At 43.3% G+C, this 71730-nt stretch overlaps 2 protein-coding genes and 2 long non-coding RNA genes across 4 annotated transcripts in view; 1 reads left to right on the top strand and 3 right to left on the bottom strand.

The window, feature by feature from the left end:
- Nucleotides 1-25859: 25859 nt before the first annotated feature.
- Nucleotides 25860-28497, bottom strand: LOC102899525. The gene is made up of 2 exons (XR_440706.4): nucleotides 27943-28497; nucleotides 25860-26107 (listed from the first exon to the last, which is right to left on the bottom strand). It is a non-coding gene; the product is annotated as an uncharacterized LOC102899525 (long non-coding RNA).
- Nucleotides 28498-40516: 12019 nt separating this feature from the next.
- On the bottom strand, nucleotides 40517-44578 carry LOC109501441. The gene is made up of 2 exons (XR_002159494.3): nucleotides 44372-44578; nucleotides 40517-40784 (listed from the first exon to the last, which is right to left on the bottom strand). It is a non-coding gene; the product is annotated as an uncharacterized LOC109501441 (long non-coding RNA).
- Nucleotides 44579-44612: 34 nt separating this feature from the next.
- On the top strand, nucleotides 44613-55090 carry LOC123386854 (antigen WC1.1-like). The gene is made up of 3 exons (XM_045062655.1): nucleotides 44613-44637; nucleotides 54606-54647; nucleotides 54730-55090. Exons 1-3 carry the CDS (start codon nucleotides 44613-44615, stop codon nucleotides 55050-55052), a joined length of 390 nt encoding a protein of 129 aa, XP_044918590.1. The 3' UTR covers nucleotides 55053-55090.
- Nucleotides 55091-56528: 1438 nt separating this feature from the next.
- Nucleotides 56529-71730, bottom strand: part of LOC101094355 (antigen WC1.1-like) — an 18516-nt gene continuing 3314 nt past the window's right edge. The window contains exons 3-12 of the mRNA XM_045061324.1: nucleotides 67764-67856; nucleotides 67373-67687; nucleotides 65664-65978; nucleotides 60766-60807; nucleotides 60369-60683; nucleotides 60107-60139; nucleotides 59398-59535; nucleotides 58913-59005; nucleotides 57893-58027; nucleotides 56529-56812 (exon numbers count right to left, since the gene is read on the bottom strand). Coding sequence (XP_044917259.1) covers nucleotides 56694-56812; nucleotides 57893-58027; nucleotides 58913-59005; nucleotides 59398-59535; nucleotides 60107-60139; nucleotides 60369-60683; nucleotides 60766-60807; nucleotides 65664-65978; nucleotides 67373-67687; nucleotides 67764-67856 — 1598 coding nt within the window. The 3' untranslated portion in view covers nucleotides 56529-56693. The remainder of the gene's footprint in view (nucleotides 56813-57892; nucleotides 58028-58912; nucleotides 59006-59397; nucleotides 59536-60106; nucleotides 60140-60368; nucleotides 60684-60765; nucleotides 60808-65663; nucleotides 65979-67372; nucleotides 67688-67763; nucleotides 67857-71730) is intronic.

The following is a 71730-nucleotide window of genomic DNA, read 5'->3' as shown; positions in this document are numbered from 1 at the left end:
TCAAAGTGTCAGCAGAGGTGATTTCTTCTGAGGTCTCTTCCCTTGGCTTTTCTCTGTCTCTTCACATCTTCCTTCTGAACCTTTCTCTGCTCTGTTTCTTCTTGTAAGGACACCAGTCATATTGGATTAGGGCCCACCCTAACGATCTCATCTTAATTCTCTTTTGTAGACCATATCTCCAAATATACTCCGACTCTGAGGTACGAGGCATTAGGAGGATTGCAACATGTGAATTTTGTAGGGACACGACTCAGCCCATCACATGCACCTAGTAAAGGAATTGCACCAATGTGGAATATGCTACCTTGAAGCTTCCCAGATCTATCCAGTTGTTTTTTGAAGTGATTGTTTTCATTTCCACTTTCGACAGTACAGGAATGCTCCCACCTATTACTCCATGGTTTTATTAATTAGTATCTAATTAGACTGATCTGATCTGCATCTCTGCAGTCTGCCAGAGGGCAAACTGAATCTTCTTTTGAGAGAAATAATATCATCCAGAGCATCCAAAAATTTTAAAAACGGGGCTCCTGGGTGGCTCAGTCAGTTGAGCGTCCGACTTCGGCTGGGGTCATGATCTCACAGTTTGTGGGTTCGAGCCCCACATCGGGCTCTGTGCTAACAGCTCAGAGACTGGAGCCTGCTTCAGATTCTGTGTCTCCCTCTCTCTGCCCCTCCCCTGCTCATGCTCTGTCTCTCTCTCTCTCTCTCTGTCAAAAATAAACATTAAAAAAAATTTTTAAACACAATATTCGGTATTTAAAAACAAACAAACAAACAAAAAAACCACCACCAGGCATACCAAGGAATAAGACCATATGTAAAAAGATGCCAAAGAATGAAAACCAAAGTGGACCCAGATACTGGGGTTATCAGTTAGGTATTTCAAAGTAATTATGATTAATGAATTCAAGAAAAAAGCTGTCCAGGTAGAGAATTTCACCACAAAATGGGAAGCTATGAATAAAAATGAAATAGAAATTCTATGATAAATACAAAACTGAAATTAAGAATGCAATAGGTGGGGCGCCTGGGTGGCTCAGTCGATTAAGCATCCTACCCTTGATCTTGGGTCAGGTCATAATCTCACAGTTCATGAGTTCAAGGCTGGCATCATCTGTTGGTGCAGAACCTGCTTGGGATTCTGTCTCTCCTTCTCTCTGCCCCTCCCCTACTGGTACTCTCTCTCTCTCTCTCTCTCAAAATAAATAAATAAACTTAAAAAAAATAAGAAAGGGGGCACCTAGGTGGCTCAGTCGGTTAAGCATCTGACTACAGCTCAGGTCATGATCTCACAGTTCGTGGGTTCGAGCCCTGTGTCGGGCACTGTGCTGACAGCTCGGAGCCTGGAGCCTACTTCTGATTCTGTGTCTCCCTCTCTCTCTGCCCCTCCCCTGCTCACACTCTGTCTCTCTCTGTCTCTCAAAACTAAATAAATGTAAAAAAAAAAATTGACAAAAAAATAAGAAAGAATTGGTAAGTTTAAGAGCAAACTGAATAGAGCTCAAAAGAGAAAGAATGAGCTGTATGATAAACCAATAGATAATAATTAGACTTACAGAAAGCAAAAAAAAAAAAAGGACAATACAGCAAAACACAAGAGAAAAATCAAGTATGATAAAAAGTCTCTAATTAATGTAATCGGTGACATCAGTTTCAAGTGAGATACAGCCTGTGTCTCCTGCTGATGAAAACTAATACCTCTGAGCAAACATAAAAAACCAACCACTCACCTCAGACCCATCGGAATGGCTACTACTAAATAAATAAACAAGCAAATTGGTAGAAAATAACAAGTGTTGGCAAACACGGAGAAAATGAAAACCAATGCATTGCATATGGGAATGTAAAATGGTAGAACCACTATGGAATATACTATGCTAGCTCCTCAAAAAATTTGAAACAGACCTACCGGATGCTCCAGCAATCCCCCTGCTGGGGATACACCCAAAAGAACCAAAAGCGGGTCTCCGAGGGGTACTTGTACTCTCATGCATTTTTCACAGCAACGAAAACATGGAAGTCACCCACGTGTTCATCAGCGGATGAATGGATCAGCAAACTGCGGTACGTAAATACAACAGAATGTAGTTCAGCCCTAAAAAGGAAGTGAAGTCTGACGAGCTACAACGTGGGTGAAACTTGAGGACCCTGTGCTGAGTGAAGTCGACCATGAAAAGACATCCTATTTGATTCTGTTTCCATGAGGTACCTAGAGGAGTCCAAATCATGGCAACAGAAAACAGAATGGTGGTTACCAGGGGTGTGGGAGACCAGGAATGGGAAGTAATTGTTTAGTGGCTACAGAGTTTCAGTTTCGCAAGATGAAAAGACTTCTGGAGATAGATGGTGGTAATAGTTGCACAACTGTCTGGATGCACTTAATACCATTGAACTGTACATTCAAAAATGGTAAAGATGTCAAAAAGAAAAATTAAAAAAAAAACACAAACAAACCTTAGGACTCTATGACTCCATAAGGTAAATAATAGATGGAGGAGGATTTTCTTTATTTTTTTAAGTTTTTATTTACTCATTTTGAGAGAGGGGGAGAGAAAGAGAGAGAACATCTGTAAGTGAGGGAAGGGCAGAGAGAGACGGGGTGGGGGAGAGGGAGAATCCCAAGCAGGTGCCCCTAACTTCTAGCCCACCTTTCTGGCCGGAGCACCAAGGAAGGGAGGACCAGGGAGCACGGAGGAATCCTTTGGGGTTTTTCTTTTTTGCTCTCCTGCCCCTGCCCCTAAGGCAGTTTTAGGGCATATCTATGACAGTGTTAATTGATTTCTAGTATTTCTTTTTTAATTTTTCTTGTCATTCCCTCTCTGCTGACATTATCCATACACTCTTACAGGTTGTCCACGTTCTTCACTTGAGTCATTAGCATGTTAATCATAGTTGTTTTTTTTTTTTAATTTTTTTAACATTTATTTATTGTTTTGAGAGACCGAGCATGGGGGCGGGCGGGGCAGAGAGAGAGGGAGACACAGAATCTGAAGCAGCCTCCATCTGGGCTGTCAGCACAGAGCCCGACCCGGGGCTCAAACCCAAGAACCTTTAGCCAAAGTCAGATGCTCAACCAACTGAGCCACCCAGACGCCCCATAGTTATTTTAAATTCCTGGCCTAATCATTCTAATCTCTCTGCCACAATTTGAGTCTCATTCTGATGCTGGCTCTGTCTCTTCTTTTTTTTTAAGATTTGTTTTTTTTTTTATTTTGAGAGAGGGAGAGAACATGAGCAGGGGAGAGGGGAAGAGAGAGAAGGAGAGAGTGAGAGGGGAGAGAGAGAGAGAGGAGAGAGAGAGAGAGAGAGAGAGACTCAAGCGGGTTCCATGCTCAGCAAGGAGCCCGAAACAGGGCTCAATCCCATGACCCTTGCGATCATGACCTGAGCCAAAATCAAGAATCTGATGCATAACCAACTGAGCCACCCAGGCGCCCCTTGCTCAGTCTCTTCAAACAGTAGTTTTATTTTTCAGTGTCCCTTGTAATCTTTTCTTGAGAGCCAGACATGATGCGCTGGGTAAAAGGCATTGAGGTAAATAAGCCTTTAGGGTAAGGTTTGATGTTTATCTGGCTGGGAGTTACACTGTTTGCTATAAGCTATAGGTGTCAGAGGCTAAAATTTCCAGTGGTGTTTTTTGTCTCCCATGTTGTCTTTGGGTTCCCTAGTGACTTCTTCATTAATAATGTCTCAGATGTGCCGTTCTTTCTGTGGTCATCCCCTATTAGTATATAGCAGCCCATCGATGTGGTGGTGAGGTGTTGGGGGAGGCGAAGCGTTCTGCAGGCCTGTCGTTTGATCTCAGTTTTTTAGTAAGCCCGTGCTCCCTGGCCGTGACCTTCACCTCTGCCTTCCCTTCTTAGGGGAAGGAGACAGGAAGGCCAGAAGGGGCTGAGGTTGAATATTCCCCTTCCCTCAGGTCTTTTAGGCTGTGGTAAAAGCCCAGTCCTTCAGGCTCGGATTAAATAGTTTCCCTCGAGGGCAGACCTTGTGTAAGTAGGTGAGTAAATCAATCAAACATTCAGTCAGCCAAGCAACCAACCAGAATGCTCCGGGTGTCTTTCCAAATGGCTGCTTTTCTCTTTTTTTCCGGCTGGAATCGCAAGGGGATTTCTCTCCAGTCTTCACTGTGAGAACCTGGTACAGGTCCCAACGGTAAAACTCACAAAAGCGTGGGACCCCTGAGGTTTTTACGTTCCAGTTGGTCCACACTGAGCCTCCAGCAATTGGCCCCTAGCGGCTGAGGCTGAGGCGTTTCTTCACCGTGACGGGTCCCACAGAGCTTTCTGCTCTTGGGCTTCTGTTCCAGTAAGTTGTGCTCTGTCTCTGCCTGCCGCTCTTCAATTTGGGGAGCAGCAGTTGGCCCGGTGACCTCAAGTCCCCAGCAAATCTAAGAAAAGTTGCTGGTTTTCTGTTTGTTCAGCTTTTGTTCTTGCTGTGTGGCTAGGAATGATGGTTTCCAGGCTTCTTACACGCAAGATGGGAAACCGAAGTTTTAGGAGATCTATTAGGAGACGGTCACTCCTAATAGATCCAGTCACAGGCAGCCTTATTAATATTGAGTCACCAGATTTCTCCATCCGTGGACAATGCTCCATTGCTCTCAATTCTGCTATGAATGGGGCTGTGGGGTGTGTGTATGTGTGTGTGTGTGTGTGTGTATTACAGTTCTAGGCCTTTAAGATATTGGGAGCAGGGGCGCCTGGGTGGCGCAGTCGGTTAAGCGTCCGACTTCAGCCAGGTCACGATCTCGCGGTCCGGGAGTTCGAGCTCCGCATCAGGCTCCGGGCTGATGGCTCGGAGCCTGGAGCCTGTTTCCGATTCTGTGTCTCCCTCTCTCTCTGCCCCTCCCCCGTTCATGCTCTGTCTCTCTCTGTCCCAAAAATAAATAAAAAACGTTGAAAAAAAAAATAAAAAAAAAAAGAAATTGGGAGCAAATCAGATCATCTAATTATAAATGCATTTTTAGTGATGATACCTCAATGGCTTACCCATCTAAATTTCATAATTAAATGTTTTCACTCAAAACAGTAACTGAGCTTGCTTTTCAAGGAATGTGATAACGTTCCTTGCTCTATTGTATTTTCCCAGCTGCTCAAGACTCCATCTGACAGCTCTTCCCTCCGCAGGGAGGTGATCTCCTATTGGATAATACAGAGGAGCTGGCCTTCTGTTAGCGGCACCCGCACCCATGATCGTGAAGGCGCTGGCCACATCACACTGCTGGATGTGCCTCCTGCCTTGGAAACCGGAAACGACTGTGGGCTTCCAAAGCCCGCGCGGCAAGTTGAGAAGCATTACTCAGTCACTGAAACGGAACACACACAGATCTACCCTCACAGAATTCAGCGTACCTCTTTTCTATCTTTATGGCTCACGTCCTCAGTCTGTTCAGCACTCCAAGTTTCCTCCTGGAAAAGGTTACGGGTGATGAGACAGTTGTTCTAACAGAAAGAAAGCTTACAGAATGTATCCGGACTCTTTCCGAGCATCGGCTGAAGCTGTGGATAGTCTATCATTGAGGAGAAGGGTAATTAGATCTCAGCTTCCGCTACGGCTCATTAATATCTTCCGTTCCTAGGATTTCCGCTTATTTTTATTACACAGAGTAGGCTATTCACATTTTGTACTCTTAAGTGCAACCCAGATTCGGTGCATTAATATTGTCTTTTGTTGTTTGAATCTCCAGGGCCTAGCACATGATACGCACTCAATATTTGTTAAGTGTAGGTGGCTTTGCCTGATGAGAAAACATCAGCGTAATAAACAAGCCCCGGAGATTTAGAGAAACATGGACTCATTACATGAAGATGTCATATATATGTGCACGTGTATATATATATATGTGTGTGTGTATGTGTGTGTATATATACATATATATGTATATACATATGTGTATATATATATGTGCACATATATATACACATAAATATAAATAATATAAATATATACACATATACATTTAAAAGTCAATTCTAAGACACCTACCAGTGCCAGAACAAGGAGAAAAAAAAGCCAACTGGGAGTTCTGTCATGAAAAGAGCAATGTTTCCTAAGTCCTAAGGTCCTCGCTTATTAGAAATAGAGCTCGCTGACAATTTTTGCTAAAATGTCAAGGAATCGGAAGGTTTCATGAGATCTGATCACTCACTGACTGCACCCAGAGAGTAGAGTGAGTGGGCCAGGCACAATGCAGAAGGGAATTGAGCTTGTAGAAGTCACAGCACTAGAATGCACAATGCTTTACAAATAGCATTGAGAAAACATTCTAATTCCCTGCATGGGTAAACTAGCAATTCGGAAAAGATTGTTCCTGTGTAATCCAGAGTCAATTCTGAATGCTTTTTGTAAAGTTTATTTTACTTATTTTGAGAGGGGTGGGGTAGGGGTGGAGAGAATCCCCAGTAGGCTCCATGCTACCAGCACGGAGCCCGATGTGAGGCTCAATCTCAAGAACCACGAGATCAACGTCGGGCTCTGGGCTGATGGCTCAGAGCCTGGAGCCTGTTTCCAATTCTGTGTCTCCCTCTCTCTCTGCCCCTCCCCTGTTCATGCTCTGTCTCTCTCTGTCCCAAAAATAAATAAATGTTGAAAAAAAAAAAATTTAAAAAAAAAAAAAAAAAAAGAGGGGCGCCTGGGTGGCGCAGTCGGTTAAGCGTCCGACTTCAGCCAGGTCACGATCTCGCGGTCCGTGAGTTCGAGCCCCGCGTCGGGCTCTGGGCTGATGGCTCAGAGCCTGGAGCCTGTTTCCGATTCTGTGTCTCCCTCTCTCTCTGCCCCTCCCCTGTTCATGCTCTGTCTCTCTCTGTCCCAAAAATAAATAAATGTTGAAAAAAAAAAAAATTTAAGAACCACGAGATCATGACCTGAGCTGAAATCAAGAGTCGGGCACTCAACTGACTGGGCCACCCAGGCACCCCTGCATGTTTTTATGGGAATAAATACTAGGATGCAGATATAGGTCATCTCTCCTGATTTTTATTATAGAATATTCAGGTATCACTGGCACAAAACTATTCCAAATTTGACCCAAGCATCCAAGTGAATGAGCTTGCATTTCCTTTTTTTCCTCTCAAACATATATTTAATTACCAAAATAAGAGAAAAATGTTAGAAAGGTCAGAGGCAAAGTACATGAAAACCATTTCAGTGGTAACTAGCCCAAATATAACACAGTAGTTACTCTTGTGAGTAATACTGGAACTTATTTGTATTTAAGGTTGCAACCCCCTTCCTACTCATATGCCATTCCTTAGTTATTGATGAAGATATTAATTTCTCTATCTGGAAAAGTTCAGTGAAAAGCTTAAACTAAAATATTCTTTAAACACAGGAGTGCTGGGGAAACTCACTCACTTAAGCGTCTGACTCTTGATTTCAGCTCAGATCATGGTCTCATGGTTCGTGAGTTCAAGCCCCACATCAGGCTCCATGCTAACAGTGCAAAGCCTGCTTCGGATCCTCTGTCTCCCTCTCTCTCAGCCCCTCTCCTGTTCTCTCTCTCTCTCCCTCTCTCTCTCTCTCTCTCTTTCAAAGTAAATAAATAAACTTAAAAAATAAATAAAATAAACATGTACCTTATAATATTTCCATCTATATGATGTAAAGAACAAAAAATTGTCTAGATTATTCTAAACAATTTTTTATAGTTAGCAATTTGTATTGGCACAAATTATTCTTTGCAAAAAAATAAATGTTATTTTTAACACACTTAAAATTACGTTTCTATGTTAGAAAACATTTCCCTCAGCAATTCTGTTTATTTTTAAGTTTTTTTATTTTGAGAAAGAGAGAGAGAATGACTGGGGGAAGGGCAGAGAGGAAAGGGGACAGAGGATCCAAAGTGGGTTCTGTGCTGATAGCAGAGAGCCCAATGAGGGACTCGAACTCACAAACTGTAAGATCATGACCTGAGCTGAAGTAGGACGCTTAACCAACTGAGTCATCCAGGCGTCCCTTTGTTTAGTTTATTATTGTGCTTAATCTATCAGTGTGCTAGGGCCACCATAACAAAATACCATGGACCAACTGGTTTAGACAACAGAAATGTATTTTCACACAGTTTTGTAGGCTAGAAGTCTGAGATAATGGTGTCAGCGTGTTAACTTCTTCTAAAGCCTCTCCTTGGCCCATAGATGCCATCATCTCTCTGTGTCCTCACACGTTCACCTCTTGGTCTGTGTGTGTCTGTACCCTAATCTTCCTACTTTATAAGGATATCAGTCATATTGGATTAGGGGCCACTAAATGACCTAATTTTACCTAAGTACCTCTTTAAATCCCTATCTCCAAATATAGGCACATTCTGAGGTACTGGGGGTTAGGACTTTGATATATGAATTTGCAGGGACATGATTCAGCCCATAACACTTAGCACATCAGTTATCATATGAAACAAAGGGCCACCTTTGCCCTGTCTAAACCTTATTAATCATAAACTTAGAGTTATTAGAGTCCAAACTGAAGACTTTTTAAAGATTAATTTCCAGAAGCGTGTCAAAAGCAAAACCACATACAGTTTTACCTTCCTCTTTCACTCTGAGGTTATTTAACTGTTTCTTGTCAAATAAGTTGTTTTTACGTTCTGGGACTCACTAAGGAGACAAGAAGAAAACGCTTAAGATCTGGGCATTGAGCGTAATATTAGGATATAACACCAGAGAAATCTGTCCTAAGAATTTAGGAAATCTGATCAATTCTTTGTGTGTGTGTTTGTGTGTGTGTGTTCGTGTGTGTGTGTGTGTGTGTGTGTGTGTGTATCTTCATATATTCAAGCAGCTTTATTTCGAATAGGAACTTATTGCCTCTTTTATAATTTCAGATCAGCTTCCAAATGTCTCGGAAAGAGACAGTAAATGTTGAGTGAAGAGGAAATCAACTTACCCTATGAAAAGCTGGTCCAAACAATAGTTACTGAGCAATAAAAGAACGGCTAAATTGACAAAGACTGGTGATAATAAAAGTTAATTTTCATGTATCGCTGTTATGGACTTAATGTTTCTCACCCTCTCTTCCCACCCCACCATATTCATATATTGAAATCTTAACACCCAACATGGTGGCATTACGGCCTTTGGGAAGGAATTACTGTCCTTATAAACGGGATCGCAGAGAGCTCTCTCTTTTCACCGTGTGAGCCTACAGTGAGAAGTTGGCCATCCACACCCTGAAAGAAGGCCTTCACCAGAACCCCATCATATTCTGGCACTCTGATCTCAGACTTCCAGCCTCCAGGACTTGAAAAGTAAATTTCTCTTTTTACAAGCCACCCAGTCTATGGTATTCTGATATAGGAGTCTGAACTAAGACACCACTAAGACTTCTGTAATAAACTAAACAATTAGAAACATTATCTGAGAATGTGGAAAACACCATTTTCTTTTTTCTTTTTAAATGTTTATTTTTGAGAGAGAGAGAGAGAGTGTGTGTGTGTGTGTGTGTGTGAGCAGGGGAGGGACAGAGAAGGAGACACAGAATCTGAAGCAAGTTCCAGGCTTTTGAGCTGTCAACACAGGGCCCTATGTGGGGCTTGAACTCACAAACACGAGATCATGACCTGAGCCAAAGTCGGATGCCCAACTGACTGAGCCACCCAGGTGCCCCATGAAAACACCATTTTTAAAACTGAATATCAGAATCGTCATCTTTATTTTTATCCCTGTTTGATTTATTCATGATGCCTTTGGTCAATTGCCTTGCTTCTAGTTTAGCTTCCTTGCATTTTGAACGTATCTGCCTTTCCATAGGAATTGTAACAAATCATAGCAATAAATACCTGTCTCAAAAGAAAAAGAATTTTGGAAAAACCAATAGGCTTCATGGAGCTCTTATAAGAGATGAAATAGAGAGAAAAGGAAGACCAGGTTATGAAACAGGAAATTTTTACTTATTTATTTTTTAAATATAATTTATTGCCAAGTTGGCTAACATACATTGTATAGTGTGCTCTTGGTTTTGGGGGTAGAATCCTGTGATTCATCACTTACATACAACACCCAGTGCTCATCCCAACAAGTGCCCTCCTCAATGCCCATCATCCATTTTCCCCTTTCCCTCCCCTTCCCATCAACCCTAAGTTTGTTCTCGCTATTTAAGAGTCTCCTACGGTTTGCCTCCCTCCCCCTCTGTTTGATCTATTTTTTTCCCTTCCCTTCCCCCATGGTCTTCTGTTAACTTTCTCAAGTTCCACATATGAGTGAGGACATATGATATTTGTCTTTCTCTCCAGTTCCACCCACATTGCTGTAAATGGCTGGATTTCATTCTTTCTCATTGCCAAGTAATATTCCATTGTATATATAAACCAGATCTTCTTTATCCATTCATTAGTTGATGGACACTTGGGCTCTTTCCATAATTTGGCTATTGTTGAAAGCGCTACTATAAACATTGGGGTACATGTGCTCCTATGCATCAGCACTCCTGTATCCTTTGGGTAAATTCCTAGTAGCACTGAGTCATAGGGTAATGTTTAATTTTTTGAGGAATCTCCACACTGTTTTCCAGAGTGGCTGCACCAGTTTGCATTCCCACCAGCATTGCAAAAGAGATCCTCTTTCTCTGCATCCTCACCAACATCTGCTGTTGCCTGAGTTATTAATTATAGCCATTCTGACAGGCGTGAGGTGGTATCTCAGTGTGGTTTTGATTTGTATTTCCCTGATGATGAGTGATGTTGAACATCTTTTCATGTGTCGGTTGGCCATCTGGATGTCTTCTTTGGAGAAGTGTCTATTCATGTCTTCTGCCCATTTCTTCACTGGATGATTTGTGTTTTGGGTGTTGAGTTTGGTAAGTTCTTTGTAGGTTTTGGATACTCACGCTTTATCTGATATGTCGTTTGCAAATATCTTTTCCCATTCTGTCGGTTGCCTTGATAAGGGAAATTTTTTTTTTTAATTTTTTTTTTTCAACGTTTATTTATTTTTGGGACAGAGAGAGACACAGCATGAATGGGGGAGGGTCAGAGAGAGGGAGACACAGAATCGGAAACAGGCTCCAGGCTCTGAGCCATCAGCCCAGAGCCTGACGCGGGGCTCGAACTCACGGACCGCGAGATCGTGACCTGGCTGAAATCGGACGCTTAACCGACTGCGCCACCCAGGCGCCCCGATAAGGGAAATTTTTAAATCTTTAAGCTCCCAAGAAACTTTTGTTTATTTAGGGTCTCTGCTCTCAAGGAGTCGGGGATTTTGTAAATCAGAACATTTGGTCCATGAATGCAATCAGAAAGAATAATTAGCCCTGTTCCAAGAGAAACTTGTTTTGTGAGCTTCTTTTCAAAAGAGAACAAGGCTTTGGTCCCTTAGATTTGATATAAATCCCAGGACCTATCCCTGCATTATGTTTGCAGTAAATATTATGAGGAAATGTAGTAGAGTGTTTAAATATTAAAATTTAACCTTGACCTATTAAGATATGTTTAATTAATATTTTGTCCTTCACTAAAAAGTTTCCTGTATAAAAGTGCAGAGATATCCCTTTCTCTATTTATGGAAACTTCAGTTCTTTTATTAGAAAATGATGCATGTTTCATAAAAATATGGAAAATATTAAAAAGACAATAATAAACACTAAGAATTCTACCATTCTGAGATAATTACTGTTGATGTTTTAGAATGTTTCTGTCAGTCTTTTATTTATCTTTGTATGGAATATAAGTGAATGTATATTGTTCATCTGTGTAAAATAAAGATGCTTTGTTCTTATTACATTAGTTTTTTTGAACTAAGTCTAGCATAAATCATGTTGTACAGAAGTCATTTTTCCCTTGCTTTGATTTTCTCGTTGTTTTTCAATAGTTTGGTTTGGATAGGTCAAAGTGAGGATTTCTTCATACATTCCTCTTAACCTTGTCTCTTAATAGGATCGTTAGTGGTCCACCATATTCCATTCCTTCTTATAAGTAATATGATTTTTAGTAGATGTGTCAGCTATAATTCTCAGCCTTTTTTATGTGATGATGTGACTGGGGCTCAGCCAAGGAATGTGAGCCACCTGTGTGCATCGTACCCGCTCTTTCCCCTTCCATGAGTGAATACAGATGACTGACCACCAAACGGGTGGAGGAGTCGCAAAATGGGATGAAGTCCCATTAACCAGCAGAATCAAATAAATCTGTTATGCAAGTGCAAAACAAATCAATTTTGTTTTTAAGCATTATACATTTTTTGGCTCTCTATGATCCAATAGTTTTCAGGTAAACTAACCAGTGAGTGAAAAAGGAGTGTCTGAGAAAGAGGAAGGATACAAGTCATTTCTAGGGAAAGACCAAACAGGAAAATGTTGGAATAGTGAACACCTGGCATGAAATTGAGTAAAGGACTACAGTGCTTTAATAGTAAAAACTAAAGGGGTGGCTCAGTTGGTTAAGCATCCGACTCAATTTCAGCTCAGGTCATGATCTTGTAGTTCATGAGATCAAGCCCGGCATCGGGCTCTGTGTTGATGGTGCAGAGCCTGCTTGGGATTTTCTGTCTCCCTCTTTCTTTCTTTCTCTCTATCTTTCTCTCTCTGTCCCTCCCCTACTCATGCTACACACTCTCTCTCTCAAAATAAATAAAGAAACTTAATATCTATCTATCATCTATCTATCTATTGGCACTGCTGGTGCATAAGCCACATGTGAGGTAAAATGAGTCAGATTGTGGTGATATTTGTCACAATATTTGATTGTGTTAAGAATATTTTAAACTCTGGGCCAGCTATTGTTGTGATATACTAAACAACATGAGCAGAAGAATATAAAGTTACAGTGAAGGCCGGGAAACTCTAACAAAGAGGCCAAAAAATATGGTGACTAGTGAACCAAGAAGTTTATTCTGTCTAAGGGAAATTTGCAGGGGCAAGAGGTGGCCTCTGCTGTATCTAGAATCATGGCTGGAAAAGCTGTTCTCTTTGCTCTAAACAAGGCTTCGAATTGAAGAAGATACCCAAAAAATGGAAAAATATTCCATGCTCATGGATTGGAATAACAAATATTGTTAAAATGTCCCTACTACCCAAAGCAATCTACATATTCAATGCAATCCCTAACAAAATGACACCAGCATTCTTCACAGAGCTAGAACAAACAATCCTAAAATTTGTATGGAACCAAAAAATACACTGAATAGCCAAAGCAATCTTGAAAATGAAAACCAAAGCTGGGGGCATCACAGTCTCAGATTTAAAGATGTATAACAAAGCTCTAATCATCAAGACAGTATGGTACTGGCACAAGAACACTCAGATCAATGGAACAGAATACAGAACCCGGAAATTAACCCACAAAAGGTATGGCCAATTAATCTTTGACAAAGCAGGAAAGAATATCCAATGGAATAAAGACAAATTTGTCTCTTCAGCAAATGGTGCTGGGCAAACTGGACAGCGACATGCAGAAGAATGAACCAGGACCACTTTCTTACACCACACACAAAAATAAACTCAAAATGGATGAAAGACCTAAACCTAAGACAGGAAGCCATCAAAATCCTCGAGGAGAAAGCAGGCTAAAACCTCTTTGACCTCAGCTGCAGCAACTTCTTACTCAACACATCTCCAGAGGCAAGGGAAACAAAAGCAAAAATGAACTATTGGGACCTCATCAAGATAAAAAGCTTTCGCACAGTGAAGGAAACAATCAGCAAAACTTAAAGGCAACTGACAGAATGGGAAAAGATATTTACAAATGACATATTGGATAAAGGGTTAGTATCCAAAATCTATAAATAACTTATCAAACTCAATACCCAAATAAACAAATAATCCAGTGAAGAAATGGGCAAAAGACATGAATAGACACTTCTCCAAATAAAACATCCAGATGGCCAACCGACACATGAAAAAATGCTCAACATCACTCATCATCAGGGAAATACAAATCAAAACCACAATGAGATGCCACCTCACCCCGGTCAGAATGGCTAACACTAACAACTTGGGCAACAAAAGATGCTGGCAAGGGTGCAGAGAAAGAGGGTCTCCTTTGCACTGCTGGTGAGAATGCAAACTGGTGCAGCCACTCTGGAAAACAGTATGGAGGTTCCTCAAAAGATTAAAAATAGAACTACCCCACGACCCAGCAATTGCACTATTGGGTATTTATCCAGGGATAAATAAGATACAGGTGTGCTGTTTCTTTTTTTTTAATTTTTTTTTCAACGTTTATTTATTTTTGGGACAGAGAGAGACAGAGCATGAACGGGGGAGGGGCAGAGAGAGAGGGAGACACAGAATCGGAAACAGGCTCCAGGCTCCGAGCCATCAGCCCAGAGCCTGACGCGGGGCTCGAACTCACGGACCGCGAGATCGTGACCTGGCTGAAGTCGGAGGCTTAACCGACTGCGCCACCCAGGCGCCCCAAGGTGTGCTGTTTCAAAGGACCACATGCACCCCAAAGTTTATTGCAGCGCTATCGACAGTAGCCAAAGTATGGAAAGAGCCCAAGTGTGCGTCGATGGATGAATGGATAAGGAAGATGTAGTATATATATATATATATATATGTGTGTGTGTGTGTGTGTGTGTGTAGTATATTATATATGTATAGTATATGTATGTAGTATAATATATATGTATATACAATATAGTTACATATATATACACAATGCAGTATTACTCGGCAATCAAAATGACAAAATATTGACATTTGCAACTACGTGGATGGAACTAGAAGGTATTATGCTAAGCAAAATTAGAGAAAGACAAAGATCATATGACTTCACTCATATGAGAATTTAAGATACAAAACAGACGAACATAAGGGAAGGGGAGCAAAAATAATATAAAAACAAGGAGGGGGACAAACCATAAAAGACTCTTAAATACAGAGAACAAGCTGAGGATTGCTGGAGGGGTTTTGGGAGGGGGGTTGGGCTAAATGGGCAAGGGACATTAAGGAAGACACTTGTTGGGATGAGCACTGGGTGTTATACACAGGGGGTGAATCCCTGGAAGCTACTCCTGAAATCGTTATTGCACTATATGCTAAGTAACTTGGATATAAATTAATTAATTAATTAATTAATTAATTAATTAAACAAGGCTTCTAAGGTGACCTCAGTTGGTTCCATTTCCAAGTCAAGGACAGAGAAAACATTTCCCTTTTAGCCAATGACATGGATTCAGCGTGGATCATTTGTTAGCATTCTACTGGCTCAGTCACTACAGCAACAGCTACTAAGACCTGCTATAGCTACTACTTGCTTCCAGGGAAGTTAAGAAACATAGCCTCTTGCTGAAAAGCCATGTGCCCAGGAAGAAGAAAAACACAGATTCGGGGAGCGAGCAAAGAACTTTGTTCCATGTGCTTCTTTTTAAATTTTTTTTTCAACATTTTTATTTATTTTTGGGACAGAGAGAGACAGAGCATGAACGAGGGAGGGGCAGAGAGAGAGGGAGACACAGAATCGGAAACAGGCTCCAGGCTCCGAGCCATCAGCCCAGAGCCTGACGCGGGGCTCGAACTCACGGACCGCGAGATCGTGACCTGGCTGAAGTCGGACGCTTAACCGACTGTGCCACCCAGGCGCCCCTCCATGTGCTTCTTAACATGCACCTCTTCAAAATGAGAGAGATTACACCAGGGAATCTTCATTCTTTTTTAGTATGGAAGTTGATCCAATGAATGCCACAGTATAAGAGCACTAAGATAGTTGAGGAAGAGCCAACAGAGACCTTTATGCAGAGAAAGAACATGTTAAAACATGATTTTTAGGCTAAATGGGATGAAATGTGGAACATAGCATGAAAAGGGGACGGATTAGCTCCATAGTCTGAATTGTGAAGCAGTTATAATTGCACAGAAGAAAAATATGATGCTCCAGGGGGGGCCAAAAAGCTTAAGGAAGAATAAGAAAAGCCACAGCAGTTCCTCCCCCACACATCTGTGAAACAATGTTCCATTGTAGGCTGGGGGAGGAGCATGGCGCTTGTGCAAGAAAATGTTGTAATCTGGACAAAACACTTCAGAATATTTACGTGATTTGTGAAATCATTTTGGGTGGAGGGAGGAAAGGCTCAGCTCTGGTCCTGGAATCAGTGTCTGCTTATTCCGGTAAGAATCATGAGCATCTCTTTACCTACGACAGTGAAACCACATGTTGCACTGAGAAAGGAAATAGCACAGGTCGCTCACATAGGACAACAGAAGTGTGCTTGGGATTTTGATTTATTAAAAGAAATGGGGGGGGTGCCTGGGTGGCTCAGTTGAGCGTCTGACTCGTGATTTTGGCTCAGGTCACTGGATCGAACCCCACGTTGGGCTCCTCAATGAAAGTGGAGCCTGCTTGGGATGCTCTCAATCCCTCTGCCCTCTCTCCAACTCACATGCTCTCTCTCTCTCTAAAAAAAGTTTTTTTAATTAAAACAACAGAAACGAAATGAAAGAGGATGGATGTTCAGTAAAGAATTCCTTAAAGCATAGCGCTTTTCTGAGAATATCAAAACGTTTATTATCAATTTTCACTTCCGTACACACAGAGAATGAGGGTCTCAGAAGCCGTTTCCTGTCGGAGACATCACATCACAGAGAATCCCTTACAGGTAAAGCCACTCTCACACTGATGTTACGAGGCCGACTTCCTGGGTTCTGTCTCCTACAACCTTCACAATGAGTGAGTGATCTTGTCTCATCCTGGCTTCCACCCCTCTCAGAGCTTCTCTCCCAGATAGCTGAAGAGGATGGCCTGAAACAGAAAGAATGCTCTTTGGCTAAAGCTTAATGCAGCAAAATGACAGAACCCTCTTTAAGCAGATCCGATTTCAAGAGACGCAGACTGCAAGTATTTCAGAACATCAATAAATATCTCTCAGCCTTTATATCAGGGTAGAGTTATGTGGCTCACGGGCCATAGTCTGGTAAATACTTACAAGAGATTATAGCCAGACAACCACTGTGTGCAAAACTGTCTCCCTGTCTAATCAGTAAGGACATGAGGGCAAAGAGGCAAACATTTCATTTTGCAAAATATGGATAAATTCACAAGGAATGGAAGGTAGGAAAATGCAGCTCCAACCATCATGCCTGTCTTGATTTTCCAAAATCTCCATGTGGATAACCCCACCCTTGTTTATCCCCAAATAAATAGTATAGATTACTTGAGCTCCATGAATAAGTTTACCAAAAACCATGCAACTCTCATCTTACCCATTCTGTAATTGGAAAGATTAGAGCTTATATTTTCTGTGGTTCCTTCTAGATCTAACTGCCTATGTGTATGTCTACTGTTCTCCTAAAATCTGATACCTAACTCATTGAAACTCCATATCTATCAGGAAAGTCTTAATCGGAATTACTAGGGTCAACAATCACCAAAAGTCAAACATGTCACAAATGTGCCAATATTTTAAAATTTGAACAGATTACCCACAATTCATCACACCTGGAGTTAGTGCAAATGAATCATGACATTCTGAGGAACTAACATTTGAATTTAGGGATGTGTGCATCAATGACTGAGAATGTAGGCGAGAGAGAAGGGAAGAGTATGATTTCTTTTTTTTTTATATGAAATTTATTGTCAAATTGGTTTCCATACAACACCCAGTGCTCATCTCAACAGGTGCCCTCCTCAATGCCCATCACCCACTTTCCCCTCCCTCCCACCCCCCATCAACCCTCAGTTTGTTCTCAGTTTTTAAGAGTCTCTTATGCTTTGGCTCTCTCCCTCTCTAACTTTTTTTTTCCCTTCCCCTCCCCATGGGTTTCTGTTAAGTTTCTCAGGATCCACATAAGAGAGAAAACATATGGCATCTGTCTTTCTCTGTGTGACTTATTTCACTTAGCATAACACTCTCCAGTTCCATCCACGTTGCTACAATAGGCCAGATTTCATTCTTTCTCATTGCCAAGTAGTATTCCATTGTGTATATAAACCACGATTTCTTTATCCATTCATCAGTTGATGGACATTTAGGCTCTTTCCATAATTTGGCTATTGTTGAGAGTGCTGCTATAAACATTGGGGTACAAGTGCCCCTATGCATCAGCCCTCCTGTATCCCTTGGGTAAATTCCTAGCAGCGCTATCTTAGCCCAGGGTTATTGAAAGGTTTAAGACCCAGAGATGAGGACCTGTTTTCCCAGATCATGTATTAACCACACACTTTATTCAGCCTCTGTGAGGATAAAGGGCAATGACAGAAATGCCTTGCAAAGGACACAGCTGATGTGTAGGAGAGAGAGGAACCCACTCAGCTTCTGAACTCTCAGAAAGGATAGTTATTCTAACTTCAACTTTCCTTGGCCACTTACAAGAGGCCCCGGATGATCAAGCTGTGTCTCTTCACCCCTCCATGAAGGCGATACCCCTCTCACCCATGGCTGCAATAGGAAAAGTTCTAGACAGAGGCACCCATTTGACTCTTTTGAAAGTATCACTTGAGATATTGTTGTTCTGACTTTGGGTTCTTATGGGCAAATGGGTCTCAAGAACAGTAGCAGAGTGGTAGAGTGGAGCATGAATTGGGGAAGTGGAGACATTTATACAAATGACTGAGAACTACAGTGACTTATTGTGAAATTTGGGGCAACTCAACTTCTTCAACTACCATACTACATTATATATTCTCATGTATATAATGGCAATGTTGTGATAGATGGCAATGTTGTGTGGTTGCTTACAATTAAAATTACCATATACTTTGGTTATGTTGGGGGTGTGGCAGATACAAATACATGGTCTCCCACTCTTCCCTTGAGTTAACAAAAACATTCTCAAATCCAAATACTTCCTTCAGCCCAAAATGCATTTCCCACCTGTTTTACTTACCTCACAGCAACACAGTAAACTTTTATATACCAGACATTTAAATTTTATGAGAGGAAACCTTGGTCAAGGTATTGGTAGGACATGTAATATTCATATTCAGGGTGGGAGATGGTGGGCACAGAGAACCCAAGAATCTGGTGCTTTCTCTCCCCGTGATGCCATGAAGGGCCATAGAACAACACAAAGGAGGGAAGAACTGACCCTACATCGAGAGGCAAGTCACCTCATATACACAGTCTATGAAAGTTACTAGTTAACAGATGATGAGAATGATTTTCAATCTTTCTCTGAAAGTCTCGTCTCTGTAGATGAGAGGATACTGGGATCCTTCTATCTTTATTCCTATTTCAAAACCAAATTTATAACCACTGCCTGGTTATAAATCGTTCCTTTCCTTTCACCCTCTAGCATGTTAATATGGAAATTTCATCACTGAGTCAGTTGAAAGGGACCTTAAACAATAGAAAGAGAAACATCACAGAAATAGACAAAAAGGAGAAATGTTTCCACTCACAGGAATTAATGAGAGCTCAGAAGAAAAAGTCAGTTTGATACATTTTCTCCCCAGAAAGAAGGCTCAGAGGACTTAGGTTTACCTGAGACAAAGGGGAAGGCATTTACAGAGCCTATGGGGACTGTCTCACTAAGACCAGATTTCTGCACGTCTAAACTGCCTAGCACATGGGCTTTGGAACTCACCAGAGCTGCCAGGTTTTTGTACAGAAGAACCTAGAGGTGAGGGCAAAGAATACTCACCTAGCCTTTCCAGATGGTCCATCTTTATAATTTCGTCATCTTTATCATTACACACAGCATTACACAGGGACCATCTGTACCTGAGCAGGACTAAGACAAAGTTCCCTGGATCAGAGACAAATACTTGGAAACTCCCTCATGGGTCCCCAGATTCTATAGGGTTTTTCATATTCTTATACCTGGTCATTAACCTCAGCTCAGTCAGGGCCCCAAATACTTCCTCAGACTCCACAGGCATACCGTGAACAGACTTCCTAGCCTGATCCTGACCTCTGTCCCTAGGTATTTCTATCATACATGAAAGTATGATTTTTTAAGAACTCTTAGCCCAGGGACATTGAAGGATTTAAGGCACAGGGATGAGGAACTGTTTTCCCAGATCATGTGTTAAGGGACATATTTTCAAATACCTCATATTTTAATGGATCCCTCCCCTCCCCTTCCAGGCCCCACATTAAAACTCACATTTCCGGGGCGCCTGGGTGGTGCAGTTGGTTAAGCGTCCGACTTCAGCCAGGTCACGATCTCGCGGTCTGTGAGTTCGAGCCCCGCGTCAGGCTCTGGGCTGATGGCTCAGAGCCTGGAGCCTGTTTCCGATTCTGTGTCTCCCTCTCTCTCTGCCCCTCCCCCGTTCATGCTCTGTCTCTCTCTGTCCCAAAAATAAATAAACGTTGAAAAAATAAAAATAAAAAAAAAATAAAAAAAAAAGACTCACATTTCCTTATGTGCTCATCAACCTCACCAAAGAAGGGAAAAAAATGAGAAAAAGAAAATAAAAAGAACGGTGATGGTAAGCCACATTTAGGGGTAAGCAGAGAGAGAGAGAGAGACACAGAATCAGAAGCAGGCTCCAGGCTCCAGGCTCTGAGCTGTCAGCACAAAGCCCGACGTGGGGTTCAAACCCACGAACCGTGAGATCATAACCAGAGCCGAAGTCGGACGCTTAACCGACTGAGCCACTCAGGCGCCCCAGGAAGAAAACTCTCAGGCCATCTTAAATCTCAGTTTAAGTCCCAGAGGTTGGGTTGCAAGGTATATTTGTTAATAAATACATCAGGCTTCTCACCCCTCAGGGAACGTTTTGGAAGAGCAACAGTTTTCTGGGAAGGACATTAGGACTAGGACTAGGACCTTCATGTCACACATGAAATATATAGGTTTAAATAACCAAGATTTGGGGAAAATAAATGGAAAGCTATTGGGATTGTAGTGTGCTTTTAGAAAGGTAAGGAAGAAGATGGTTTCCAACTTGGCAATGATTTCAAAAGGGTGGGAACCTCAGCTTGAGCCAGGTTAAGCCCTCCTGACCCAGCACCCTGAAGAATCCCTGTGAAGAACAGAAAATGAAGTAATGAGAGAAGTATTGCCACGTACATTACAGTGTACTAGAATCACTAGGATTCTCCGGAAGATAAGCAGAGAGCTCCCCTGTGCACTGACTGGGCAACTGAGCTGTATTACCTCTTACAAATTCCTCACTATCCCTGCTATCTCGTATGCTCTCCCTCAACAGCAGGGGCTGGAAGACTGAGAACTACATTTCCCGCAAACCTGTACGGGTGGAATCTGGGCCAGGTTGCACTGTGTTGGGTTCTCCTGTCTGTGGGAGATTTTGTTTTGTAGGGGCCTTTGCACTTGCCCTGAAATTTGCTAGACTTGGTTTTGCAACACGGTGCAGTGGTTTCCTGAGGTTTTTGAAACTTCATGATGAGGAATTTGTAAGCATATAATTTCCCATAGTAAACCACTTCCTGCTTTAAATACCTAGACGGCTGTTTGATGTCTAATTTTAGAGCCCTGGGTCTCCTTAAATTCATTCAACCTGGAGAAGGATTATGTTTGGGGGAGCAGGGCAATAGGGCCTCGGAGTTGTATTCTCTCATTCCAAAGTAGTGAAACATGAAGAATGAAACATTTGCAAGAAATTTGTTGGGTTGCTAGACAGAAAACAAGAGAAAGTAAAAGAAATTACACTGAGTAGGAAATAATCAGAAATTTAGATAACCGAGGGGGGTGGGGAAGATGGCAGCATAGGAGGGCACTGGGCTCACCTCGTCCTGCTGATCCCTTAGATTCCACCCACACCTGCCTAAATAACCCAGAAAACTGTCAGAAGACTAGCAGAACGGACTCTCCAGAGCCAAGCATAGACCAGAGGCCCACAGAAGAGGATCCACCCCAGCTAATATGCCAGATCCCATGAAGACAGCACCACAAGCCTGGCAGTGTGCAAGTAGCCTGGACAGGGGCCACGCCACTCAACAGTGAGTCCTGCCCCTGGGAGAGGGGAAGATAAGGTACACACCAGTCTGACTGTGGCCCCAGCAGTGGGCTGGGGACAGACATCGCATGACTGCAGCCCCACCCACCAACACAAGTTACTCCAGACAGCACAGGGGAAGTGCCCTGCAGTTCCACGCCACCCCAGGGACTCCCCAAAATGATGAAACGGAAGAACTCTCCTCAAAAAAACTCCAGGAAGTAGCGACAGCTTACTAATTGATCAAAAACGATTTAAGCAATATAATGGAACAAGAATTTAGAATAATAGTCATAAAATTAATCGCTGGGCTTGAAAAAAGTATAGAGGACAGCAGAAAATCTATTGCTACAGAGATCAAGGGACTAAGAAATAGTCACGAGGAGCTAAAAAATGCTATACATGAGGTGCAAAATAAAATGGAGACAACCACAGCTCGGATTGAAGAGGCAGAGGAGAGAATAGGTGAATTAGAAGATAAAATTATGGAAAAAGAGGAAGCTGAGAAAAAGAAAGATAAAAAAAATCCAGGGGTATGAGGGGAGAATTAGAGAACTAAGTGATGCAATCAAACAGAACAATATCCGTATAATAGGAATTCCAGAAGAGGAAGAGAGAGAGAAAGGGGCTGAAGGCGTACTTGAACAAATCGTAGTTGAGAACTTCCCTGCTCTGGGGAGGGAAAAAGGCATTGAAATCCAAGAGGCACAGAGAACTCCCTTCAGACGTAACTTGAATCGATCTTCTGCACGACATATCATAGTGAAACTGCACGACATACTAGGATAGAGAGAAAATTCTGAAAGCAGCTAGGGATAAACATGCTCTAACTTATAACGGGAGACCCATAAGACTAGTGGCAGACCTATCTACTGAAACTTGGCAGGCCAGAAAGAAATGGCAGGAAATCTTCAATGTGATGAACAGAAAAAATATGCAGCCGAGAATTCTTTATCCAGCAAGTCTGTCATTGAGAAGAGAAGGAGAGATAAAGGTCTTTCCAAACAAAAACAAGAAATTCATCACCACTAAACCAGCCCTACAAGAGATCCTAAAGGAGATCCTGTGAGACAAAGTATCAGAGACATCGCTATAAGCATGAAACCTACAGACATCCCAATGACTCTAAACCCATATCTTTCTATAATAACACTGAATGTAAATAGACTAAGTGCTCCAACCAAAAGGCATAGGGTATCAGAATGGATAAAAAAACAAGACCCATCTGTTTGCTGTCTACAAGAGACTCATTTCAGACCTGAGGACACCTTCAGATTGAAAGTGAAGGGATGGAGAACTATCTATCATGCTACTGAAAGTCAAAAGAAAGCTGGAGTAGCCATACTTATATCAGACAAACTAGACTTTAAATTAAAGGCTGAACAAGAGATGAAGAAGGGCATTATATAATAATTACAGGGTCTATCCATCAGGAAGAGCTAACAATTATAAATGTCTATGCGCTGAATACAGGAGCCCCCAAATATATAAAACAATTACTCACAAACATAAGCAACCTTATTGATAAGAATGTGGTAATTGCAGGGTACTTTAATACTCCACTTACAACAATGGATAGATCATCTACACACAGGATCAATAAAGAAACAAGGTCCCTGAGTGATACATTGGATCAGATGGACTTGACAGATATATTTAGAACTCTGCATCCCAAAGCAACAGAATATACTTTCTTCTCAAGTGCACATGGAACATTCTCCAAGATAGATCACATACTGCGTCACAAAACAGCCCTTCGTAAGTATAAAAGAATTGAGATCATACCATGCACACTTTCGGACCAGAATGCTATGAAACTTGAAATCAACCACAGGAAAAAGTCTGGAAAACCTCCAAAAGCATGGAGGTTAAAGAACACCCTACTAAAGAATGAATGGGTCAACCAGGCAATTAGAGAAGAAATTAAAAAATATATGGAAACAAATGAAGATGAAAATACAACAATCCAAATGCTTTGGGGTGCAGCGAAGGCAGTCCTGAGAGGAAAATACATTGCAATCCAAGCCCATCTCAAGAGACAAAAAAATCCCAAATACAAAATCTAACAGCACACCTAAAGGAACTAGAAGAATAACAGCAGACACCCCAAACCCAGAAGAAGAAGAGAAATAATAAAGATCAGAGCAGAAATAGACAATATAGAATGTAAAAAAACTGTAGAGCAGATCAATGAAACCAAGAGTTGGTTTTTTGAAGAAATTTAGAAAACCGAAATAGGAAGGACATGCACAAACCCAGAGATGAAGATGAGAAAAATTATTTAAAACTTTCTAGGGGCACCTGAGGGGTTCAGTTGGTTAACCATCTGACTTCAGCTCAGGTCATGATCTCACCGTTTGTGAGTTCGAGCCCCGCGTCGGGCTCTCTGCTGTTAGCACAGAGCCTGCTTTGGTTCCTCTGTCTCTCTCTCTCTCTCTCTGTCTGCCCCTCCCCTGCTCTCACTCTCTCTCTCTCTCAAAAATAAAATTAACATTTAAAAAAAACTTTTTAAAATAATCAATATTAAAAAAAGAATCAATAGAATCTAATAAATAACATATAAAAAGAGAACAAGAAAATGGAAAATGGAAAAAGAGAAATGTGCCCCCAGAAACTGCAGGAGCAGTTTTGAAGAAAAAAAGATACACAGACATACCAAGAGACAACGCTCCATGCAAAGAAACAGATGCAGACACACACACACAAAAACAATATCCCATGGCTATTTTGAATAGCATCTATTAATAGGCAGCCATACAGTTTTGTGAGCATCAAAGTGAATTGAAATTTAACAGTTCTTTCTCAAAAGTTATTGTAGGGGCCCCTGGGTGGCTCGGTCGGTTGAGCATCTGACTTCGGATCAGGTCATGATCTCACAGCTCGTGAGTTTGAACCCCGCGTCGGGCTCTGTGCTGACAGTTCAGAGCCTGGAGCCTGCTTTGGATTCTGGGTCTCCCTCTCTCTCTACCCCTCCTCTGCTCATGCTCTGTCTCTCTCTGTCTCAAAAATAAACATTAAAAAATTTTTTTAACTTATTGTAATTATTATACAATGAAGGGACTTTTCCAGACAATTTTAACATTGAATGCAATGCGGAAATCTGTCACATAACTGTTTGACAGGTAGTGCCAGACTTTTCTTTAGAATTTCTTTTTTTTTTACGTATGAAATTTATTGTCAAATTGGTTTCCATACAACACCCAGTGCTCCTCCCAACAGGTGCCCTCCTCAATACCCATCACTCACCCTCCCCTCCCTCCCAGCCCCCATCAACCCACAGTTTGTTCTCAGTTTTTAAGAGTCTCTTATGTTAGTCTCTTTCATCTCACAACAACTTATTCCGAATCTCCAAGCTAGATAACACTGCCCTCTTTTTGCCTCCCTCCCCTTTTCCTTTCCTTCTCTCCCCCTTCCTCCTTCTCTCTCTCCACAATCCCTTATATACCTCTCCAACCAGAGGTTTCCACACAGATGCTTTAATGACCCATCGTGACAAAAATATTGCACTTGGTTAAAAGAGGGGAACAGAGAGGAAGAGCCGGTAAGTAGACATATGTGGTAGGTAAGAATGAGTGAGAATCATGTGGAGGAACTTCCGTGAAAATGGTTCCATTGGTAATGAAGCAGCAGCATTTGGGGGGCCATGATGCTTTGGGTAGAAAGAGGAAATCTATACCAATCTATACCAATCCCTTCCCTATGCGTCTGACTTCATGAAACTATATTCTACACTAAGATGTGAAAGGAGTCTGGCACTGATTTAAGACAACAATCTGGACAGAACATTTTAGAACGTTCCGATGAATTAGCTGTGTGATCATCTTGGGTGGGGAGGAGGAGGACTCAGCTGTGGTCCTGGATTAAGTGCTTGCTTTTCTTCCCCTGAAAGAATGACTCTACATGTTGTTTAGAAGAATAAGAGAATGTAAGTCATTCGCCTAGGATTTTGCCTGAAAATGGGAAATGTGAGATTTGGATTGACTATAAGCAACGGAGGGTAAGTTCGACAAAAAAATTCCTGGCAACATAGAACTTTTCTGAGAGTCTCAAAATATTTATTCTCTCTCTCTCTCTCTCTCTCTCTCTCTCTCTCTCTCTCTTTCTCTCTTTTTCAGTATAAACATACATAATGAGGGACTCAGAAGCCCTCTCATGTCTGGAATACAATGTCACAGGTGATTCCTTACAGGCTCAGCCACTCTCAAACTGATGGCCCAGGGGTGCAGATGTCAGCCTCAGAATCCCTTGCTACCCTCACAAGTAGAGAGGGATCTTTTCTCATCCTGTCTTCCTTCCTTCCCAGAACGTCTCTCCTTGGAGACTCCAGAGGACAGCCTGAAACAGGAAGAAAATTGTTTGATTATAACTGTGACCCAGCAGAATGGTGGTACCCATTTGGGACAGCAGACACAATGAAACAGAGGCAGGTAATAAAATTTTCTGTGCATCATTAAACACTCAGCAAAATCCTGTCGGGACAGGATTATACGACTCTCGACCTATAGTCTGGGAAACAGTTGTCACAAGAGATTATTGTTTCTCAAGATGAATGTATAAGAAATGTTTTAATCTCTAAAGCATTTGTTCCTCAATGGCCAACCCTTTCTTATGACTTTGCCCTGATTCTACCTATGAAGATAACCCCACCCTTTATAATAATAAAGCTATATAATGTTACTGTTATAGAATCGTTATGTTGTTATAATAATTATATAATGGGAGTTGTCGAATGAGCTGTAAAAGTCAATCCTCACCAAATAGCCCACAACTTTCACCTTCCATAGCAGAGAGAAAACAGAAGCTTAACATGTAACATTCCTATTGAGGGGGTGATATGGGGGACACAAAGAACTCAGTGATGTCTAAGTTCAAGGACCAAAAACGCAAGAATCTGGTGTGTTATCTCCCTGTGATGTCACAAGGGAGTCACAGAAAAGCCCAAAGAAAGCTAGAGCTGACCTTACCTAGAGAGGCACGCACACAATTTTCAGGAATTATGGTCACCTGGTGGTCAGAATGTCCCCCTGAACAGTGGACTTCCAGTCTCCTCAGGCTATTTGTACGATGATCTATCCCTACAAAGTCCTTCTGCACTTATCCCTATCACAAAGGCAACTTTATAACAGGTACCTGGACAAGAGTCACCTAATTTTTTTTTAACGTTTATTTATTTTTGAGACAGAGAGAGACAGAGCATGAACGAGGGAGGGTCAGAGAGAAAGGGAGACACAGAATCGGAAACAGGCTCCAGGCTCCCAGCTCTCAGCACAGAGTCTGACGTGGGGCTCGAACTCACTGACCGTGAGATCGTGACCTGAGCCGAAGTCAGATGCTCAACCGACTGAGCCACCCAGGCGCCCCGCCTAATTTTTTTTTTTTTTTAATGGTAGCTTCGTCAACGAAACTATCAGGAGAAACATCACAAGTATAGATGAGTAAAGAGAAACTTTTCCACCTACAGGAGGCCCTAGATTCTGAAGTCAGTGAGGGCTCAGAACCAAACTTCTGCTTGAAAACTGTTCTCCCTAGAGAGAAGACTCAGAATTCCTAGGCTAAACAGAGTGTGAGGGGGCTGTCTTGCAAAGACTAGATTTGGATGTGGAGTTCTCGGCCATCTAGCACATTGACCATGAAAGTTACTAGAGCTGACAGCTTATGGACACAATGAGCCCATAGAGAAGTGAAGGGCAAAGAATCCTCACCTGGCCTTCTCAGATGGCCCATCTTTATCTCATTTCCTTTATCCTTACGCACAGCATTATGCAGAGAATACCTGCATCTAAGCAAGACTAACACGAAGCATGGTGGGTCAGAGACCATCATCTGAAAATTCCTTCATCTGTCGCCAGATTACACAGAGTTTCCTGTGAACTTATACCCGGGCCTTACATCAACTCAGGCAGGGCCCTAGATACCTCCTCATGCTTTATACATGTACCACAAATGGGCTTCCTCGTCCAGTCCTGGCCTGTGTCCCCCAGATACTTCTAGCACCTATAAGATTAGGACTTCTAAGACGTTTAGCCCTGGGTCATTAAGACCTTGAAGTTCAGAGAACAGCAAACATTGTTTCCATGTCCCCCGCCTTACAATGTGTACCTTCTCACTCCACACACACATTCAATCATTCAGCTCCCCTGTGTCCTAAGGCCGAGGGGAAATATACTCACATTTCTTTATATACTGTTCAATCTCAAGTAAAAAGGGGGAGAACATGACAAAGAGAAAAAATACAAAAAGCATAGCAAACAGGGCGTAGAGCCAAGGAACCCCATTTGGGAGTAAATTGGCCCCGGGTTCAACTTCCACCATTGAGATCTGAGAGAAGGCACGGAATTCTCTGCCCCGGCTGTCTCACCTCCTAGGTGATCCAGGTGATGAAGTCACAGCCTCAAGGCACAATGGGAGGGATGAAGATCTGGATGGGGATTGGCCAAGCCTCATTCTATACATGCTGTATAGAAACAAGGAATCTCAGGGAGCTTAGAAGCCACAGCTCTATGGAACCAAAAATACTAGACTATCAGGCCAAAGCGGCAAGAAAGTAGATTGTTCCATAGATATTCAGAGTGTTCAGTTCACCGCACCGGAACCGTATCCATTCACGAAATGAAGGAACTGTTTTCCTAGACTTCACAGTCCCAGAGCTACTCTTTGTCAGCAGAATGATGTCTAAGTTGAAAGACCAAATTTTCCTGAGGAGAGAGTTCAGATCCTTCCCTAGAAGCTCGGAAATAGCTTGTCTTTGTGTGCTCATCATGTCAGGACTGTGTGTCACATGGATCATGGGAACTTCTCCCCAGTCATGTCAATGGGGAGGGAAGAGTTTATTTTCTTCTTTTTTTTACTGTTTATTTTTTAAGAGAGAGCATGAGCAAGGGAGGGACAGAGAGAGTGGGGGAGGAACAGTGGATCCAAAACAGGGTCTGTGCTAACAGCACAGAGCCCCATGCAGGGCTCGAACTCTCTCCAACCGTGAGATCATGACCTGAGCCGAAGTCCAGAGCACAACCGACTAAGCCACCCAGGTGCCCCAGGAAGAGTTTATTTTCTTTTTTTATAATGTTTTTTCTTTATTTTTGAAACAGAGAGAGACAGAGCATGAACAGGGGAGGGGCAGAGAGAGAGGGAGACACAGAATCTGAAACGGGCTCCAGGCTCTGAGCTGTGGGCACAGAGCCCGATGCGGGACTCGAACTCACAGACCTCGAGGTCGTGACCTGAGCCGAATCAGACGTTTAACCCACTGAGCCACCCAGGCGCCCCAGAAGAGTTTATTTTCTAAGATGGGGGTTATGTTCTTTTAAATGAAACAGAACATTAGGCAGGAGTGTTGCTCCGAATATCACCGTTCTTTTCCTGTCTTTTAATTCCTAACCTACTACACAAACCCATCTAACACGTTTCGAAGAAGAACTTTGATCAATCGATTCCCCCCCCCCGCCCCCACGTTCAAAAGAGCACTTGACACTTGTCTTATGCTTCAAGCCACTTTCCCCAGAGATTCCCAGCCCACCGCCACAGGCAGCACCCTGTCCCAGCGCCACTCCCCCTGCCCACAAGCATCCCAATCCCCGGTCTGAACTCGACCTTCTCTAATGTCACCCGGCCACACCCGCTGACCAAGTGCCAATGTGCCTCCACGGTCTTTGCCAGCTGCCAACACTTGTTACGGACCGTCTCCGGGAGCCTTCGTGCCTAATCTCTCTCTGCCACGAATACGGGCTTCCTCCCAAAGTCCACAAACGCCCTCTTGCTCACCCAGAACATCAAGGAGAAAAGTCGCTGACACCATCCCACTGCCTAAGAACAAAACCAGTGCCCAGTGCTGTCTTATGACAGGAACCCCCCGGCCTAGAAGAACTGCCCTCTAGGGGCTTCTCGTCCAGCTGAGGAAATAACACCCCAGGTGGAAAAGGGGGGGGGGTCATTGTGGGAAAACTGGGGAGTTCTTTACGGAACATGAGAGGAGAAAAATCTAGTAAATTAACGGAACTAAAAGGAAATGATCTCCTGAGAGTCAAAAGGACTTCCTGGTTTCAAGGAATGTAAATAGGGAACCAGGACGCCTGCATGCCTTTATTGGCTTTGTTTCTAGTTGAGTCTCAGAAACCAAAGTTCTTCCACCCGAGCCTTTTAAAAACTTATCAGGATAAGCATTAATGTCTAGAAGCTGAAACAAAACAAACAGACAAAAAAAGTTCGTCATTACTGTTACCGTTACTAACAACCGCACTAGAATAAAATCTACATGATTCTGTTATTTTGTGTTGATATCCTATACAGAAAGCCTCATGTTTTAGGCCAAACCAGTATTCCTTGACCCCAGCACATCTTTCTTCTCCCAAAAAGCTCTTTCCTCCTTATGGAGGACTCTGTTAAAATTCTTTTCTCCTTTTCATATAATCTGTTTGAATCTCCATGTATATAGGGGGAAAAAATCAAGGAGGATACAATTTCTTAAAGTTTTTTAATTAAAAAAAAGAAATTAAAGAAATACAAATAAAATAAATTTAATTAATGTGTTAATTAATTCCAGTTAGTTAACATACAGCGTAATGTTAGTTTCAGGTGTACAATTTCATGATTCAGCACTTACATAAACACAGGGTGGAAAGATACAATTTAAATAATCACGAGTGAGGAGGCTTTTTAAACCAATAGCACTTGCCTCATGCTTTTAACAAGAAAGGCATTTTAAATCCCAAGGCTCGGGGCCCCTGGGTGGCTCAGTCCGTTAAGCCTCCGACTTCGGCTCAGGTCATGATCTTGCGGTCCGTGAGTTGGAGCCCCGCGTCGGGCTCTGTGTTGACAGCTCCAGCCTGGATCCTGCTTTGGATTCTGTGTCTCCCTCTCTCGCTGCCCCTCCCCCCTCTCGAAAATAAATAAACATTAAAAAAAATTTTTAACAACCCTCAGAACCTCAAAATTCCTAAGGGCTTGCACCATATTAATCACAGCTTTTACCCAACCAGACAACACCCAAAACCTTACAGCAGCATCTGGATCTTGAACTTTCTGAGGGTTCCCTGCCCATCCTCTCCCTTGCAGATGCTCCAGTAAGGCTTTGTCCTGCAGCAGAGACAAGTCTTCCCATGTTACCATTGTATCATCAATGTAATTGGCCCATGGTACTGATGTGGGGGAAGGAGAACAGGGACAGGTCCCAGCAACCATTCCGGGACATATGGTGGGGCTGTGCAGGCAGCCCCGGGAGAGCACTTGAAAGGTTCATCATTGTCCCTCCCATGTGAAGGCAAATTGATCTTAGTTAGGAGAAACATATTTGTCAGTCTTTTCCATGAATCTCTTGAAAATGAAGCACTTTTGCAGGAACACTTTTTGCCAAAGGCTCAGAGAAAAACCAGTGCTGTCTGCAAGAAACACAAGACTTAAAAGTGGCCAGGGTTAAAATCCAATGAGAGGTCATTATAATGCGGTGAACAAAGGAACTTCTACAGATGTATATTACAAATGTATGTTACAGATATATGTTACAAAGTATACCCCCTTTCTTTCCTTCAGTCTCTGTGGGCCAGGTTTTGATTACCTCCTGGAGAGTTTACATTTCAAAGACATGATAACATTTACAACTTGAAGGGACAGAGAAAGAATGCAAGTTTTCTAGAAGTTTTTGAGTAACTGCTATTTAAAACATTTTTTTTTTTTGGTAAGGGTCAGAAAGCATGGGGTGTTTTGTCTGTGTTTTCATCAGTTACCATAACATTCTCCTCTTTTCCTTCATTTCATCACTTTCTCAGAGATTTCACCTCTTAGTGTACTAAGCAGGCTTTGCCACAAATGCCCGGATCTTAATCAGTGGCAGCTTGCACCCTCCTGGCTTTGCAAAACAGCACCCTAAGGTCTCCAACTGACTATCCTGCTCTCCCATCCCTGTCTTCCAGCCCTGAAAGTAACAGACTAGTGGACACCCCCACATCCTTCTCTAACCTCAGCTCTTCTAACTTTCTAACCCGAGCTTCACTCTCTAGTCGAGCCTGGTGGCCAGCGAGCTGCCCACAGTAGAGGCCAGCCCACCACGGCAACGACATGCTTCCCTCCTCCCTCACAGTGTGCCCTGAGCGGCTTCACCAAGTGCATTATATCAGCCTGTGCTTTTGGGGTGTCCCTGTAGTCATGCAGTGGTCCATCTGACATACAAGTCACCCCCCCCCGCCCCCCGCACACACACAGAAGTCGATGGCCAACTTAGGAGTCCCCCTGCAGATGCCTCTTGACCAAGGCCCATTTTTTCAATCTGCTGACTGGCTCACCAATTGTTGGTTCATAATCCTCTCGGGAGATTCCCAGGTGAAATCTGAAACCAGCCCCATATGAAGAAGGCAAATAGAGGCAGGCCACTCCGGGTTGGTAGGTGGCAGTTTTAATAAAGAAATTTACAAAAGGAATTTACATGAGAGGCTTGTCTTGGGAGGCAGCAAGACCAGTGGGTGCCCCCCACCTGCTTGGGCTCGGTCACGTACACCATGCAGGTGTTCTCATCACCACATCACTATCTCAAGGCTGTGTCCTCTGGGAGTGAGAACCACCATTCCAAGAACAGGGGAAGACATGAGGAACCTCCAAGTGCCTGGGTCCAGGTCATGGGTCAGCTGGTGGTCACGTCTCTTTGATGACGTTCCCAAACAATATCACTTTCAGATACTGATTTCATTTTCTTTGGATATATACCCAGAATTGGACTGCAGGATCATATGGCAGTTTGATTTTTAATTTTTTGAGAAACTTCCATACTGTTTTCCATAGTGGCTGCATGCACCAGTTCGCATTCCCACCCAAGTGAATTCACCCAAGTCAGTTCTCCCTTTTCTCCACACCTCACTAAAAGTTGTACCTCGGAGCATTTGGGTGACTCAGTCGGTTGAGCATCTGACTCTTGATTTCAGCTCAGGTCATGATGAAGCCCTGCATCAGGCTCTGCCCTGAGCATGGAGACTAGTTAAGATTTTCTCTCTCTCTCTCTCTCTCTCTCTCTCTCTCTCTCTCTCTCCCCTTCTGTCCCTCTCCCCTGCTCCTGCTCTCTCTCTCTCAGTCTTTCTCCCCAATAATAAATAAACAAATAAATAAATAAATACTGTCTCTTGTCCTTTTGATGATAGCCATCCTAACAGGTATAAGGTGACATCTCATTGTGGTTTTGATTTGCAATTCCCTGATAGTGATGGTGAATGTCTCTTTACCGACTTCTTGGCCATTTCCATGTCTCCTTTGGAAAAATGGCTGTTCACATCCTTTGTCCATTTTTTAATTGTTTTTTTTTTTGTTTGTTTGTTTTGGGGAGGTTTTTCTGCTGTTAAATTGTGTGAGTTTTCTATGTAATTTGGATAGTAACCCTTCATCAGATAGGTGGTTTCTAAATATTTTCTTCCACTCCCTAAGTTGCCTTCTAGTTTTGTTAATTGCTTCCTTTGCTGTGCAGAAATATTTTCATGTTATATAGCCCACTTGTTTGTTTTTGCTTTTGTGGCCTGTGCTTTTAGGGTCTTATCCAAAAATCGGTGTCAAGACCAATGTCTAGGAGCATTTTCACTATGTTTTCCTCAGCAATTTTTATGGTTTCAGGTCTTACATTTAAGCCTTTAATTCCTACTAGTTAATTTTTGTGAGTGGTATGATATAAGGGTCCTGTTTTATTCGTATTTACTTATGAATATCCAGTTTTCTTAACACCATTTATGGAAGAAACTATCATTTCCCCATTGAGTGTTCACGGCATCCTTGTCAAAAATTAGTCAACTGTACATGGGTTTATTTCTGGGCTCTGTACTCTATTCCATTGGTCCATGGGTCTGTTTTTATGCCATTACTATGCTGTTTTTTGATTACTACAACTTTGTAATAGTTTGAAATTGAGAAGCAGGATGCCTATCGCTTTGTTCTTCCTCAAGATTGCTTTGGCTATTTAGGGATCTTCTGTGGATTCATATGAATTTTACTGTGAAAAGAGTCAATGTAATTTTAGTAGAAATTGTATTGAATCAGTAGGATACAGGATACTTTTCTATTTATTCTTTTGTTTCTTAAATTTCTCTCACCAAAGTCTCATCATTTTCAGTGTACTTTCACTTCCTTGGTCAAATTTATTGCAAAGTATTTTGCTTTTTTAAAATTTTTTTAATGTTTATTCATTTTTTGAGAGACAGAGAGAGACAAAGCGCGAGTGGGGGAGGAGCGAAGAGAGAGGGAGACACAGAATCCGAAGCAGGCTCCAGCTCAGAGCCTAACGTGAGGCTCAAACTCACAAACCATGAGATCATGACCTGAGCTGAAGTCGGATGCTTAAATGACTGAGCCACCCAGGTGCCCCAGTATTTAGTTTTTGATGCTCTTGTAAATGGGATTTTCTTCATTTCTTTTTCACATAGTTTCTTGTTAGTATGTAGAAACACAACTGATTTTGTGTATGATGACTTTACCTCCTACAACTTTGCTGGATTTATTTATACATTCTAACAGTTTTTGTACCGTCTTTAGGATTTTATGTAGGTAAGATCATGTCACCTGCGAACAGAGACAATTTTACTTGTTTCTGTCTGATTTGGATGTTTTCTTTCTTTTTCTTGTCTAATTGCTCTGGCCAGGACTTCCAGAACTATGTTAAATAGGAGTGTTGAGACGGGCATACTTTTCTTCCTGACATTAGGAAAAAGCTCTCAGTTTTCCACCACTGAGTGAGATGATACCTGGTGGCTTTTCATATACAGCCTTCATTATGTTGATGACCGTTCCTCCTCTACCCAATTTGTTGAGGATTTTTATCAGGAAAAAAGGTTGAATTTTGTCAAATGCTTTTTGTGCGTCTACTTTGATGATCATATGACTTTTATCTTTTGTTCTATTAACGTGTTGCATTACATTTGTTGACTTACACATGTTGAACCACGTTTGCAATCCAGAGATAGCTACAGCTCGATCACTGTGTATGATTCTTTTAATGTGCTGTTGAAAAACTGCTTGCCAGTATTTGGGTGTTGTTTTTTTTTAAGTTTATTTATTTTGAGAGAGAGAGAGTGCGAGTTTATTTATTTATTTTTGAGAGAGAGAGGAAGAGTGAGAGGATCCCAAGCAGTCTCAGGCACTGTCAGCACAGAGCCTGATGTGGGGCTCGAGCCCACAAACCGTGAGATCATGAACTTGAGTTGAAATCAAGAGTCAGATGTTTAATGGACTGAGCCACCCAGGCTCAGTCCATTGAGCATCTGACTCCTGATTTTGGCTTAGGTCATATCTCTCAGTTCCTGAGATCAAACCCCACATCAGGCTCTGTGCTGACAGTGTGGAGCATGCTTGGCAGGCTGCTTGGGATTGTCTCTCCCTATCTCTCCCCCCCCCCAAAATAAATGAATAAACATAAAAAAATTCTTAGTGTTAAAACAGGTCAAAATGATGATAAGAGGTCAATATAGTAATAGGCAGGAGAGGCAGGCATGACAGAACCTTTTGTGGCATGGAAAATATTCTTTATTTAGCATACACATATGGCTATATAGAAATGCAACGATTCTCGAATTGTATACTTAATATTTGTGACATTTTCTCTATGTCATCTCTATGTCATGTGACATTTCTCTAAGTTCATCACTCTATAAAAAGGTACAATTAATATTACACTAGGCTTTTTTTTTTTTCAACGTTTATTTATTTTTTTTGGGGACAGAGAGAGAGCATGAACGGGGGAGGGACAGAGAGAGAGGGAGACACAGAATCGGAAACAGGCTCCAGGCTCTGAGCCATCAGCCCAGAGCCTGACGCGGGGCTCGAACTCACGGACCGCGAGATCGTGACCTGGCTGAAGTCGGACGCTCAACCGACTGCGCCACCCAGGCGCCCCTACACTAGGCTTTTTAAAGGAGCTGGGACTTTTTATATTTTCTGCTTCTTCCACTTTTTGGTATAAAATAGTAATTGTTGCTTGAGAGTTTGATGGAACTTACCAATAAAACTATCTAGGCCTTCAGCGTTAAATTCAATTTCGTTGCTTCTTGTTGTGTTAATAGCCTCTTTAAATATATTTCATAAAAATTGTGGCTTATATAGCATATTTCTTTCTCGCTTAGGAATGATAGTTGGCTCCAGATACAATTCCAAATTCAGTGTTCTTGCTCCTTTGAAGATACTACTTTGTCTTATAAGTAATGTTGCCACTGGGAAGTTTAGAGTCAATCTGATTCTTGTTCCTTAACAGGTGATGTGCTCTTTCTCTGGAAATTTTATGCTGGTACTTTAAAAAAAAAAAAAAAAAAAACTTCTCTATAGTTTGTCTGGGTGTGAAAGTTTTCTCTCATCTTCCTTTAGTGGCAATCCAGAAGTGCTTCCAAAATGAAGCACTCACAAATCCTTTTTATTCTGTGAAATTTCCATCTAGTGATAGAATTCTTCAGCTCTTTCCTCCCCTCTAGTTTTCTGTTTCTTACTTGTAGGACCCCTGTTAAGTATATGCTGAGGCTTTTCTTCTGTCCCCTGTATCCCTCACCATTTTATATTTTCCATGTTTTTGTTCTTTTTTCACGCCTTCTTGGAAAATTACTGAAACTGATTGGGGCGCCTGGGTGGCTCAGTCGGTTGAGCGTTCGACTTTGGCTCAGGGCATGATCTCACGATGCTTCATGAATTTGAGCCCTACGGTGGGCTTTGTGCTGATAGCGTGGGACCTGCTTCGGATTCTCTGTCTCCCTCTCTCTCTGCCCCTCCTCCGCGAGCACTCTCTCTCTCCAAAATAGAATAAACATTAAAAAATGAAAATTACTGAAACGGATATTTCAACTCAGCAATTTGTTCTCTGCCCATATTTATCCTTCTATTTATTTCTTAATTGTTTTCCTTAACTTCTTAGCTTGGTAGCTAGCACTTTTGTACTTGGCCTGATATTAGTCATGGACAGACACGGTGAGCAGCTTGGATCACTGCCGCCGATTTCTGTGTCTGTAAAATTAAAATAAGTGATAAAATGAATTGGGGGAGATACAAGACCAGAACTGGCCCACTGTCTACACTTTCATCCCTCCCCTCCTGCAGCTCTCCTCCTGGACTGCAGGCATTGACCACCTTCTGCCCCGTCCACTGCTCTCAGGTCACCATTTCAACCTAAGTTGGTCTCGTTCTAATGTGATTAATTCCTTAGATGCTTATTTCCGTTTTACCTCAATCACTTCTCCAGAGGTGATTTGGGGAATGGGTAGCCCTGTTGATTTTACCATGTTGGCAGTAACAGGATTCATGGTATATAAAACAGATTTCCCACGGAAGGGGAAACACTTTGAGAAGACAATACAGGGGCGCCTGGGTGGCGCAGTCGGTTGAGCGTCCGACTTCAGCCAGGTCACGATCTCGCGGTCCGTGAGTTCGAGCCCCGCGTCGGGCTCTGGGCTGATGGCTCGGAGCCTGGAGCCTGTTTCCCATTCTGTGTCTCCCTCTCTCTCTGCCCCTCCCCCGTTCATGCTCTGTCTCTCTCTGTGCCAAAAATAAATAAACGTTGAAAAAAAATTTAAAAAAAAAAAGAATGGGAAAATAGGAATACAAACACCAGCTCAATCTTGTCACCTCAATAGGAGAACCCCTTAAATGTGTATCTTTGTCCTGCTGTTTCACATTCTCTAAAAAAAAAAAAAAAAAAAAAAAAAAGAGAAGATAATACAAATATGTGTCGTTTTGGAGCCCAGCTACACCCAATAGGATTCATTAATAAATCAAAATTCCAATTTCCAAAGTTAATCACCCCTTTATCTCTATGACTGATCAATGGTGAGGCTGCTAGCGTAGGGAGTCCTGTAGATACTCTAGATCTTTCATAGCAATCTAACATATACGAAGTACACCACAATTTTCTGCCAAATAGAGATCAGTGAAGCCTCTTACATTACTGTTAATCAGATATTACTAGGGGATGTGCAGGATGCTTTTCTGTTCATCGTTAGGTCCATTTGCCATTAGAATCACAGTGGTATGAAGCAGGAAAGAAAACCTTGCTATATCAAAAGAAAAAACAGCGGTAGCTTTTGCATTCAGGAAACGGGGGTGGGTTATGGGTAACAGTAGTAAAAGTTAACTCTCCATGTGTATTACGGGAAGTTAACCAGTGCCCAAATAGTATGATTGGAGTCATATTCGTCACATAAGTCTGCTATGTGGGTAAGATTCCTGTGCATACTTATAAACTAGACTAATCTATTTATATGCTAAAGCTCTATCGTATTCCAATGTGAAAATCTAGGCAGCTCCTGCTAGACAAAAGCACAAGGCTGACCTGAGCCCCAAAGAAGCAGAACATGCAAATTCTGTGGAGTGGGGACAGCTTATGCACAAAGGTAATTATAAGAATCTAGGAACCAAAAGCTGTCCAGGCAGCAGCTGATAGGATAAACCTTTTCTTGGATTTCTTGCCCAAGAATCAAGCACAGGATCTAAAGTGGATGATATTCCTCTACTTTGTCTTTGTTGGAAGAAGGATTTTTTATTGATCTACTCTCCCGCCACCTCTCGATACCTGAGGCAGAGGCAGGAGGGCCAATTTCGAGAGGACTTATGAGAGCATTTCAAACCCCATCCGAGAAAGAAATTAGGAAAGGAAAGAAATTAGAGACAGGGGTAGGTGTGTGCTAAGTAATGGTGACAGGGTGAATAGGGAAAGAGGAACAAAGAGAAACCCCCTCAGGCAGGGGGGATAGGAGAAAACAGCAGCGGGACATTAAGTTTAGGTCAAATTTGGGGTGACTGGCTGGGTCAGTCGGAAGAGCAAGCAACTCTCGATCTCGGGTTCGCGAGCTCAAACCCCACACTGGGCGTGGAGATTACTTGAATAAACATTAAAAAAAAAAAAACTTTGTAAGATTAGGTGAAATTTGGTAATTATGTGTATCTTTTGCCAGGCTTTCTTCCCTTCTTCCCACCCCCTCTTAACACTAAATTTCAGTGAATGCTGATTGCAAGAGCTTTTGATAATGTTTTAGGGGAGGAAGAAGGAGCAAGCTGTCCACACATTCGGTGACATGGGGCAGAGGGAAGATAAGAGGCCTCAGGAGAAAAGGGAAAAAAAAAAAAACAAAAAAACAAGAGATGGAGAATTCAACAAAAAGACACTGTGAGGAAGTAGTAGTTAGAAGCATCACAGCCCAAACACACTCGAGAACCATTAGAAATTCTAGGGACAGGATGTAGAGCTAATGATTCAAGTCACTTCATTTCTTATTTTCCAAAGGACCTGAGAACTTGGACATGGTTTTTTTTTGTTTTGTTTTGTTTTTTTATAATGTTTTTGAGTTTTTCTGAATTCATTTTTTATTTATTTATTTATTTATTTATTTATTTATTTTAAAGTTTTTTTTTAATGTTTATTTATTTTTGAGACAGAGAGAGACACAGCATGAGCAGGGAAGGGGCAGAGAGAGAGAGGGAGACACAGAATCTGAAGCAGGCTCCAGGCTCTGAGCTGTCAGCACAGAGCCCGACGCAGGGCTCGAACTCACGAACTATGAGATCATGACCTGAGCCGAAGTCGGACGCTTAACCCACTGAGCCACCCAGGTGCCCCAGAACTTGTACATGTTATATGTAGATTGTGTATCTGTCCCCAGCAGATGTGTGAGCTCTAACGATTTTTCTCAGGATCCCCAGGCGATGAGCCTCCTCTATTACCTGCGATCCCGTTGACTTTAACACAGCAGGTCAGACATAAAGGACCTCATTCTTTTTTCCCCTTTGATGGATAGGCACACATTCGGATGCAATTTGCAGATGAAAGCAGGCACTTTTTCCTTGTAAGGGTTTATCATTTGACTTTCCGGTACACGTAGCTTGAAGCTAAGGGGTTACTTCGTATCTTCAAAACAAGTAATTCGGAGATAGTGGTGTAGAGAGCAATTTTACAGAGACAGTGTGACTCTTTTTAGCAGAGTCACATCTATTTTCCCAGATGTCGTGCACCTGTTCTCACTTCTCCAGGCTATCGGGAAAGAGCAGAAACTACATATCACTGGGTGAATATTGGGAATGCCAGAAGCCAGATTAGGGTCAGGTTTAGGAGTTAGGACATTCCTGTTCCCTCAGCATGTTACAGCCTTGGTGAATGTGGAGTGTCTTCTCAATTTATATCCTAGAGGATGCTCCGCCCGTGGGGTAATTTGAACCAATTTACATTTTCAAAGATCGCTGTGCTTGAGGATACAAGAAATAATGTTTATTTTAATTAAATGTGTAACACACATGTGCTACACCCAAAAACTCAACTATGAGAAGACAATTAGGTTTGGAAGCAAGTTGAGGTATGAGTATCTTCACAAAGTCACAAAGTTAACCTAAAATCATTCTCCTTCCAAGTGACCTGCACTCTCCTATTCCAATTATGCCTCCGTGAAATTTTTAGATTTATTTATGTTTACTAAGAAATTTCGGACATACCCACATCTACCCCAAGTGAATTGAAATTCCAGAGTCTATAGGGTGGAGGGGAGGGGCTGAAATTATGTAAGAAAAGATGACGTAATTAAGATAGAACATTTCTGGAATCTTCAAATGTTCGTACTGTGATGTCATCTTGAGGAAAGAAACCTCAGCTCTGGAGCTGGATTCAACATCTCCTTCAGTGTGACCACAGATCAATCACCTAGGATTTCACTCAGGAAAAGAAAATGTATACTTGGATTAAAGCAGCTAGGGTATGAATTCCATAAAAAGCGGTTTGTGTTAGAGTCTCTAGATGTTCACAAAGATTTCTTGATAACACAGAACTGGTCTGGAAGGACCCAAGTATTTATTATTGGACATTTTATGTAAAGATAGACCACAAGTTAGCACTGTCCTATCCTGATGTAGGCAGTGATATTTTCTGAACGTCTAGCCTGGACCAAAATGTAATAGGAGTTTCAATACAGGCATATTTGTTCTTCAAGTGACACCCCATTGACTCCAATCTCAACATTCTCACATACAAGCTCTTCTTCATTCAGGAGTTTCTCCTCTTCCAGACCTTCTTTCTCTGAAGACCGTGAAAACCAACCTGCAATAGCAAATTCAGGGCCCTGTTATAATTACAACTCAGAGACTAATCAGAGCCTTCGAGAGGCATCAGAACCATGGACAAGAGGAAAACAGCACCCTGGGGGACCCAGATTGAGATAATTTCTGCATAATATAAAACCCATCAGGGAAATCGTCCATACAAACTGTTGATTTCACACCTTTGTGTAGGAAAGATCTGTAATAGAGACTAAAGACCTCTGAAGAGCTGCTTCACAGTCAATACAAACAGCAGAGACACGAAATTGGAGAAGGAATGGTGAGCATCCTACTTTTCTGAATTAGATTGGGCCACACCAAGGGAATCTGGTAACAGGAAGGTATAACTCTATTACCGTATATCCCATGAAGTCACCGAGACACCAGATCCTGACTCCCCCAGTGTCCACAAGGATAATCCCAATCTTTTCTGAAAGTCCTTAAATGGGTATAGCTGCTTCCGCTTCCCCTGTTGTTCTCCTCCCAAGGAACCCCGCCACCTTCAAGAAGGCTGTGGTAGCAGATGATCTGTTGGGCCTTCCAGCTCTGAATAGTGTGGATCCAACTCCATGGACATGTAGCTCATGAGGTTGTGTAGGACTCCAAGCTCCCTGTGCTTGGTCTCACATCCTGTTGTCACCATCTTCAAAGTCTTAGTATTTTTGAGGGGCACCTGGGTGGCTCAGTCGGTTGAGCACCCAACTTCAGCTCAGGTCATGATCTCAACAATCGTGAGTTTGAGCCCCGCAGCGGGCTCACTGCTGTCAGCGTAAAGCCTGCTTCGGATCCTCTGTCCCCACTCTCTCTGCCCATCTCCTCCATTCACTCCCTCTCTGTCAAAAATAAATAAGAACAGGAGTGCTTGGGTGGCTCAGTCATTTGGGCGTCTGACTTTGGCTCAGGTCATGATCTCACTGTTCGTGAGTTGGAGGCCCACATCAGGCTCTGTGCTTACAGCTCGGAGCCTAGAGCCTGCTTCGGATTCTGTGTCTCCCCCTCTCTCTGGTCCCCCCTGCTTGTGCTCTCTCTGTCTCTCAAAAATAAAAAAAGATTAAAAACATTTAAATAAATACATTAATAATTTTTGAACAAGGAATCCCACTTCATTTTTCACTGGGCCCTGAAAATTATGAAACCAGTCCTGCCATAGGTCTTAAAGAAATATGGAGTAATTCTTGCCCTTCACCCAAAACCTGACCCCATGGAAACCCATATTTATCAGAGTAATCTTAATATATTAGCAGCCATAGAATATCAAAAAGTAGTCTAACGTTAATGTTTTGCCATTTTAACTACATTTCTCACTTTGTCACATTTTGAATTCCCCCCCACCGCCCAAAACTCTTTTAATAATCTATGTGATTGCTGCGATTGGGAAAACATGACCACAGCATCAAAAAGTACATGCATGGCCACAACTGCAGGAAAGCCCCTATCACCAGATCCAACCCATTCCCATCCTCCCTAAAGATGCTAAGAAATAACTGAAATGACTTGGGAAGCTAACTCTCTCTCTGATTAAGAGATATTCTTTTCCTTGTCGGTAAGGGACTATTTTACTACTTGTCTGTGAGGTACTATTCTCAGGATTACACAATTTGCGGGGCCTAGTGCAAAACAAAATCAGAGCCTCTTGTTCAAAGACCGTCAAAAAGCTCAAGATGGCAACAGGAGGGCAACAAACCAAGTGTGAGGTCCTTCTTAGTGTGGGACGTGGGCAGTTGCACAGGTCACATTCCCGTGAAGGTGGCCCTGAGCAGGTCTATCTCATCTGTCCCACATAAAGAAGTCTTGGCAAGAATTTCAGGGACGGGAAATCCTTCATTTATGTAATTGTATTCCGGATCACCTGTCTCTTGTCCTCTAAGGGCAGGCTAGGGCCTCTGGTGGAGCACATAAGTAGAGCGGGCCTACCCCCAGGAATCAGGATAGGATCATTCTGGATCTAACAGTGACCTCTTGCGTGACCTTGAGAAAGTCACATCCTATCTACTTTCAGTTATTTATGTAGTAGTGGTTGATTATACAATTCCTCTGATCCCTTTAAGTACCAATAATCCCTGAGGCTATAATCGAAGGCATTCTGGATAATTGGTGGATATAACAGCTTATGGGGCGCCTGGGTGGCTCAGTCGGTTGAGCGTCCGACTTCGGCTCAAGTCACGATCTCGCGGTCCGTGAGTTCGAGCCCCGCGTCGGGCTCTGTGCTGACGGCTCGGAGCCTGGAGCCTACTTTGGGTTCTGTGTCTCCCTCTCTCTCTGACCCTCCCCCGTTCATGCTCCGTCTCTATCTGTCTCAAAAATAAATAAACGTTAAAAAAAAATTATAAAAAAAAAAAAATCGGCAGCGTTCGCCCCCTAAAATACCAAAAGGTTCGCCAAATCCCAATATATTTCAGTAAAAGGATCTCTCAGTTGCCTCCCACCCTGGAGTTTTACAATGTTTTGTCAAACCAGATATCTTGGTTTGGGAAATACCTATATGTTAACATATAGCTGAAACCATCAGAGCAGATATGCACATGGAGAACTGTCTCTTACTCTCTAAAGTCATGAGTTGTCAGGAGAAAAACAGTTTAAACCAGCCTGAGAAGTAGTCATTCAGTTCCTGAGAGAATGGTCCCCAGGAAACCAGACTTCCCCTCTCGGAGGACTGAGGTTGCCATCTCCCAAAACTCTAATCCCCCTTCAGTCCGTCTTCCACACAGGCCTGCCTACCCCCACCCCAGGCCCCAAAGCAGACTGGCCTGCCTTGCCTATAACGTTCCCAGATCTAACTCTGTCTTCATACTCTTTGGCGCACGGTGGCAGCTTGGCCACAGAATTATCTGCCAGGCGAGAAACCTTCCCAGAACAGACGTGAGAGGATAAATCTGCATATATGAAAAGTAAATAAAGATTCGTAACAGAACCTCGGGCCTGAAATGGTTTCTTTCCAGAGAGAAGACTCCGTGTTCACTGGGGAGCACAGAGAGCTGCTGAGAGCCTGAGAGTGTGGAGAAAGGTATGGTTCTAAGGAGGGTTGCAGGAGTTGTATGTGGAGATGCTGCACCACGGATGCTGTGAATCACCCTAGATAGTGGTTTATGGCCAGAACGTGCTAGGGAGGGCAGGGACATCCACCCAATTCCAGCTGTTTCTCCTCCCTAGTTCCATGGTCATTATCAACGATTTCACATGCAGCCCCGTGTGGATACTATTCACAAGTGGGCAAGATTGATACAAAGGTTCCGAGTCAGAAACTCACATGCTAAAACACCTTTTTATAGAGCCACCTTTGAAGTCTCTGGGGCTGCTCTCAGCTCATCAAAGCCCCTTCCTTGTTCATGCTTTATGGACATACCCCGGAAGAGTCCTAACCCGTGTCCCTATTCCTGGTGCTGAACTCACTGCTGTCATGGGATACCATATTTCTTTGGTCCTTCTAGTCCCAGGTCATTGAGGTTTAAAGTCCAGAGAAGTCCACGTATCACATTTTCCAGAAAATGCAATAAGGACAAAAGGCAGCTTCAGTATCCACATCACAACGGCCCCTTCTCATCCACAGCCCACAAGCTCTCCTTTTCCTCATCCACTTTTTGAGCCTACCTTTGCATTTTATTTTCTTTCTGCACGGCCGAATCACCAGGAAAATGAGAAAAAGGAAGATGCAGGGTCCAAAGATGAAACTGAGGATACCTGTCACAAAGAAGATCCCAGGGCCAGGATTTGAGCCTAAATTGGACTCTGAAAAAAACATATTCTCAGGATGGGAAAGGACATGGGGGAAATCCTGCCCCTACTGTCACCTGGTGGGTTTTCAGGATGGTGAAGTCACAGCACAGGCACAATGGGAGATTGTGAGATCCTGGCAGGTACTGGCCCAGCCTTTGGCTTTCAGAGAGCCCAACCCTATCCAATACTACCTTGAGAAGCTGTAGGAGAGGATGCTAAGGAATATCAGGAAGCTTCACAAATTGCCACACGCATAGGTTCAGAAGCACTATATCCAACCCCCCTTTCCAGGAATGGAGCCCACCCACATCAGAGCAGGGAGAGAGAAGGCTTGGGGTGCTCTTGTTTAGGATGAGAATATTCCCAGAGCAAACAAGACCCACGTGCATGGCAACTGGTTTGTTTTCCCAAGTTTTCTGTTCTAAGTCAACCCAAGGAAGGGAAAACTTTCCCAGGAAGGGACTCCTGATCCTTTCCTGAAAGGTCCAGTCTTCCTCAGGGCACATCCAATCTTGTCTAAAATGTGGGCACCAGAGATCATCTTAGAATAGCTCTCCTGCCCTGTGGGACAAAAAGAAGGGAACACTGTCTCCGTGTGGATACGAGGCAGATTTTCCCTATTGTCTGGACAGTAAAGAAAGAGCTTAAGTTGTCCAATTATCACCAGAAAGCCCACCCTCATCCTTCACCCTGTTCCTGGGAAGTCCTAGGTGCCCCTCTTCCAAAAGTACCTGGAGAAATCCATCAGTTTAGGCACGTAGCCTCACCTGGTATAAGAACTCTTACAGTTCCGTTGAAGCACTTTTTGAAAGAACATTTTTACATTCCTACCATGTTTCCTAAGTCTGCCATAACAAAGTCCACACTCTCTCTGGAGGCATTAGGGAAGGATTCTCCCTTGCCTAGTTTCCGGTGCTTCTTGGCAATTTTGGGCATTCTTCTCTTTGTAAATGCATCACTCCAATCTCAACCTCCTCCATCACATGGCAGTCTCTGTGCGTCTGGTCTTCACACAGTGTTCTTCCCTGTGTTTGTGTCTAAATGTCCCTTTTCTTATAAGGGTTAGTCATTGGATTAGGGCCAACCCTAAGATGCTATTTCTAAATAAAGTCACATTCTGAAGTTCTGAACGGACATGGATTTTAGAGAGATATATTCAAACCAGTAGGTAACTAATCCCCAAAACTGTCAAGACTAATTCTCCTTTACGAAGTGTCAATCCACAACCCAATCTTCTTCACTCAACAGACAACCTCAGTTGACACCGCAGGGAGATGGAATGGCCCTTCATATTTTTTCCAAATAGAAACAGAGACCCATGCACTGAAGAGTCACTGGATAGATGAGGACTGTCCCCAAGGAGGGAACATCCACCAACACTTACAGCAGCTCGAAAATGAATGCCTTCGTCAGAAAGGGGGTTACAGCAGAGAAGCCCCTTTGTGCCTCTCCAGTTCATTTGCTTTATGCGTTAAGTATGCATTTTTACATTAAGTTATGGGGGCTTATTCCTGCTGGATTCTTGTACGCTTCTTTTTCTGGGGTATTTTGCAAGAGGAAGGTTAGATAAGACAAGCTACAGGTCCCCACCACTGCAGTTGGGTCTTGAGTCCACAAATCATCACCTCCCTCCTATACCACATTCTAGATTTCCTTCATCCTTTATTAGCACCTCTGCTGGTCTAGGTAGCTTAGCTGGTGGGATGATCCAGACCCTTACCCTGAGTGATCTAAAACTCTGGCCACCATGTACTTCTCAGGCTGTGACTCATGCACTAGTATATTTATTATCAAAATGGGGCAAGGAAGTGCCAAGAGATATCCAAATATATGTGCCAAGTATATTCTTGTCTGCACCTGTTGTGCGCCAGTTTTTGTCTTCCTGATGATTAGGGTCATTTACCCCAATAATGAGGTTATTGTTTTCTTGCTTATTGATAATTTGTCGTGGATATCCTGATGTGACTGGAAAGGAGCCATGGCTTAAAGTTTAATGTGGCACTTATGTGATCCCTGGTGGAATCATTTTTCCTTCTGGGAACCAGAGCTTCTAAATCCACAAAGCCTAGACTTAGAAGATAGAAATCCCAGGGGCGCCTGGGTGGCTTGGTCGGTTGGGCCTCCGACTTCGGCTCAGGTCATGATCTCACAGTCCGTGAGTTCGAGCCCTGCGTCGGGCTCTGTGCTGACTGCTCAGAGCCTGGAGCCTGTGTCAGATTCTGTGTCTCCCTCTCTCTCTGCCCCTTCCCTGTTCACGCTCTGTCTCTCTCTGTCTCAAAAATAAATAAAAAAATTAAAACGTTAAAAAAAATTAAAAAAAAAAAAAAAGAAGAAGATAGAAATCCCAAATACCTCAAGTGGACCATTGGGAATGAAGGTAAGCATAGCCACTCCTATTTCCACTTATTCTTGGATCCATGTATTCTTTCTTACCTGTTGGCCATATCATGGGTAACCACATAATGGTAACTTATTTTGAGAACACACATTGTACTGTGGATGGTGGGCCCCATCCTTGCAGGGTATCATCTCCAAGCTGTTTTTCAGCTACACCTTCAACAGGCATTTCCATCACTCTGTCAGTGGATAGGTGATAGGACCCTTGGATCCAACAGTCACATAACGCCTGCCAAATCTCCTTTGCCATAAAATGAACCCTTGGTCCGAAGCAATGTGGTGTAAGATCCCACATTAATGAACTAAACACTTTATAAGACCCCAAATAGCGGTGCTGGCTGAAACCCTGCAGGACTTCCGGATATCAAAAATAAAAAAAGACATTACTAGAAAAGAAAACTACAGGCCGATATCTCTGATTATTATAGATGCAAAATTCTCAATAAAATACTAGCAAACCAAATTCAGCAGCACGTTAAAAAGATCATTCGCCATAAACAAGTGGGATTTATCCCTGGGATGCAAGGGTGGTCAACACCCCCAAACCAGTCAATATGAAGCATCACATTAATAGAATGAAAGAAAAGATTCATGGGATCATCTTAATAAATGCAGAAAAAGCATTTGACAAAGTTTAACACCCATTCATGATAAAAATGCTTAACAAATCAGGCATAGAAGGAACATATCTCAACATAATAAAAGCCATATCTGTCAAGCCCACAGCTAAAAAGCCTTTTCTCTATGATCAGGAACAAGACACCAGGGCCTACTGTCTCCACTCCTATTCAACATAGTGCTGAAAGTCCTAGCTAAAGCAATAAAGAAAGAAAAAGAAATAAAAGATATCCAAATCTGAAAGGAAAAAATAAATTTCTCTCTATTTGTAGATGACATGATTTTTATACAGTAAATCCTAAAGACTCAACCAATCTAATCAATGAGTTCAGTAAAGTTATGTACCCAAAATTAAATGCAAAAATTAGTAGTTTCTAGACACTAACAATGAATTTCCTGAAAAACAAATAAAGAAATTGATCTTATTTATAACATCAAAAATGGTAAAATACTTAGGAATAAATTTAACCAAGAAATTAAAAGATCTCTACTTGGTGAAAGAAATTGAAGAAGGCATAAACAAGTGAAAAGATATCCTATGTTCATGGATTGGAAGAATTAATATTGTTAGAATGCTCGTACTACTCAAAGTCATCTTTATGTTAAACAAAATCTCTATCAAAATGCCAATGACATTTTTCACAGAAATAGATAAAACAATCCTAAGATTCATATAAAATCACAAAAGACCTGAAATAGACAAAGCAATTATGGAAAAGAAGAACAAAGCCACACACATCACATTTACTGATTTTAAACTATATTACAATGCAATAGTAAATTAAGCAGTATGGTACTGTTATAAAAAATACACACAGGCCAGTGGAATAGAGTATAGGGCCCAGATATATATTTCTACATATATTGTCAACTAATATTTGACAAGAGAGCCAAGAACACTCAGTGGGGAAAGGATTGACCCTTCCACAAACTGTGTTGGAAATACTGGATAACTACATGCAGAAACATGAATGTGGATCTCTGCCTTCCATCATTCACAGAAATTAACTCAAAATGAATTAAAAATGTTGACATAAGATTGATAGAGTGAAACTCCTAGAAGAAAAAATAGGAAAGAAGTTCCTTGACATTGGTCTTGGTGATGAATGATTTTTTTATAGATATGACATATATTAAAAGCACAAGCAACAAAAACAAAAGTCAACAAGTGAAACTCCATGGTAAGTGAGCATTATGCCAAATGAAATAAGTCAGAGAGAAAGGCAAATACTGTATTATATCACTTATATGTAGAGTCAAAAAAATCAAATTCCTATAAATGGAGAGTACATGTTGCATACCAGAGGCTGTGGGTTGGGAGAATTGGGAAGATGTAGTTTAAGGGTACAAACTTGCAACCAGTAGATAAATAAGTCCCGGAGAATTCATGCACAGCATAATGGCTATAGACAATAATGCTGTGTTATAAGCTTCAAAGTTGCTAAAGACTAGATCTTTATTGCTCCCCCACAAAAAATAAATTATGTGATGTGATAGAGGTGTTACCTAATGTTATGGTGGTAATCATGTTGCAATATATAAATGTATCAAATCGACACATTGTACACCTTAAATTTACACAAAATTATATGTCAATTATATCTCAATAAAAATAACTTTTTAGGCGTGCCCTGGTCGCTCGGTCGGTTGAGCGTCTGACTTTGGCTCAGGTCATGATCTCACGGCTTGTGAGTTGGGGCCAGCGTTGGGCTCTGTGCTGACAGCCTAGAGCTTGGAGCCTGCTTTGGATTCTGTGTCTCCCTCTCTCTCTTCCCCCTACCTGCTCGCATTCTGTCTCTGTCTCTCTCAAAAATAAATAAACATTAAAAAATTTTTTTAAAGAAAAATAACTTTTTAAAATGGTGAAAACATGATCAGTACGTGTTTTGTTGAGAGCAAGGGTATGATAAGCAATTTGTGTAAAACAGATTTCATTTCCAAGCACTGGAAGACACTTATTATTTACTCAAAGGCCTGGGAAGAATGTGAAAATAGTAGACTGGTTTATATGAAAATGAACAGAAGAAGGGGAGGCAGAGAAACAGAAATGTTGACGAAGAGGACCTAAGAGTAGAAGGGCATATACTTTCTTTTCTTTTCTTTTAATTTTTGAGACAGAGAGACACAGAGCATGAGCAGGGGAGGGGTAGAGTGAGAGGGGGAGACATAGAAGCTGAAGGAGTCTCCAGGCTCTGAGCTGTCAACGCAGAGCCCGATGCGGGGCTCGAACTCACAAACTGTGAGATCATGACCTGAGCAGAAGTCGGTCGCTCAGCCAACTGAGCCACCCAGGTGCCCCATGAACAGCATATCTTTTTTGATAGAATTTTTTTATAGGAGCTTTGGAGACAAAATGAGACCTAATGTCAGGAAACCTTGTAGCTCAAAAAGGAGATATTTAAGAGTCAGCATGTAATCGGTGTTTATATTTCAGAAAGTTTACTTTTTATATAGTCTCTGATGGCAGAGGAGATGTTAAACAGGATTTCTGTTGGTCCCCAGAAAATAGTGAAGCCAGGGATGGGACTATATAATTCCCTTCCTGCTGTAGGAGCCCCATTAGGGACCAGGAGAGTCCCTTGTATGGTTTGAAGAAGCTAAGGCTATTACCTGAAGGCATGAGGATCTGAAAAACCATGAACTGAGTCTTCTTTCTCCAGGGAATTGCTTTTCTCCTAGTCAGTATGTTAGTGAGTGCTCAAGGTTAGCATAGCCTCAATTCTTAAAATCAGCAGAGATACTAGATTAGCTCAAAGAATGTGGAGAGCTATCTCTGGGGTTGTAAAGACAATGCCTTTTTACTGACCGTTTGGTTTTGACCAAATGTGACCTTTAGTAACAATGAATGTTGGTTTTTCTCCTGTGGGGGAGAGACTCTGTTTTTCAAGTTCAGCAGTGGGATGTTCCAGACATATGAAGTTGGTTTTCTGAATCAGCCCCCACAACACCGAAAAGCTCAGTGAATGTCAAATCACTTCCAAAGTATCCCGTAATGGAATGTATACGTCAGGCTGGATCTCTGATCTATCCTTCATATACTCTGTTACCCTTTAGACTATGGGCATCTGTGTCAGACAGGGGTTGGGGAGTGGGGTGGAGGAATCAGGTGAAGGGGAGTCTGAAGAGGAGGAGAAGGCTAAATGCGTAAGCAGAAACATGTCTGCCTGCTGAAAGTCAATTCTTGTAGATAATACTCCATAGAACTCACATTGTCTAAGCCAGATTGCTGGATTTGGTGGTGAAGGTGGTGGTGGTGATGAGGATACATATGTATGTGTATATGATAGGGCAGATATAGAAACCTTTCTGCCTATAAAGAAAGTCCTGCCTGGGCAGCTCAGTCAGTTGAGCATCTGATTCTTGGTTTCAGCTCAGGTCAAGGTTCAAGCCCCACACAGGGCTCTGTGCTGTCAGCACAGAGCTTGTTTGGGAGTCTCTCCCCTCCTCTCTCTCATTCTCTCTCAAAATCAATAAATAAATAAACTAAAAACAAGTAAAATAAAATCCTCCCGATATGAACTATAATTACACCCCCAGGTAACCCCGCACTTGCAAGGTAAGCCTGACTTTGACTTTCTTTTTCTTCCCCACACACCTACAGCTCAGCTGTTTTTCTTATTTACTGTAATCTTTCCCCAGCATTGGGTTCTTGGCAGAACTGTGTCTTCCTGCCTGTTACGTTTTTGCTTTTTTTTTTAAAGTTTATTTATTTATCTTGAGAGCGAGAGCATGAGCGTGCAAATGGGGGAAGGGCAGAGACAGGGGGAGAGAGAGAATCCCAAATAGGCTCTATCTGGCGAACCATGAGATCATGACCTGAGCTGAAATCGAGAGTCAAATGATTAACCAACTAGCTACCCAGGCGACCCTGATGTTTTCCCTTCTTACCTCTTGATCATTCTGCAAGCTCACTCTGCAGCAGAGAAAAGTGATGTCAAATGTAGGTGTCCTTAGATGGACTGACATTAGCATTGAAGGCAGAAGAGGGCTAGTCTTAGAGACTTCAGGATGTGTCTCTTTGGTTAATTTTTCCCTGCCCTAGTGAGGTATTCAAGCTTGTCTGGGGACGTCCTAATGGACTCACTCTTTAGGAAGAATGCTGTGCTTAGAACATGCTTTGGGAAATTTTGTCCCTTGTAGTCCCCCCGGATCCCATATGAAATCTTGTCTCCACTGAGCCCCTGACTGAGGAGAATACAAGATATCAGTGCTTGAGCTTCTGAAAGAACAATCTAGTCACATGGCCGGAGAGCCAGCTCTTCCAGATGTGCGCCTTGGTCCCCGGCTGCCGTAGCAATGTCCCTCAACTCTCTATCCTTTCCCTCACCCTTTTTCCTCCTGTTCCAAACCCCTCCAACCACAAGTCTCTGTCTCTCTTCTTTGGGAAAGTCTATGCCTCCAAACAGGAGCGAGAGGTTCTGCTCATTTCCTTGTTGTATTTCTTGGAACTTCCAGTTCCTCAGGTTTGGGCCATATGCTAATGATGGTTGTCCTTCTGTAGGCTTTGCAGGCTTTTAGGGGTTGAGGTAGACTCTCACGATGAAATGTAAAATTGGTGCTCGGATTCCAGGTTGGCCTCTGCAGCCCCGAGAACAACGAATGCCTTTCTCATTAGGCTAAGAAGAAATCCCATGTCATCAGGCAAGCGCATTTTTTTGCAGAGAGAACTTTTTTAGAATCATGTTTTTACGGAGCATGTTCGCATGTTAAAGCGTTCGGTTCACATGAGTTTACCCCATCTACTTGTGACACTTCAACTTTGGTATCATGGTGTCAAAGGCCATCAAATATTCCCCAAGCCCGCCACGTACAGGACAAGTCAGGGTCTGCCAGCTCCCTTTAGATTCTTTCTGAACACTAAATCTCTGCTTTAATAGAGGGCACATCTCAGTCTTTACACACGTGTGTGTGCATGCATACACACACACACACTCACACTCATAATTGGATCATAAAGTACACAATTTTATATACACTTTCAAAATTAACAATATTTTTTTTTATTTTTTAAGGTTTATGTATTTTTGAGAGAGAGAGAGACAGAGCACAAGTGGGGGAGGGGCAGAGACACACACACACACACACACACACACACACATACACACACACACACAGAATCTGAAGCAGGTTCCATGCTCTGAGCTCTCAGCACAGAGACCAATGCAACACTCGAACTCACAAACTGCAAGATCATGACCTGAGCCGAAGTTGGACGCTTTACTGACTGAGCCACCCAGGAGTCCCTTAACGATATATTTTAAATTTCTTTCTGTCAATTAAAATATCTTCTATGTCATTTGTATTGTTGCCGGTATTACACTGTATTACTGAATCATAACTTATTTTTCTAATCCCATTTGTTGTATATTTATGTTTTCAATTACAATACTGTGATGAAATTTTTATGAACATCTACATTGACCGAATAGAAAAGCCATTATTATTTCCTCAAGATAACCATTCTGAAGCCTCTGATATATATTGTCTAATAGCCATCAAAATAGCCATCAGTAGCTTTGATTTTCAACATTAACTGAGAGCATTATTTTCTTCATAACTTTGCCATAAGTGCATTATATCATGTTTTTATCCATATTGATCCTATACACCAAAATATTATCTTATACTGTAACCTTAAAATGTCTGTCATAACATTTCTATTTTTTCTTTAGAATGTTTTTCATTTTAGTATTTACTTATAGGAATTCTTTAAATTTTTTTAACTTTTATTTTTGAGAGACAGAGAGAGACAGACCACAGCAAGGGAGGGGCAGAGAGAGAAGGAGACACGGACTCTAAAGCAGGCTCCAGGCTCTGAGCTGTCAGCACAGAGCCCGATGCGGGGCTTGAACATGCAAACTGAGAGATCAGGACCTGAGCTAAAGTTAGATGCGTAACCGAGTCACCCAGGCGCCCTGACTTATAGGAATTCTTTATAAACTGACATCATTTACTATTTGTCTTACATATTTTCTAAATATTTCCCCCATTTTTGCATATTAATGTTTTTAGGGTTATGCATGTGTTAAGGGGCTGTTGTGTGATCAAATTTATAATCCTCTACCTTTAGGATTTCTGTCTTGAATGCAATGCTTCAAATGCCATTCTTCATACCACAATTACTTTTAATCAATTTTATTTTTCTATAAATAATTGTATAGTTTCACTAGAGAACATTCAAAACCTTATTACATCTCAATTTATTTTACTATATGTAATGGTGTTATATCAATTGCACCAAATAAGAATATTTTAGATAGTGATATATGAATTTATGAATTACTTCTTCAAATTAAAAAAAATTAATGTTTATTTTATTTATTTATTTTTGAGACAGAGAGAGACAGAGCATGAGCAGAGGAGGGGAAGAGAGAGAGAGGGAGACACAGAATCGGAAACAGGCTCCAGGCTCCAAGCTGTCAGCACAGAGCCGGACGCGGGGCTCAAACTCACAGACCACGAGATCATGACCTGAGCCAATGTCAGATGCTCAAACGACTGAGCCACCCAGGTGCCCCTGAACTAATTACTTCTTAAGATGCAATATTTATGACCACAAACCATTACCATGAATTTACATTTCCTTTGTTATTTTGCTGATTAACAAGAATTTAAAAGAATCATATTTTACTGGACTTTATTCATCCATTCATTCAATACATATTTATCAAGCCCCTATAGATAGTATTTAGAAAAGGTTCTCAATGCATGCTGTTGAAGAATGTGCCAGGCACTGTCCTAACAGCAGAAACACAGAGGTGAATAAGGCATGCAGAGTCTTTCTTCTCATGGAGCTTGTGTGTGTGTGTGTGTGTGTGTGCATGCGCGCATGTGTGTATGCACATGTCTGTATTTTATTTGTTGTGGAATGTGGAGAGTGATAGACAAGTAGACAGATAAAACAATTTCAGGCGGTGTTAAAGGCTATGATTTGGTCAACGTCTCAGTAACTCAGCCCATTAGATTAATTCCGAAGACTGTTATTTTCCCTTGCCACTTGGACTGAACCCAGGCCTTCAGATCATCTTGTTTGGGGGCAAGATCGCTCCCAGCTGTCCCTGACCTAGAGCTTCCCCATTGTCTGCTTCTGCAGGAATGAGACCCAGGAGCTGTCCAGCAGCTGCCCCCTGCACAGGTACATCAGTCCCTCCTGCCTCCCCTGCTGGCTCCTGCCTTCCCACCAGGGGCGGTAACCGAAGGTGCTGCTGCCTTTTCAGACCAAGAGAAGCTCCGGCTCAGGGGAGGAGACACCGAGTGCTCAGGGCGAGTGGAGGTTTGGCACGATGGCTCCTGGGGCACGGTGTGTGATGACTCCTGGAGCCTGGCAGAGGCCGAGGTGGTGTGTCAGCAGCTGGGCTGTGGCTCTGCCCTGGATGCCCTGCAGAGGGCGGCATTTGGCCCGGGAAATGGGAGCATCTGGCTGGATGAGGTGAAGTGCAGGGGCAGGGAGTCCTCCCTGTGGGATTGTGCTGCCAATCCCTGGGGACAGAGCGACTGCAAGCAGGAAACAATGCTGGAATGCGGCGCTCTGGTTGAGTAGAAGGACCAGGGTGTTGGGTGAGGATCCAAGGACATGTGAGTTTGTATCCAGAAGTACTTCCTGTACTATGTATTGTGCCCTGGCTCAGTACAAATACAGGAGAGGCTCTTGCTTGACCTGGGATCTGGGAGAGAACAATAAGACTCTGATGTAGGTGTAGCCTATGGCTTTTCCAGGCCAAGTCAATACAGTGATCCCATTCTCCTTCTCTTCTCTCCAGGTGTGAGGACAACCATTCCCTCCCCTTCATGGAAGTAAGTGGTTCTTCTGTCCTGAGCTATGTCAAAGAGGAGACACCCATATTTTTAGGGACCTGCACCATGGAATTTACATATTTCTGGGAAAATTGACCATTTCAGTATAGGAAAGGCCTAATGATAAGGTGTTCATAGTCCTATTAAGTTGTGACAGCTGCAATGCTCCAAAGATTTACTGGCTTTAATTTTATAAAATTCCCTTAGAACCAGATTCAGAAGAGAGTTGACACAGCTCAGGGCAGGACCTAGGTCGATCACATCTTGGGATTCAGACAAATCCACTGTATCTGAAGGGTGATTTCATGGTCTTGAGGACTCAGGAGGTGACTGGGATAAGGGGGATTCTCTTGGGCTTATGGCCTTCTCTAAAACCTCTTTTCTCCTCAGACAACAATTCAGGCTCAGATCTTTTCCCTGGCATTTTTTTCCCTACCTGGGATCCTCTATGCCAACCTAGGGGACCTTCTTTCCCCAGTCCTCATCATCCCAGTGATTCAGCTCTGCAGATGGTGAGCAGAGCACTGAGGCAGGCCTTAAGGATGCTAAATGATCTGGAAAGTAGTGGGAAGACTATGAAGCCAGGTGGGATATCAAGAAAAGTGCACAAGTATTGGTGTCCATCCTCCTTATCTAGCAGAACGCCACCTTCCCTACAATGGAGTTCAAGATTTGAAAGAATTCAATCCTTGGTCCTGGGTTGAATGTAAAATCTCTCAAAAATTATGACTTCTTATGTGAACATGTTAGGGGAAACTGAAAACTTATAGTAGCCAGCTTTCTATTTGGGCTTTGTTGACATCATGCATCAGAAGTAAAATATAATAATCTTGGTGGGCATACTTTATTCTATCATTGAATTCATCATTTTCCTATGGCAAATGGCCGTGTATATTGCACCAGGAGAATCCTTGAGCATCTTCCAATCCCCATGTCCTGCCAAAAATTATGAAGATGGCAAAAGTGAGTGTAGGTTGGACCGCCGCCCCCCAACAACATCCAGAGCCATCAATTAAGTATAATAGGTTGGGCTTGGTAAGAATGAGAGTATGGGTATGGACCAAGTTTAGAGTCCCCTGTCTAAGAAAGAGAGACCTGGAACATTTGAGAGCCTGGGCAAAGTAATGCCTTGAGTAGCCTATAGAGGAAGTGAGAAAACAGGTCAGTTTATTCACCTTGTATTTCCTTTGGGAGAAACTGAATCAACATGAAACTTGCTAAATTATCATCAAAGCAAAAAGAACTTTATTCAGAATATTTCGTTTTAAGTAATTTCCATATAATACCATTATAGATCAGCACTACTCTATTGAAATACACGCAATTAGAATATCTGAGGCCTTATCTCATTTTTAATGCAACATCAGATGAAAACCATGGTAGATGTTCAAGGGGCATTTAGTTCAACGTCATCATACCCCGGGTCACCTTCTTCCCTCTGGAGCAGCCAGGGACTATCTTCTTTCCCAGGACCAGCTACCTCTTCAGAGAACTGCAGAGAAGAGCCTGAAACAGTAAAGAGAAGTTTGACTGGAACTGTGACAAAGTGACAGGACAGTGCCCCACGGTGGAAGCAAGTTAAGTAAGTGGTGATGACAAAGCATCCCTGGAGACCCAGTAATGCTCAAGGAAGCTCAGACAATTTAAGATTAGTTATAGCGAAAATATATCAAGGTTATCCTATCAGAATCCAGTCCATATGGGTTTCTGGGGCCTCAGCTTATCTGGGAAATGCTGTTATCACAGATCTACGGCCAACACAGGGGCTCTCTGAAGACATGTTTCTCAGCAAATGGATGGCCCAAGAATGGTGAAAATCATAAGAAGGGACATGAAAATTTCTCCTCTCACAATGTACAGGTCTGAATTCAGAAGGAAAAGGATAGGAGACCTAGGAGAAATCTCAGGTCCTCACTGGATGTTCCACTCTGCTCTTGTGTCCCCAGATGCCCATAGAAACAATCACAGGATCCTTCCTTCCATAAATGCCACCTCTCCAGGAATCACATGGGCCTTCAGATGGAGAAATACTCTTCTCTGGAGAATGAATGTCTTCATTTGACCATTGAAATGTCTGGAGCAGATTGGCTCCAGTTATCCACAGACAACTGCCCACAAATCCAGTCTCTATACTCCACCACCATGGCTTTAATATTCAAGGCCACCATATATCATAGACTTTGTACATATTAGGGCTAACATATGATTACAGAGCATCTCAAATGATCAAAATGTCTCACAAATTCCAGTATTCCAATATTTCTTAAATCTCTAAATGCCTTTCACATATGAGACAGTGCAACAATGTTATTAGAACAGTTGCTCTATTTTTGGATTTGGTAAGTTAATCTATAAGTCTTAATGCAAGCACATGAAAGTCGAAGTTATGGAGACTCGGATACCAAGAACACAGAGTGATTCCTCCCTCCCCAAGGAAGGTGCCAGCACTAAAGAAAAGAAGATGGTTGAAGGATATGAGGTCATCCAAATTTTGAATCTGTAGGAAGGGCGGGCAATGAGGATCTCAAATTCACCCTTTCCAAGACAGAGACAAAAGATTACAGGAGATCAGCTAACCCCACTCACCTGTCTGAGAAGCCATCATCCCATTCTCCTCGGGGGGCATGTCCCCCTCCATCATCCAAGAGGCAGGAAGAGCCTCAGGCACTGGTACCTCTTCAGCATTATCATAATCCTCAGCAGGAGTGTCAGTCCCCTGAGCTGGGGTTTTAAGAGCAGACAAGGGGGTCAGATGAAACCACAGTAAATGGGTTGGCCTAGGAAATATCTGAAATCCTTCTGCTGCAGAGATTCTGAAGGCTGCTAAAGTAGAGGCACTAACTACCCACTCCCTGTTTTAACAGGTCTCATCCAAGGTCATATATTTCACTCTGATGTGTCCGTAAGCCAGAAAAATGACCCAAACACCTCAATATTCCCTTATTAAAACTACATATTTCAGAGAAACTCTTACACCAATGGATTACTAAATATTTTGTCAGTTACACTTTCCAGACGATATTTTTCAAAACAATGTGTGTGCGTTGTGACTGAATGAGGATGGTGTTGAACACAGAGAGCCCGGCCTCAACGTGAGGCATGTTCAGAGCAACCAGAGAAGGAGGAGAGAAGAGACCTCTCTAATCCTAGTCAAAGGAAGACGGTCCCTCTTGGATCTCATCTCTAGGAGGGAAAGCCCCCTGCCCCTAATATCCAGCCAAGGCAGATCCCCCCGTACTATCTGGAGCAGATTTAAAGTCACTGTCCTCCTCACCATCCCCAGTGTAATATGACAGGGTAGTCACTGAGTCCTCTGACAGGGACGCTAATGTGGAGACAAGCATCACAAAACAAGCAGAACGTGCCTTCTCACGCCCGTGGGACCTGTGGTAAGGCTGAAAAGAAATGCTGGAGCGGGCGAGGCTCCCGTAGAATAAAGAGAAGGCTCAGCGTTCACAGGGGCTCAGGAGGGGCCCATCCTGCAGCCTTTGGAGGGGCTGCTTCTGTGAGCCTGGGGCACATATGGGGTCTGGCACGTTCTGAGAAGACGTGGCTCGCAGACAGCAGGGACCAGAAGTCCCAGGAAAGCAAAGTAGGGATACACACCAGTGCCGCCCAGCAGATCTTCCTTCATTGTCACAAGATGATCGATCTCCTCGTACACAGCCTCACCGAGAGCATCTTCGAAACTGGATAAGGCTGAGCAAACCACCAGCAAGTGAGAGATCGCCACCTGAGTTCATCCCTGAACCAACAGGCTAATCGTTCTTCCCAGGGCTCACAGGTGGAGAAGCCCTCGGGGCTGCCAGGATGCCTTCATAGTCTCCAACCCCATGCACCGTATCTGCACCTTCTCCCTTGCCTACCCTGTGTCCACAGCTCAGCTCCTATCCCTTCCTGTCTCACATAGAAGCCATGACTTACGAGGGTTCACACTCCAACCCTCAAAGCCTCTATAGATTCAGCCTTTACAGTTCAACGTAGAGCAGCTGGAGTTTTTCAAACACGGTTTCCCGCCCCCCCTCTCACGCCTGGCCCCCCCTCCTGCTTCCACACACTTTCCATGTTACCCAGTACCCCCTGTAGCCCACCTCTGCTCGCTGCTCTCCATCTGTACAGCTGAGTTACCAGGATCATGAGGACCAGGAAGAGAAGGGCCCCCAGGATGAAGCAGAGCATCTCAGACAGGGAGAAGATGCCACGGACAGGATTTGGGCCTGGTCTGGTCCCTAAAGAGAATAAAACCAATAGAATTTGGAGAAGGGCAGGGGCCTCGGGAAACTCCTTTAGCATTTCCAGAGGTACCCAGGATGAGGAAGTCCCAGACTCAGGCATAACAGGACTGACCACGACCCTGGTGGGCACTCCAAGCCTTGTCCTGAGATAAATTCAACCCCACTCCAGTGAGGTCCAAGGGAGCGCTAGGATTATCAGAGAGCTTCCCTGCTGCAGCAGCCTCTGAGCACCAAGCCACACAAATGCAGCTCCCTTTCTTTGGGCTTCACCAGACCAGAGCATCAAACAGCTCCTGGAATAGGCATCTTGCCTCTGAGCAGTGACACTCAACAGACAAATGGGAAATCCTGAGATCCTGCAGCACGGGAACCAGCCTGCCTTGGCCCCAGGGCAAGAGAAACTTCTGGTGCAGTGGGCCAACGAAGGGAAAGCTTCCCCAAGGAAAATGCCCTAAGACTTCCCCACCAGCCAATGGCTCCTCAGTATCTTTCTCTTTCTGAGTTGGCTAATTCTGTCAGATTCCACAGAACAAGTCCCCAGAATCTGAATACTGCGGCACTGTACCTGCTATAGTAGACAGCAATGCTTTTCTTTCACCTAGAGGGAAAAACAGTACAGGAATTGGCCAGAGTGCGGGGCCGTCCATTTTCCCCACCTTAGTCCCTGAAATCACCCCTCGATTACCACAACATCAATGTGGAGTCCTCCCCCGCCCCTCCATCCGGGACTCACAGCACCTCGATGCTTTCAGAATGCAAACTTCCGAGGACAACCCTGGCCCACCCCGTTGGCCCACCCCTGCCCCAGCTCAACCGGAACCGCTCACCAGAGCACCTCACTCCAGCATCCTCCTCGTGCTTGCAGTCGCTCTGTCCCCAGGGATTGGCAGCACAATCCCACAGGGAGGACTCCCTGCCCCTGCACTTCACCTCATCCAGCCAGATGCTCCCATTTCCCGGGCCAAATGCCGCCCTCTGCAGGGCATCCAGGGCAGAGCCACAGCCCAGCTGCTGACACACCACCTCGGCCTCTGCCAGGCTCCAGGAGTCATCACACACCGTGCCCCAGGAGCCATCGTGCCAAACCTCCACTCGCCCTGAGCACTCGGTGTCTCCTCCCCTGAGCCGGAGCTTCTCTTGGTCTGAAAAGGCAGCAGCACCTTCGGTTACCGCCCCTGGTGGGAAGGCAGGAGCCAGCAGGGGAGGCAGGAGGGACTGATGTACCTGTGCAGGGGGCAGCTGCTGCACAGCTCCTGGGTCTCATTCCTGCAGAAGCAGACAATGGGGAAGCTCTAGGTCAGGGACAGCTGGGAGCGATCTTGCCCCCAAACAAGATGATCTGAAGGCCTGGGTTCGGTCCAAGTGGCAAGGGACAATAACAGTCTTCGGAATTAATCTAATGGGCTGAGTTACTGAGACGTTGACCAAATCATAGCCTTTAACACCGCCTGAAATTGTTTTATCTGTCTACTTGTCTATCACTCTCCACATTCCACAACAAATAAAATACAGACATGTGCATACACACATGCGCACGCACGCACACACACACACACACACACACACAATCAGAAGTAGGTCATAAAGAATTTTGGGAGAGGTAAAAGCACTTAAATTGTGAAGGGGATGTCTCACCAAGGAAATGACATTTAATGTAAAAACTGAATGAGGAGGGGCACCTGGATGGCTGAGGTCATGATCTCACAGTTCGTGGGCTTGAGCCCCGCATTGGGCTCTGCACTGACAGCCTGGCGCCTGCTTCGCATTCTGTGTCTCCCTCTCTCTCTGCCCCTCCCCTGCTCACACTCTGTCTCCGTCTCTCAAAAATGAATAAACATTTTTTAAAAACTGAATGATGAGAAGCTGACAAGTAAGCAAAGCAGAGAGAACAGCTAGTGCGAGGTCTTAGGATGAACAGTGCCATCTGCCTGGTAAAAGAATACCGAGGCATTAAAGGATGGCCAGCCTGCCTTCCCTTACTTCCTGCAGGCCTGGCTATTTCAGGGACACAAAGAGAGTCAATATGTGTACCGACTGAGTGGAAGAGTGTTCCCAGAAAAAGACTGAGTGATGGGTAGGGAACAGATCATATATAGCTTTGTCAATCAGTATAAGAACTCTGAGTTTTACCTTAAGTTGAACATGAAGCCCCTGGAGGTTTATAAGCAAGAGACAGGATAAACGCTAATTTTTTAAACTTCTCTCTGACAGATGATAAGGCACTAAGATGATAGTGACAATGGAAGGTATAGAAGCACTGAGGATATATTTACGGGCAGAGTCAGCAGAACTTGCTATCATATGGGAAGTAGAGGGTGAGGGAAGTAGAGAAATTAAGGCTGACTCCTATATATTGAGCCTAAGTAACTGAGTAATCGTAGTAATGTTAACTGAAATGGGGAATACGGTGGGGAGGAAAAATCAGGAGCAGGAATTGAGAAGGTGGATTCAAATATTCTGCTTTAGACTAAATTTGAGCAGCCCGCTGATACTCAAGTGGAGATGTCAGGTACCAAAGGACTATATGAGTTTGTATTAAGGACAGAGATCAGCTGTGATGGTATATATTTGAAAATTGTTAGTGCAGAGATGCTGTTTGGGCCATGGGCCTTAAGGAGGGAGTATAGCTAAGAAGGATAGACAGTCTGATACTGAGCCCTGAGAGTCTCCAAGATCTAGAGGCTGAGCACAGGAGTTACAACTCTGTAAGCATAAGAACAGCAATGAGGCAGAATTGGAACAACGATCAATGAGGTAGAGTGACTGTCAGGAGGGGTTAAAAACGAGAAGGAAAGAGGGGCGCCTGGGTGACTCAGTCAGTGGAGCGTCCGACTTTGGCTCAGGTCATGATCTCACGGTTTGTGAGTTCGAGCCCCGCATCGGGCTCTGTGCTGACAGCTTGGAGCCTGAAGCCTGCTTCAGATTCTGTGTCTCCTCCTCTCTCTGCCCCTCCCCTGCTCGTGCTCTGTCTCTCTCTCTCTCTCAGTAATAAATAAACGTTAAGGAAAAAAATTCTTTTTTTAAATGAGAAGGAAAGAGAAGTCAGCCTGTTGAATGCTGCCAAACGGTCATGAGTAATGAAGACAGAAAAGTTTGCTACATTTCATTACCTTACCAACTCGGAGGAATGGTGGACCCTACCACTTAATGGGGATGAGTTCAGACCAGTAAAAGACAGAAAACTGTGAAGACAATGAGTGATTACTGACCGTCCTTTTACATTTTTTTTAATGTTTATTTACTTTTGAGACAATGCGAGAGACAGACTGCAAGCAGCGGAGGGGCAGACAGAGGGAGCCACAGAATCTGAAGCGGGCTCCAGGCTCCGAGCTGTCAGCCCAGAGCCCGACGCGGGGCTCGAACTCACGGTCCGTGAGATCCTGACCTGAGCCGAAGTCAGGCGCTCAACCGACTGAGCCACCCAGGCGCCCCACTGACTGTCCTTTTAGAAACTTGGCTGAGGAGGGGCGAGAAGAGGGATGGGCAGCAGCTAGGAAGGGAACTGGAGTCAAGGAAAACTCCGCAGGTATTTTTCAAGATGTGAGATACTCAAGCCCATATATACATTGATGAGAATAAACCAGGAGACAGGGAGGAAGTTGATGGTACCAGGAAGAGGGCATCACGGAAGTGAAGACTTTGACAAGTGCCATCAGGCCCCACAGCCGGAGCAGAAGACCTGGCCTAAGGTAAGGACGGAGGCCGCTGAGCCAGGAAGCCAAGCAAGCAGAGAGTGCGCACAGAGACCACAAGTGAGTAGATTTGGTAAAAGGGAGATGAGGGGTGCACAGCTGACTGTTCTAATTTCTTAGCGAGGTAAGAGGCAAGATCATGACTTGAGAACAGATGGTGGGGATCCAGGTGTTGACAACGTGTGGAGAGCAGAAAGCATGTAAAATATAATTTTAAAGGTAGGGCAAGCCCACATATTGGAGGACTCCGGGGACACTGGGGAATGCCCACTAGAGACTGTCCGTGAGTTCCAAAGTAGACTGGCGCCACGACTGTGGGCCATTTTCCCACCTTTCCGTTAGTCAAGTGCAGACAAGGAGTACTCTAACCAGATCTGGAGTTTGCCAGGTGAGGTTGACAAAGAGGAGGCGAGGGAGTTGAATAAGTTAAAGGCGAATGGTTACAATGCTGGATCATATTATCTCGTTTGGCTAAGAAAAAAAAAATGTGCAGACATGGAGAAGACTAGAAAAGTAAGAAAAAATGGTAGGGGGAAAGACTGGGCATCTCCAGGAGGATGAGACATGATTTGAAATGGAGCATTCTAGGTTAGGAGCCGTAAGTTTAAGAGGCACTGGCCAGAGACTGGAATACAGAAATCAAGATTTCCAGGTATACAGTTATTGGTGGTCAGTAGTGTTTGCATAGGCAGAGATAGGCTGGAAGGAAAGGCGCCTGGAAATGAGGAAGTCAACGAACTGTGAGGCCAGGGTGCTGTCTTGGTTGTGTTTAAGGGCATTGAAGGACTCCCCCCCCCCCCACCGGTTCCAGGAGTAAGACAGAGATGAACAACTTGGTGAGCGTGGTGCTGCAGTCTTCAGTGGACAAGGGGAAGTGGCCAGAAGGTTAGGATGATGACAGCAACAAGCGCGAGCAGTGGGCGGTGTTGTCTCGTGCCGTGAATTTCCAGCGGTTGGGTGTTGAGAAGACAGACAGGAGAGGAGTTGTTGAAAGTGACACCTGCGAGCCAGGAGCATACCTCCTCCAAGTCCCAGCTCAGAGAAAAGAGTGTTTTGAGAGAGAAACAAAGAGCCTCCAGGTGACAGGCAAATCAGTGTTCCCAGGGAAAAGTCGGGTTTTGATCACAACGTGAAAGTGAAGGGAACATTGAGGGCATAAGGGAGTTTGAAGATGTCGGGCTCCAAATTCCAGCAGGCTCTGCAGAACATTTCGGGGGAGCGGGATGAAGGGGACAGATTGAGTACATGGTAGTCAATGAAAGGCCCAGAGGATACAGGATCAGCCATGAAGACTGGGATCCTACGGCCTCTGAGAAGAGCTAAATTCAAGCAGAAAGACATGGGGGCATGAGGTCACTGACCTCTCAGTTCCCCAGGATGCAGCAGCCAAGAAGATAAGCAAATTCCTCTCAAACAGGAATGTCTTCCTGGGCCCTGCCTCACAGAGGTCTCTGGTTCCGTACCGCTCTCCAAGGTCACCCTGTACCGCTCTCCCTCCCTCTTTTCTGCTCTGGTCCTGATGGGATTTTTCTCAGTGCCTCAAAGACACCATGTTTCCTCCCACCTCAGTACCTACACTGGCCCAAGTGATCTCTCCACTTTCTTCCTTTGAGATACTCTTACTCAGCCTTCAGGTTTCCACCTAAGTATGAGTTCTTCCCTTACCCCAATTCCACACTTCCATGGCACTTTCTAGCTCTTCATGAAATTTCTGTCGAACAAGAGTTTTCAACGCTGGATTGTAAGCTCCGTGATGGCGGAGACTACATTTTCTTCTCTTCTCCACCCTCCTGCACGCAGCATAAATTTGTGCCTACAAGGCACTCAATTACTCTCTACCAACAGACTGACTGAGAAACTAGTCTGACTGGTGTCAGTGCATTCCAGAGTAAAATACCATCAGCTCAAGAAACAATCAGGAAATGTCTGGATGGCTCAGTAGTTTAAGCATCCAATTCTTGATTTCGGCTCAGGTCATGATCTCACAGTTGTGGGATAGAGGCCCGAGTCGGGGCTTAGCATGGAGCTTGCTTAAGATTCTCTTCCCTCTCCCTCTGCCCTTCTCCCACTCACACGGGCACACACACCCATTTTCTCTCTCTCTCTCTTAAAAAAAAGAAAAACAATCAGGATTGATTTTACTTTAACCTGTCGGGCTATTCCTAATTAACTGTTCCTAATTAATTAGCAATTGCTTAGAAAGTTTATCAGGGTATTACTTATTCTCTCTGGTACCTTTCATGTAAACTCCTATTGGCACAGGTTTCCTTATTTTTTCCTTCAAAACAACATTGGAACATGTGAATCAAATCATCATCCAAACTTCATTTTGTAGTCTCATACTGAACCCATCCCTTAGATTCGAAGACATAAAATCTCACTAACAACATCCTGCAGGACTGGGACGGACACATAGAAACAGTAAGTTACCTGCACACGAGATATAAGCTTCCTCTTTTGCAGAGCATGATCTGTGTTTCCACGGGCCAGAAGGACATTGCCAGAGAGAGAAATCGGTTTTCCGACACTGGATTTGATCCACCCACCGAAGCCTAGAACCCTCCCTGGGAACTACGGAAGAGTCGAGGGTCCCACTGTCTCCACAGCCAAGCTGTCTACAGATGATGGACAAGGTCATGGGTGTCATGGGGCTGTGGCAGACACTGCCCCAGGTCCCGTTGTAGAAAACTTCCAGCCACCCGGCACACTCCTGGTCCTCGCTCACCATCCTGAGGTTCAGGAAGTCTACATCGAAAGGAGAGAGAGGGGGAAACAGTCCACAGTAAACATTCCACTCAAATGCTCTTGATTTTTTTTTTTTTCTCTCCATGCCAGAGATGGTGAACGTTCATCGCTGACTCTGCTGAGGAAGCACCCACGGGATGACAAGGCTGAAATCTGTCTCCCTTCTACCTGCTTTTGTCTGTTTGTGTCTGTCTTTCTATTTCCACCGCAATGACGTAATGGACTATGAACAGAGAGGGCACTCTCCACGGAGGGCAAGCTGAATCCTGCTTCTTGACAAAACTTCTAACAGAGTCTGGGAAAGAGAGGGTGGAAAGTGGGATGCTGGCAGAATAACGCCCCCTCAAAGGTGTTGTGTAAATCTGGTACCTTACATGGCAAAAGAGACTTCGCAGATGTGATCAAGTTAAGGACCTTGGGACGGTGACATTAACCATAATGGGATATGTGGAATATAACCATAGTGGGATAGTGTGGGTTAAGCAGGTGAGCCCAAATCCAATCACATCCTTAAAACCGGGAAGGCTTTTCCAGCTTCAGTCAGAGGGAAACGTGGCTATGGAAGAATGGGAAGAATGCTCAGAGGGAGCAACGTGGTCAGCCTGAAGAAAAAGAGAGGGAGCTAACTACCAGCCAGGGAATGCACACGGCCTTAAGAAACTAGCAAGAATGGAGAAAAGGGATCTCCCCTAGAGCCTCCAGAAAGAATGCTGCCCTGCTGACACGTTGGTTGGAGCCCAGCGAGACCCTAGGTAGACTTCTAACAAACAAAACTCTAAATTCGTAAATTTGTGGGGCGCCTGGGTGGCTCACTCGGTTGAGCGTCCGACTTCGGCTCAGGTCATGATCTCGCAGTCTGTGAGTTCGAGCCCCGCGTCGGGCCCTGTGCTGGCAGCTCGGAGCCTGGAGCCTGCTTGGATTCTGTGTGTGTGTGTGTGTGTGTGTGTGTGTGTGTCTCTCTCTCTCTTTGCCCCTCCCCCGCTCACGCTCTGTCTCTCTCACTCTCAAAAATGAATAAATGTTAAAAAAAAATTGTTTTCTAATTTAATAAATTTGTGTGGTTTCTACCACTAACGGTGTGGTCATGCATTTCAACAGCAATGGGACCTCAAGCCTTTGCCACCACGGAAAACTCAAGAGCGGGCCCTGCTTTCGAATGGAAACTGTAGGAAATGGCTGTCAGGAGGTCTTGCTGAGAAGGAAGGACCTCAACCCCAGCTGCCACAGGAGGAAAAGAAAGCATCTAAGCTCCACATCTGCTAGAAAGCCCGGCACTGGGGCAGGAAGCTTTCTTCTCCTCTGGCCCTTTCAGCAACACCCCCTCAGGGCTCAGCCTCCCCTCCTGCAGGGCCCCCCACCTCCTCGCCCAACCTGCAGACGGGGTGCGGGAGGACCTGAGCAGATGACCCCGGCGTCTTCCTTGTGCCTGCAGTCATGCTGCCCCCAGCCCCGGGCGGGGCACTTCCAAATGTGAGACTCCTTTCCTGTGCAGTTCACGTCGTCCAGCCAGATGGAGTCTGATCCCGCCCCGAAGTGAGCGGAGACCGTGGCATTGAGGGCCTCGCCGCAGCCCAGCTGTCTGCACACCACGTGGGCGTCGTTCAGGTCCCAGCTGTCATCACAGACGGTGCCCCAGGAGTCCCGGTAGCGAATCTCCACTCTGCCAGCGCAGGGACCACCTCCGTCCACCAGGCGGAGCTGTCTGTGATCTGAGGGGAGAATCAGGCCACTGGGGCATCGAACAGGAAACGGGAAGGGCTTTCTGGTCCGGTGGGACCCCCTCACCTGAGCAGTTGGGAGCACTCTCCCGTGAGCCCGCAGAGGCCGCCGGCTCAGACACAGAGTCGTCGCACTGGGGCAGTACCTGGGTCTGGTTTCCTGCGGAAACAGCAAGGTCAGAGGGTTACTAGGGTTGGAGAACAGGAAGCTGACTTAAACTAAATATGGAACCTGGGGCCGGGGTCTGAGATGAAAGCTGTTACTAATGTTATCATAATGGTAGAATTCACTTCCTGCTTCTGACAAGGCCAAGATTTGTCTTTCAAGCCAAGTGAGGAACTAAGCATGAATTGTAAAATGTGGGAATGTATCGGGGCACCTGGGTGGCTCAATCAGTTAAATGTCCTACCCTTAGGTTTTGGCTGAGGTCATGATCTCACTGTTGACGGGTTCAAGCCCCTCATTGGGCTCTGCGCTGGCAGCACTGAGCCTCCTTGGGATTCTCTCTCCTCTCTCTCGGCCCCTCCCCCACTCATGCTGTCTCTCTCTCTCTCTCTCTCTCTCTCTCACTCATAATAAATAAACTTAAAAAAAAAATAAGTGGCAATATATCAGTACTGCTTGAAAGCGTTGAAGATCTACCAAGGCAGTGAGAATTTGGGGAGCCAAGCTCTAAGAGAAAAGACGGCCAGAGGTGAACCACTTCCCCTCGAGGCCTTTGTCAATTCCAAGACTCTAGCGAAGATGCGGAAAGGTTCAGCACAGGTTTTGCCAGACTCACAGGGCTCTGGGAATAAAAGAATAGTTGAGGGTCAGCCAAGGAGGAGGCACCCTATTAACCAGAGCCCTTGAACCATAGAAAGAAAACTGAACTAAAAGTAGACTATTCCTCACAAGGACAGATGCACAGCATCTAATTATGCAGTTCCTTTAGATAAGGTGATCTGGCCATAAACAGGTGCCAGGAGGAAGCAAAGTAAACTCCTTTCTGAAGGATTTCTATAATGTTTCATCTATGATGTCTGCCAATCAAAAATGCCCAGGCAGAGGGGCACCTGGCTGGTTCAGCCGGTAGAGCATGAGACTCTTGATCTTGGGGTCATGAGTTGGAGCCCCACGCTGGGGTAGAGATTACATTAAAAAATTAAAATCTAAAAATAATAATAACCGGGAATAAAAGAGAAGAGATTTGACAAAAATCCAGGAGGATAAAAGAGGCATTGGAAAGAAATGTACAGGGTATCCGGTTGTTGGAGTTACCTGACAAGGAGTTTAAATTACCACGAATGAAATGTTTGTGGGGGCGCCCGGGTGGCTCAGTTGGTTACGCGTCTGACTCTTGATTTCAGCTCAGGTCATGATCTTACTTCATGAGATCAAGACCCACATCGGGGTCTGCACTGACAGCATGGATCCTGCTTGGGATTCTCTCTCTTCCTCTCTCTGTCCCTGCCATCCCCCATCAAAAATAAATAAACTTTTTAAAAATTTTATTTAAAAAAATGCATCTAAAAGATGTATAGGATATACTGAGATATATATTGCCAAATTATCTTCCAGGAATTTTGTAGTCTTTTGCTCTTCTACTAAACTATATTTTTCTACTGCCCCATACCTACCACTAACATCAAATATCTTAATATTTTTAAATCACTGTCAACATGGTAAAATAATCTCTACTTTGAAAAAAGACAAATCCAATTTGCACTCATGCAGGATGGAATCTAATATCAATTTACCATGCTTGTACAAGATTTCATTCTCCTGACTATGGCCACAACTCAAATTGGAAGGAGATTCTACATAATAACTGGCTCGTATTCTTTAAAAAATGTCAATGTCATGGGGCACCTGGGTGACTCAGTCGGTTGAGCGTCTGACCCTTGATTTCGACTCGGGTCACGATCTCACAGTACATGGGATCGAGCCTCGTTTTGCGCTCCATGCTGAGCATGGAACCTGCTTAAAAGACTCTCGCTTTCCTTCTGCCCCTCCACCCTGCTCATGCTCTGTCTCTCTAAAAAATAAGTCAATGTCATGAAATACAAAGTGAGATTCAGGAAGTGTCCTTTATTAGAGAAGACTAAGGGGTATGACAACTGAATGTAGCATATTGCCTCACCTCTTTTTTTGCCGCGAAGTATGCATTTGGGACAGTTGTGAAATTCTAAATAAGGCTTGTGAACTAGATAATAGAATTATAACAATGCTAATTGATCAAGAGATGAAAGGATAAAGAAGATGTGTCCTATATATAATGTAATATTATTCAACCATGAGAAAGAAGGAAATTCTGTCATTTAAGACACCAGGGATGGATAGTGACGGCATTATGCTAAATGGAATAAGTCGGAAAGAAAAAGATGGGTAGTGCATGATATCATTTTTATGTGGAATCTAAAAACAATCAAAATCATAGAAATATGGAATAGAAAAGCTGTTGCCAGGGGGCGTGGGGTGAAGGAAATAGGGAGAGTTTTATAAAAACGTACAGACTTCCAGTTATAAGATGAATAAGTTCTGAGAGTCTAATGCATAACACGGTGACGACAGCTGCTAACACCATATTGTACAATTGAAATTTGCTATAAGAGTTGAACTTAAATGTTCTCACACACACACAAAAAGATAAATGTGTGAGGCCGAAGCTGTATTAATTAACTAGAATGGGGGAGTCATCTCACAATGTACATGCATATCCAGTCACCGTATTGTACCTTTCAAATGTCTTACAATTTTGTCAGTGACACCGCAGGAAAGCTGAAATTTAAAAATATTTTTGCTTAAAAAAAACATGATTACATTTTGATTGAGGTGGGATTTAATCTACAGATGAATTTTGAGGCAACCAACTTTGACAATATTTAGTATTTTCAACTCATTTATATGGTGTGTCTGTCCATTGTTTACATCTTCTTTAATTTCTCTTGAAGATCTTTTATGTCTTTGATTAGCTTTTCTCCCCAGTATTTTATGTTTTGATCTTTTTGTGAGTAGTACAGCTTTTTATCTATTTTCTACTTATTGATACTATTTATTAAGAAAATTATTTTTTGCATATATTTGGTGCATGGGCTTGTACTTAGCAATGTTATAGTTAGACTATAACTTCTAATAATCTAACTGTAGATTCTCTTGGGTTTTCTTGCAATCATGCAGTCTATAAATAATTGTTTTTGTTTCTTCCTTTCTAATTCTTATACTTAAAAATTTTTTGTGCTTTAGTAAACTGTTGGATAACAATGGTGATAGATATTAATATCATCTCTCTCATCTGAGGGAAAAATATTTCAATATTTCACCATTAAGTGTGACATTTTCACCAGATTTTTTTAATGAGGTCTTTGTAGACTGAAGAAAGTTCCTTCTATTTTCAATATGCTAGGAGATGTTCTCATGCATGGTTCTCAAATCTTTCCAAATGCCTTTTCCACATCTGATGAAACGATTACATGGTTCCTTTTTTGTTTAGTTTTGTTAATTGGTATATTTTACACTAACTTTGCATTTCTGGGAAAACTCTGTTTGCTTGTGGTGCATTCATTTTTGTACATCTCTGGATTCAACTTGCTAACATTTTCTTCATGAATTCTGCATCCCTATAGAGAAATGGTCTGTAATTCACCTTTCTTCCAATGTCCCAGATTTTTACATTTATGGTTCTTGCAACTTTTCTGTAAGTTTGTGTTCATTTAAAACTAAAAAGTTTAATACATCGGAAAAAAAGAATTAACACTCAATCTTCCAAATAATTAAAAAGAGAGAGGATAACTCCTACCTCATTTATGAGAATTGGAAAAATGTATACGTGGGAGGTGGTGAGTTTAGCAACTTCACATGTCACCATGTTGGACTCGATCATCAAGCTATTTTTTGGTGGAAAATGACAAGCTAATTTTAAAAGTTTATATGGAAGGGACTCCTGGATGGTTCAGTTGGTTGAGTGTCCAACTGTTGATTTTGGCTCAGGTCATGATCTCACGGTTCATGAGATCAAGCCACCCATTGAGCTCCATAATGAGCGTGGAGCCTG

This window comes from Felis catus, chromosome B4 (assembly GCF_018350175.1).
Source record: "Felis catus isolate Fca126 chromosome B4, F.catus_Fca126_mat1.0, whole genome shotgun sequence".
In the NCBI taxonomy this organism is placed as follows: Eukaryota; Metazoa; Chordata; class Mammalia; order Carnivora; family Felidae; genus Felis; species Felis catus.
The sequence above is the reverse complement of the archived record's forward strand: the minus strand, read 5'-3'. Positions and strand labels throughout refer to the sequence as shown.

Bases quoted from the DNA above. Each gene is read 5' to 3' on its own strand.
- LOC123386854 (XM_045062655.1), top strand. From the start codon at position 44,613: ATGGGAGATTGTGAGATCCTGGCAG. The intron at 44,638-54,605 runs GTACTGGCCCAG...CTGCTTCTGCAG, and splicing joins AGATTGTGAGATCCTGGCAG to GAATGAGACCCAGGAGCTGT. The intron at 54,648-54,729 runs GTACATCAGTCC...CTGCCTTTTCAG, and splicing joins AGCAGCTGCCCCCTGCACAG to ACCAAGAGAAGCTCCGGCTC.